Source organism: Oncorhynchus nerka, linkage group LG3 (assembly GCF_034236695.1).
Source record: "Oncorhynchus nerka isolate Pitt River linkage group LG3, Oner_Uvic_2.0, whole genome shotgun sequence".
NCBI classification, from domain to species: domain Eukaryota; kingdom Metazoa; phylum Chordata; class Actinopteri; order Salmoniformes; family Salmonidae; genus Oncorhynchus; species Oncorhynchus nerka.
Genome location: NC_088398.1, coordinates 23,053,293 through 23,114,240, shown reverse-complemented (window position 1 = coordinate 23,114,240; position 60,948 = coordinate 23,053,293). Strand labels below are relative to the sequence as shown.

The window sequence follows — 60,948 nt, the reverse complement described above, 5'->3', positions numbered from 1 at the left end:
GAGAGACGTGAATACAGGGAACGTGGTCGTCGACCTCATCAGAATTGTTTTAATCTATCAGATACATGTAAATAACAAGCTTAAATCAAGCATTTCACTTTGTCATCTCCCAAAATGTTGGTTTTACCATCCATTTCCACCCTTTGTCTCTTTCAGTTCATCTATATTTGATTTTATTGCACACTTGTATATTCATTTTGTAATCATATCACATTCATTCATTTCTTGATGATGATTTGGATGATGATGGTTAATTAGTTAATTGTACTAGATAGTTCTTCGCTTGTGGTCCTATGCAGCTCAGTTGGTACAGCATGGCACCAGGATAGTGGGTTTGGTTCCCGGGACAAACCGCATGTAAAATGTATGCACACATGACAGTAAGGGACCGTAAAAAAATGATTGGGGGAGACGGGATGTCAGTAAGAACCTAAAATATATTTTCACATGACCCTCCCCTTTGCTTTACCCTCCCCGCGTGAATTCTGTTCTAACTCGCCCTGGTCAACTGTAAGTGCTGTTATTTTGTGAAGTGGAAACATCTAGGAGCAACAACGGCTCAGCCACAAGGTGGTAGGCCACACAAGCTCACAGAACGGGACGGCAGAGTGCTGAAGCACGTAGCGTGTAAAACCCGTTTGTCCTTGGTTGCAACACTCACTACCAAGTTCCAAACTACCTCTGGAAGCAACGTGAGCACAAGAACTGTTTGTCGGGTTTCCATGGCTGAGCAGCAGCACACAAGTCTAATATCACCATGCGCAAAGCCAAGTGTTGGCTGAAGTGGTGTAAAGCTCGGCGTGGAAACGCATTCTCTGGAGTGATGAATCAAGCTTCATCATCTGGCAGTCCGACGGACGAATCTGGGTTTAGCATAAGCCAGGAGAATGCTACATGACCCATTGCATAGTGCCACATGTAAAGTTTGGTGGAGGAATAATGGTTTTGGGTTGTTTTTCATGGTTCGGGCTAGGCCCCTTAGTTGCATTGAAGGGAAATCGTAAAGCTACAGCATACAATGCCAATCTAGACGATTCTGTTCAACTTTGTGGCAACAGTTTGGGGAAGGCCCTTTCCTGCTTCAGTATGACAATGCCCCCGTGCACAAATCTGTTAATGCAGTATGCGAATTGGAGTGCGTCCATGGTTCTGGGATAATGGTGTTGATGTGAGCCATGACAAGCCTTTGAAAGCATTTCATGACTACAAATGTGAGTGCTATAGGGCGATAATCATTTAGACAGGTTACCTTGGCGTTCTTGTAGGTATTACAGACTGGTCAGGAAGAGATTGATAATGTCAGTGAAGATACCTGCCAGCTAAATGGCTATTATTCAACGACAAACATGTTCTTGGAAATTGCATTTCCATGTATTTGAATTTGTTTAACACTTTGTTTGGTTACTATATAATTCCATGTGTTATTTCATAATTTTGATGTCTTCACTATTATTCTACATTGTAGAAAATAGTAAAAATAAAGAAAAACTCTTGAATGAGTAGGTGTGTCCAAACTTTTGATAGTTACTATATATACATATATATGTATGTATATGTATATTATATTATATATATATATGATGTATATTATCTCCTCAACAGTGAAGGGTTAATATATTGTGCAGAGTAACATTAACACAAATTCATCATCAAAGAGACTTTTATTAATTTCTTCATGTAATTTCTCTCTTTCTAAGCCCTTTGAATTGTACGTTTAGGATATCCACATCAAAGTTTGCTTTTACTTCTTCTTTGAATGGTGGCCCATTGAGTAGAAACTATGGAAAGTATCAAGTTATGCAACATATCAACCGTGTCATTTCCTTCAGCCACAGATGTCTTGAGCAGCTATTGCCCCATTAAACTGGAACTCGCTGTAAAAATAGACTTGAAACTACATGATTACATTTGTGGATTTAAATCCATGGATGAATTACTGTTGGCTGTATTCCTTTAAAATAAAAACATGTTTAAAAAAGAGAAATATTGCAAGGGGCTGTAGCTTTCTGTGTAATTTACAGGTCACTGAATTATATGTCTGCTTGTATTTCATCTGGAATCAGAGGATGTTGCCTTCCTTGTGAAGCTTGATATATTTCACTAGTAACTGTGATTGAAAAGAAAATCTGATGATCATTTGATACTACAGATGGAGGCTATCACTTGTGGGTTGACGCTTATTCAACGAAGGAAAATTCTGTGTCTTGCAAACAGCAGTGCCACTTCTTCTAAATGTCTGCAGTGACAGGCAGCTAGACAACAGACACCACATCAGGTGGCATTTATATAGCCTGCATTGTGCATTGGATTTGAACAGATGACCATCGCGTGAATACTGGTAAGAGGTCGAAGACACTATTTCTGTTTGTATTATTTCTGTTATGGTCATTCATGTGACTGTCCCAATTTTGTAACGTGGAGAAGCATTTTAAAGTTTATGTACATGTGTCCCTATTGTCGGATGAGTTGGATTTGGGAACACATTTCAGATACTGATAGCATCTAATTAAAATCGAATTGTAGATATTGTCAAGTTCAACAAGACTACATTTTCTTTAGTGGGTCAGGTGTAGGCTACATCTAGATTAACACAAATATCAACCTTATCAGCTCACAGCTCTTTACGCTTCATTCATTTGTATTGGTCAGTGTTTTCAATGGAAATGAATCTACCACCAAAATATGAACCTGTTTGACTTCATTATGCTTCATTTAGGTTTTTATACTTACTCAGAATCAACACAGCTTCATTGGCTTCAAGGTATAATGAAATAACGTATTTTTTAATTCTATATTTATGTGAGAAATATGTTCATATTACTATGATTCAAATCTCATCATGATACAAATGTTTGTAGTGCAGCCAACATGTCCAATTAAAAAGCAAGAAAACTCAGACTGTCTTGTGGAGAATAGGGTCAATGTTGTTTCAGTTCCCTACAATCAGAATCTGTTTGGAATCATTCTATTAATGAAAAATCAAAACATGTCAACATTTTGATGTGTTTGACTTTATTTAAAAGTTATTTTCACTTTTGGTTTCATGTTTAAAAAAATAAGACAATGTAATGAAGTGTGTCTGCTGCCTCTGTACTGAACTTGTATGTCTGTCTGTCCAGACAGTGTTAAAAAGCAGGTCATCTGGCCCTTTCTGATACAGAGAATCATGCACATCACAGGAGCTGAAAGACTCATCCTCATTGGTGGTCTGCTGCAAGGTGGGTTGCTGTGGGAAAGGCTGGGTCTGATACACTGCTTTCTAGCATCTCCCATTGCACTTTACCATTTACATTTGATAGGTTATCTGTAGCTAGGTTCCCATCCAATTGGTGACAGATTTTCATGTGAATATTTAAAAGTCTGCATGAAGAAAATATGAGCTGAAATGCGATGGAAACACTATGAACTTTAGATTTAGATTTGGTACATGGAAATTTAAGCGAAAATGTACATTTTGTGTGCACTATGTCATCATGCACTGAATTTTATCCCCAAGTACTCAATTTGGTGGAAACACCAATGGTGGGAAAATGCATATATTGTCTTTATCGGATTTTATAATATTCGAATGAAAATTTGTCGTCAATTGGATGTAAACCTAGCTACTGCCATCATGATTCTTTGTTGTTATACAGTATGACTTTACTCGCATTAAAACTGGATGGAAACATGATTAGTGTTCTGATCCTTATTAAAAGCCCTGCGCAGTCAACATTCAGTTTGTCCTGTGTTTAGTATCATATTTATACAACAGCTGATGAAACTAACACTGTAATAATGTGATCGGTGTTATTTCCCGATAGTGGCTGGTTGAAATACAGGACCTTCTAATCAGCAGGTTGTGCATGGGTGGAGTTTTGTCTTGCCTAGTGACATCACCAGGGGGGTAAAGTGAATAGAAAAATTCAAAGAGTGTTTCAAACCTCTCTGCCAATAACTTAGTTTTAAGGTTACATATCCCTTCTCTGCTCAGGTGGATTGAGCCACACTGTGGTTAATGCACCATTATGTGCCCTTCCCCACTCCCAGACAGTCCTAACACAATTCTTGCTTGAGAAATAAATAAATAAATAAATAAAATAAAAAATAAAATAAAAACTATTACAGGAAGTTGCTTTATTGTTACCCAGAAATAGTTTGATATTGAGATAAAAACGTTTGCACAGGGCCTTTAAAAGGATTCTTCATACACTTCATGTCTACTAGTATTGCTACATCCCCCCAAAATGCTAGCCAGATTATTCTGCACATCGCTAAATAACTAGCCAGCATATTTTCTGCGGTTTGTAGGAAAAAATAACACCCTAGTGAAGTTGAAAATAACCTAACACCCAGTCTAATATTTTGCTGTGTATTTCAGGTGTTCTGTGCCTCGACTTTGCAGCTCTGATGCCTCAGAATATAAAGGCTCTGAGTGGATCTTGTGTGAACATTCCCTGCTCATTTACACTGCAATCTAGATTTGAGTCGTTCCTCACAACTTCATGTAAAGGAATATGGAGGAAAGGGTGGCCAGGAGTACAGGTGTTTGATTCTAGTCTCACAGGGACAGGCTTAAACACCATTCAAGGGAATCTAACTGGGAACATGCAGCAGAAGGAATGTACCACAATCCTGAATGACTTACCTTCTTTCAATGACTACTTTTCATTTAGAATTGAATGTGACAATTATCTGAAATATAGTTTTCCAGAAGTTGTCACAATTTATGTAAAAGGTAGAGTATCATTAGAATATGCTAGTTTTGTGTTGTGTGTGTTGTGTTCATTTTAAGTTGCAGGTTTGAACCCTGCTGTATTTAATGCACTGCTCATGTAATAAAAGTTTTTCTTTTTTACTCCCTCAGAAAATCCATCCAAACCCACTCTAAGTCCAGCAACAGTAAATGTGATGGAGGGGACCTCAGTGAGTCTGATCTGCTCTGCTGAAGCCCCTTGTCCCTCACTCCCTCCAACTCTGACATGGACCCCCACACTGAGTGACAGTGTGGAGGATTTGCAGGTGACTCCGAATCGAGTCATAACTTCTATCCTGAACTTTACCGCTTCACATGTCCACCATGGAGAGAAGATCTCCTGCACTGCGCTGTACAAACGACAAGCTGGCAAGAGTGATAAATCATCCAAAACTGATCTGACAGTCACTGTTCTTTGTAAGTTGATTCATGCATGGTAAATTTGATTCATGTATGGTAAGTTAATCATTTCTAGAGAATTTGACAACTTTCTGTGCACTCTCCCTCAGACTCTCCCAAGAACACCTCAGTGTCAGTCAGTCCCTCTGGTTCAGTGGTAGAGGGCAGGTATGTGACTCTGACTTGCAGCAGCAATGCTAACCCAGCAGTGTGGCGCTACAACTGGTACAGAGTTATTGGAGAGCAGGTTTCAACAGTATGGGCTAGCAGAACGCTAACTGTCCAGGTACCAGCAGATTACAGTTATTTCTACTGTGAAGCCATCAATGACCATGGAACCAAGAAGTCATCTGTCATTCAACTAAATGGAATGTGTATGTACACAATGAAAACAAATATGAACAATAGTTTCAACTATAGACAGTATCATAATACACACTAAATTGACTCTTGACATAGAACATCTATTGTTTCTTTTCCCCAGACCCTCCCAAGAACACCTCAGTGTCAGTCAGTCCCTCTGGTTCAGTGGTAGAGGGCAGCTCTGTGACCCTGACCTGCAACAGCAATGCCAACCCTGCAGTGAAGAACTACACCTGGTACAGAGTCAATGGGACTGAGGCTGTCCTTTTAGGATCTGGAGAGAGCTTCACCTTAGACAGTAAAGCAAGTGATAGTGGGGAGTACTGCTGTGAAGCACTGCATGCACTCGGTAAAGAAAAAGCCACAGTTGTTCAGCTGGATATTCAATGTAAGTTGTATACATTATACTTTTGCAGTGGTATGGTCAGGGATGGAACTTAAAGATATTGGGCATTGGCCAGCCAGGATAGCAGACTGCAATTTTTACTGGCCTGGGTCCAAAATAAATACGCAATATTTGAAAAGACAAAATGTCACTAGCTGCTGGGCTAGTCGGGCACATTTTCTACTAGCCCGGTCTGAAAAGTACTAGCCACGGGTTAGCGGGCTAGCTTAATTTCTATCCCTGGGTATAATACAGTATATCGCCTAGTGTAGGAACAGAAACGTAGAAACATCAAGATGCTGCTAACACTTTACCATATGGCTACATTAATTGGCATCAACTAATGTATCATTCAATGGTGTCAATGCATTTGTTAATCATTTACTAATGGTAAAGAAACACAACATATTTTAGTCATAATTTTGAAATGCTACATGTAGAGCCTTTCAGTTCATATACAGTTGAAGTCGGAAGTTTACATACACCTTAGCCAAATACATTTAAACTCAGTTATTCACAATTCCTGACATTTGATCCTAGTAAAAATGCCCTGTCTTAGGTCAGTTAGGATCACCACTTTATTTTAAGAATGTGAAATGTCAGAATAATAGAGTAGAGAGAATAATTTATTTCAGCTTTTCTTTCTTTCTTCACATTCCCAGTGGGTCAGAGGTTTACAGACACTCAATTATTATTTTGTAGCATTGTCTTTAAATGGTTTAACTTGGGTAGCCTTTCACAAGCTTCCCACAATAAGTTGGGTGAATTTTGGCCCATTCCTCCTGACAGAGCTGGTGTAACTGAGTCAGGTTTGTAGGCCTCCTCGCTCACATACGCTTTTTCAGTTCTGAGGTCAGGGCTATTGGGACACCTGTTGACAACTTCCGGTGAAATTGTAGGGCGCGCAATTCAAATAAATAATCATAAAAATGATGGATATGAAACATTTAAGTATCATAGAAGTGTCTTATATCGGTTAAAAGCTTCAATTCTTGTTAATCTAACTGCACTGTCCGATTTACAATTGGCTTTACAGCGAAAGCATGCCCTGTCATAAATTCAGAAATAGCGATTAAATATTCACTTACTTTTTGAAAATCTTCCTCTGATTTGCAATCCAAAGGGTCCAAGCTACAACATGTAGTGTCATTTTGTTAGATAAAATCCTTCCTTATATCCCAAGAATTCAATTTAGTTGGCGCCATTGATTGAGTAATCCACTTGTTCAACATACAGAGAAAGGAATCCAAAAAGCTACAGCTAAACTTTGTTAAAACAAGTCAAAATATGTTTCTATGTAATCCTTAGCTACCCTAAAATGTAAGTAAACTACAATATTTCATACGGAAAGAAGTATGTTCAATAGGAAATTGATATTAGCAGGTCCGCATCCTCTTCATCGCAAGCTCACAGACTGATTTCCAACTCTGAGTCCCAGTACTAAAACTCATAATTCTCCCTCGTTTTGGAAGAAACAAGTCTTAAACCTTGAACAAAGACTGTTGACATCTAGTGGAAGCCATAGAAATTGCAATCTGGAAGCTGGATTTGGATTTGCCATTTTTCCTTCCATTGTAAGAGCATGGGCTCTCAAAAAAGAAAGACATTCCAGTTGGTTTTTCTTTGGATTTCCCTCCTATCATATCTATTGTGTTATAGTCTCATACATTTTTTAAAACTTTTCTACAAACCTCAAAGTGCCCAAAGTAAACTGCCTGTTACTCAGGCCCAGAAGCTAGGATATGCATATAATTGGTAGTATTGGAAAGAAAACACTCTGAAGTTTCTAAAACTGTTAAATAATGTCTGTGAGTATAACAGACCTGATATGGCAAGAGAAAACTCAAGGAAAATCCATCCGGAATAAAAAAGAATTGAGGTCACAGGCCTTTTCAATGCTAGCCTATTGGATATACAAAAAATAGCTCCCAGATTGCAGTTCCTATGGCATCCACTAGATGTCAACAGTCTTTAGACAGGGTTTCAGGCTTGTTTCTTGAAAAACGAACAAGTAGTTGTAGTTTGTGTTCTCACCAGGAAAGGTAGGCTTTTGGTGCACGTGAATGAGGGCATGCTCTTCATTATTTTTCTTTTCTATTCAACACCGTTCTTTCCGTCTGAAATATTATTGTTAATTGACATATTAGGGTACCTGAGGATTAATTAGAAACATTGCTTGACTTATTTGGACTAAGTCGAAGGAGTGGATTACTGAAATCAATGGCACCAACTAAACATACTTTAAAATATAAATATTTTAGGTAATATTATTTGACTGTGGCGCTATGCTATTCAGCGGTCGCTGATGACAATTATCCTGCTTAATAAGGGATGGGTAACGTCAAGAAGTTAATGACTCCAACCTAAGTGTATGTAAACTTCCGACTTCAACTGTAGTTGATGCTAATCCATAACCTTATTGTAGAGTGTTACCAAGATGATTTAAAACACTCTATTTATGACTGGTTGAATATCCCTCTGTTGAGGCACATATCCAGCTGCTGTGACTGGCCAATGTCTGGGTCATGGTCAGTGCCCAGACTGTCTGGTCCAATGACAGTGAGCCATTGTCCTGTTGCGTGACGACCATGAAAAATCTTTACTGTGTGTGTGTCAATGCCCTCCATCACTGAAGCCTGTTGTCGAGTTTGTATGGCAGTGTGAATATGTTTATGCGTGGCTGTTTTCTATGTATTGCCATTGGCCATTCCTAGTCAAGATTTCTACATATCAACTCCCCCCCCCCCCCCGCTCCAGGTGCAGATTGTGTTTTATCTCAACTGAAGGGTTTCCAAAGACAAACCTAGAAAGAAAAATTATTATGGCCCAAATCCAGCCCCCATTTGTAATCCGCCGACATGTTTATGTGGCCTAGTAAACACTTGGAATTACGGTCCAGAAGTGTACCAGGTTTAATTGCCGTAACTAAGCCAGATCATTACCATGGAAAAGGTAAACCTAGCTTATCAAGGTGGATGCGGCCTGCTTATGGTGTAATTCAAAGTGGTAACTGGGCCAAATCTACATGCCGGCCCAGGTTTGGCCCTTATTGTGGAAAGGATCTGGCTTAGGTATGGCAACTGAATCTGGCTCACAGCTGGCTTATTTGTATAGAGTTATAGATATGTAGCATGGGAAGTATGGATAGGCAGACTTCTTAACAGTGGTGCTAGTGCATAATGCTCAATAAAATAAAAAATGATAACACAGCACTGTTTTCTTCCAGTTCCCCCCAAGAACACCTCATTGTCAGTCAGTCCCTCTAGCTCAGTAGCAGAGGGCAGCTCTGTGACTCTGACTTGCAGCAGCAATGCCAACCCAGCAGTGAAGAACTATACCTGGTACAGAGTTGAGGGAAGCAAGAAGGACATTGTCGGGTCTGAAGAGGACCTCAACATCTCCAGTGTGAACAGGCTTTCAAATGAACAGTACTACTGTGAGGCTCAGAATGTCCATGGACTGCAGACCTCTGAAGCCATCAGTATCAATGTAACGTGTATGTACTGTATAGTATTTATTCTACTGATTTTGAATCACAATCACTCATTCATCTGAATGAACTATTAAGAATAATCGCGTCCTTCCTTTCTGTTCGCTGTAGTTGCTTCAGAGATCCTGAACACCTCTCACTGCATCAGGATTTCAGCTACATCTCAGATCAGATGTTTCTGTGATAGCTATGGGAACCCTGCTCCCACACTGGTGTGGCAGCTGGCTGGAGAGTCTGTCAATCACTCCACTAACACCATCATCATGGAGGAGCCAATGGGCCAAGCAGGCCTGAGGAGCTCCCTCACCATCCACCAATCACAGGAAGAGAAAATACAGAGTCTGGTCTGCCTCAGCTCCAACTTTGTTGATTTTGACAACTTCTCATTTGACTTAACATCAATGAAAACATTGGAAGGTAGAGTTAGGAGACATTTGTCCTGCTCTACACCATAATTAGTTCCTAACAGTCCCCCGGTCCCACTAACCATTCAAGAGCTTGGAACTATAAGGTTCTATCTGTATTTTTGTCAAAATGTCATTATTGACATAGCCTTGTTCTGTTCAATGTTCTCTACGTATATAGTTTTAAAAAATACCCCTATTCATGTTGTTAAGTTCAAAAGAATACAAGATAAAAATGTCTGACACAATTCAAACCAATGACAGTTTGGAACTTTAAAGCCAATTGTCTCAGAATCATCTTTTTGAAACAAGAACCTTGTAGTCCCAAGCTCTCACATTGCCAAATAAGAAGGACTTTTAGTACAAAGAAGGAATTGTGGCGCTTGTTTTACAACTAATTTGTTTGCTCTACGTTGTGATTGCACAGGTTTCCATCTTCCCTCTCTGTTGATCGGGGCTGGTGTGGGGGCAGGAGTAATGATGCTCCTATGCATCCCACTACTTCACTTCTGCAAGTAAGTGACTGACACAGGGTCTGGACTGGTATTTGACGCCATTATCTAAACCTCTGTTGTTTTGCTCTCAGGCATAGGAGAGCCAGGCAGTCACCAAGCAAAAGACAGAAGGACACAGCAGAGTTCATAGTGACGGATGAGGTAAGTAACTACACTGACATTCCGACATTGTATGTGCTTACAGTCTAACCATGTGGAAAGGTGTTGATATACATATCTCACAGAAGAGGGTGAATGAACAGCCTATCACATATCCTAGATGGCGCACACATTTCAGCACTGGTATTTTTGTTGCAGTGAAAGATTAGAGGTAGCTTGGCTGTGAAAATGCAAAAATCAACAGTGTGCATGAAGAGGAACTCAAGTCAGTTTAGGCTGCGGTGGCACATTACTGTAATCATGTCTTTTGCAACCATATTGTCTGGATCTCATGTTAAACAACTAGCTAACAACTAGCCCTTTCCTATCCAGTGGTTGACTTGCTCATATGATTGTTTTGCATTGTTATGTGTGGACACCAGGAAGTTACAGCTAATAGGATTCTACATTAAAAAAAACTTGGCCAATAAACATATAAACCCCTCTAATGTGATGCTTACCCCTCAGACCCTCTTTCAGGAGGAGGACCATGTCTATGCCAATAAAGCCATGCTGGATGAGGCCCTCTGGCCCAACAGGACAGTGGACAGGGAAATCGACGCCACAGACCTCCTCCACTACGCCAACTTGAACTTCTCGAAACTCCAGGCCAAGGTGGCCAAGCAGGGGGAGGGGGAGGGAGAGATCAGGGGAGTCGCCTCCAAAACGACAGAGTACGCAGTGATCCGCCTGCACTCCACAGGCAGTATCGAGGGAGGGGCTGAGAAGAAGGAGGCCATTCCTGCTCTGGAGCAGGGGGAGCACGCTGAGGACCATGGAGCTAAAGTCTTGGAAGAATCCCAGGCAGGGCACGAGAGTGACGAGGAAGAAGAAGTTGCAAAGGATTCTGCGCTGCCAGAGCTACAGGGTGTGACTAATTATGCCCTCAGTGTCCAGGAGTATACAGAGGCCGCACTGGGACAGTCTGAGCAGCACAACACAGCAGAAACTGCAGTGGACGAGGTGACACTGCTTTCTGAGCCGAAAGATTCCGCTAATGGTGAAGAGGAGGACACATATGGGAACATATGTCGTGGTCAGGTCATATCTGAAGCAAATTGTGGACAACCTGAGTTAGATAGGAGGACGAGTAGGAGAGTGTAAAGGCATAGTAAGCTGATGTGTAGAGGGAGTAAAGCTTAAATGCAGATAAGGTTGTGAAAAATCACCCATAATGCACTGCAGAGAAATCCTCGTCACCTTCCAAACTAGAACCACTATGTCCACCTTTTTTTTTAACACCAGTTATTCTACAGTGTCTGTTCATCAGTTGGATTTGCATCTCTATATATACAATATATACAAAAGTCTGTGGACACCCCTTCAAATTAGTGGATTCGGCTATTTCGGCTTAAAATGAAATCCAATAAGGAAATACATTAGATTAAAACAAAAAAACAAAGATGTCTTGATTGCGTATGTCTTCATACCCCAGAGGTAACACTTGGTGGAAGCACTTTGGGCCGCCATTATAGCTGTGAATCATTTTGAATAAGGTTCTACTAACTTTGCACAACTCTTAGGCTAACACATACCCATTGTTTTTTGTCCAAATAGCTCAAGCTCAGTAAATTTGGTTTGGGAGTCATTGATGGACAGCAATATTCAAACATTGTCTCTAATTGTCAAGCAGATATAAGTCAGCACAAGCCACAGTACTTGAAAATAGAGAGGGTTTCACTCTGTGTTGTGTAGTTCTGGATTTGGCCCGTGGTTTTTAATTTAGGCCAGAAAAATGCATTTCCTGTGTTGTCTTGCAGTATTACTTAACTGCCTTGTTGCCAACAGAATGTTTGATTTGAAGGGGATTTTTTTTAACACAGGCTTCCTCCTTTTCGCTTTTCTATCGAGGCTAATAATGTGGAGTGAATGCAATGTTGTTGATCCTCCTGTTTGTGGTGGAAACAATGTGTTATTGGTGTGCTTGACCTCGGCAGGGATTGGAGAGTTTGTCAGGATCATAATAAATATGAAAGGAGCAAAGCCCAGATTAACAAAGCCCAGATTCAGTCTTCTGAATACCAAACACTGGGATAGAGTTGTATTTTTTCAGCGAGTCAATTGCACACATTTTAATCTCAAAGACACACCAGAATGGCTTTCCAATAGCTGTTGACTGCTTCTGAATGGTCCAGTGTGGTTCAGTCCTGACTTAAATCTGCATGAAAATTTGAGACAAGGGGCTGGACTCAATCCGTATCGCTGTAGTCAAATCCAATGAAAATCAAATCAAGAAGCTGATTTTCAAGGTTTGAATTTTGCTGTCCATCATAAACTCCCAAACAAATGTACTGGGCTTGAGCAATTTTGACAAAAACAATGTGTATATGTTTCCCTATGAGGGGTTCAAAGTTGGTAGAATCTAATTCAAAATGATTGACAGCTCTAATGACTGCCAAAGGTGCTTCCACCATGTATTTACTCTGGGGTGTGAAGACATACATAATTAAGACAGCTCCGTTATTTTTTATTTATTTATTCATTTGGAAAATGTTCTGTATTTTTTTCTTTCACTTTTAAAATGTAGAGTAAGTTATGTACATCAGTAGGAAAACAATCAAATGTCATACATTTTTTATTTACTTTTAAGGCAGCAAAATGTTAAGACTGTGCGGGGGGGGGTGTACACTTTCACTAGGCACTGTGTATGTTTTTTTATTCTGACTTTTTAACTGTGTTTTTATAGATTAGTGTCGCTCCTTACATACATTTTCAATTAATTAAATGTTCATCTTGCAACAGTTAAGAGTGTAATATTTGTTTGTGTTTCAAAGTTTTGTTCCTCTTCTATGAATTTGTAACTTATTGTTGCACAGACAATGTGTATTTATGAACTTACAAAATGTGTGTGATGGTTATGAATCACTTCAACATGTTGTATTATTGTTTTTATTGTATTTTTTATTGAAAATATATTTACAATGTTTAAAGCTGAATACAGGTGAATACAGGTTACAAGCGGTCAGTAAATTCAGCATGATTCAGTAACTATGTAAAGTCAGAAGTCAGTAATAATGCACATTGCAATGTTAAACAAATATGAAGACATGGTGTCAGTTGCATAGCATATACACAATAGCACATCCTGTAATATGGGACATTTCTAAACAGTGAAGCATTTCTGTTTTGACAGCCTAGTAAGCACACATTGCATTGATGTACCACACGATGTTCAAACCCACTTTGAATGACGTCAATAAACTCTGTTTTCTGCCATTGTGGTCTTGACTGACTTGTCATTTCAAAGTACAGTTAAGGCAACTACCGGTTCTTGAATGTGTTTTTATTGCTAACAATCCAGATATAAAGCACTAGTCAAAAGTTTGGACACACTCATTCAAAGTTTTTCTATATTTTTACTATTTTCTAAATTGTTGAACAATAGTGAAGACATCAAAGCGATGAAATAACACATATGGAATCATGTAGTAACCAAAAAAGTGTTGAACAAATGAAAATATATTTTATATTCTTCAAAGTATCCATCCTTTGCCTTGATGACAACTTTGTACACTCTTGGAATTCTCTCAACCAGCTTCATGAGGAATGCTTTTCCAACAGTCTTGAAGGAGTTCCCACATATGCTGAGCACTTGTTGGCTGCTTTTTTTTCCACTCTGCGGTCCAACTCATCCCAAACCATCTCAATTGGGTTGAGGTCAGGTGATTGTGGAGGCCAGGTCATCTGATGCAGCACTCTATCACTCTCCTTCTTGGTCAAATAGTTCTTACACAGCCTGGAGGTGTGTTTCGGGTCATTGTCATGTTGAAAAACAAATGATAGTCCCACTAAGCGCAAACCAGATGGGATGGTGTATCGCTGCAGAATGCTGTGGTAGTCATGCTGGTTAAGCGTGCCTTGAATTCTAAATAAATCAGGGACAGTGTCACCAGCAAAGCACCCCTACACCATAACACCTCCTCCCCCATGCTTCACGGATTGGAACCACACATACGGAGATAATCGGTTCACCTACTCTGCGTCTCACAAAGACAGCAGTTGGAACCAAAAATCACAAATTTGGACTCATCAGATCAAAGGATAGATTTCCACCGGTCTAATGTGCATTGCTTGTGTTTCTTTCCCAAGCAAGTCTCTTCTTCTTATTGGTGTCCTTTAGTAGTGGATTCTTTGCAGCAATTTGACCATGAAGGCCTGATTCATGCAGTCTCCTCTGAACAGTTGATGATGAGATGTGTCTGTTACTTGAACTCTGTGAAGCATTTATTTGGGCTATGAGGTGCAGTTAACTCTAATGAACGTATCCTCTGCAGCAGAGGTAACTCTGGGTCTTCCTTTCCTGTAGCGTGTCCTCATGAGAGCCAGCTTCATCATAGCGCATGATGGTTTTTGCGACTGCACTTGAGGAAACTTTCAAAGTTCTTGAAATGTTCCAGATTAAATTACCTTCATGTCTTAAATTAATGATGGACTGCCATTTCTTTTTGCTTATTTGAGCTGTTCTTGCCATAATATGGACTTGGTATTTTACCAAATAGGGCTATCTTCTGTATACCACCCCTACCTTGTCACAACACAACTGATTGGCTCAAATGCATCAAGAAGGAAAGAAATTCCACAAATTTACTTTTAATAAGGCACACCTGTTAATTTAAATGCATTCCAGGTGACTATCTCATGAAACTGGTTGAGAGAATGCCAAGAGTGTGCAAAGCTGTCATCAAGGCAAAGGGTGGCTACTTTGAATAATCTCAAATATAACATACATTTTTATTTATTTAACACTTTTTTGGTTACTACATGATTCCATATGTGTTATTTCATAATTTTGATGTTTTCACTATTATTCTACAATGTAGAAAATAGTAAAAATAATGAAAAACCCTTAAATGAGTAGGTGTGTCCAAACTTTTGACTGGTACTGTAGGTGTGATACAACTATTTACAAACAAACCTTAATACTTTTTTTGGACTATGAATGACACTTCCTCTTATATTTTAACATCAGAGTACTGGGTTATGTAGTCTTCTTCATCTGAGCTGCTGCTGTGGCCTGCCCTATGGTGGCGAGGGTCAGAACTACAGACTGTCTGGTGTCCTGGCTTTGCTCTGAACATGACCTCAGAGTAGCTGATCTCCACGTCATCCTCACTGCTCGCTGTCTCCTTGTCCATGTTTGGCTCGATGGTGGGCTTCGAAGCACACACTTCCTTAATGTTCTCGTAGTCATTGCACTTATTAGTCTGAATATAGAAAGAGATTCATACAAATGAAGCAGCTCGAATGTTACTATTTTGTAAATCTGGAGAATATTTATTGTCTTGGGCAGTCATATTTTTTTTCAAAATTATTCTTATCAAATATCTTAACGCTGTACGAGTTCATTTGCCTTTTCCAAACTATCAAGTGCTAACATCAAGGTCCTGTAAAACACATTAAGTCATTTTCCCATTTTCTTTGCGGCTGTGATACCCCCTTCTGCTACTGCTGGACTGTCTGTACAAACATCCTTCTAAAATGTCCTCTTGCTTTTTTTTTTACATCAGTATTTCTCCTACTACACATTTTCTATGATGTAAGATGCACCACAAATAGAATTACGTCATTTACAGGATCTCTGTGTACTCTTACCTCAATGTCCTGTTTCAGTAACAGTGGAGTTTTGTAACTTCAAAGTTTCCATTCGCAATGTTTAGTTTAACTTTATATTCAGTTCATGTGGTTACAGAGTTACAGAGTAACTATACAAATAATTCAATTGAAGCAGAATTTGACTAGCTTCCTTTAAATTCACTCATTATTATATGCAGGCCTATCTTAGCTGCAGTTACAGTGTAACGCTGAATAATGACATTCGGGTGATCAATGACGTTACAGTGTAACTTCATGGCATAAGGGCCCATGTGTGATGTTGCCCATTGTTTTGGTTTACACATTTGTTATTACGGTTGACTGACCTTTTCCTTCAGCTTTGGCTTGCCAACCTTAGCATAGACGTCATCCTCTCTCGCTTGGTCTCTAGGACCCAAGCTACCCCTGGAAGACAAGTTGTGTCATTGTAAGCGTTTGACTCATATCTGTTGTCTCATCAGGTTATTTCATTACGTACGTTTTGGTCGACTACTACAGTCATTTTCACATGAGTGGTTTCAATACATTACTACATTATGGTAATATCAATTTATGATGTATTTGAGGTCATTTGTATGTTTTCCCACATCATATGCATTCACCTTTTGGAATGACTGAAGAATGCTCTCTACTGTACTGTAGTACGGTGTTGATTTTAGGACAGCCTCAGCCTCAAAGGGTTAGGCTTGAGCCTGGGGGTGCCCTAAAATGGACACCGCACTGCAAATGTGAAGTGATTTGTTTTTTATTATTATAATTGATATCCAATTGGTAGTTACAGTCTTGTCCAATTGCTGCAACTACCATACGGACTCGGGAGAGGTGAAGATTGAGAGCCATGCATCCTCCAAGCCGCACTGCTTCTTGACACACTGCTCGCTTAACCCGGAAGTTACAAGGAGTCGCTAGAGCACGATGGGACAAGGACATCCCGGCCGGTGCCTTAGACCACTGCCCTACTCAGGAGGCCAATGTGATGGGTTTTAATTTGAACCTATCCTGGTTTCATCTGCCTTCCCCACATTCTCAGAAAAATGTTCAATCTTACATCTCCTGGCCCCTGAATTGCAGCGACGCATAGTTGACTTCAGGTTCCTGCGTGTGTCCAGTGTGTTCATCTTTGTTTCTGATTGGATGGCTTGGTGAAAGACCCTGAATAAATGAGATGGGATGCATTAAAAAGAATGTCAAGAATTGAAATAGTTAGTTCATCCCTTCATTAGTTCATCCCTTCATAGTACAATGTATATGCTACTTATTTGTTTATATTTAACTAGGCAAGTTAGTTAAGAACAAATTCTTATTTACAATGACAGCCTAGGAACAGTGGATTAACTGCTTTGCTCAAAGTCAGAACAACAGATTTTTACCTTGTCAGCTTGGGGTTTTGATCTAGCAACCATTCGCTACTGGCCCAACGCTCTAACCACTAGGCTACTTGCCACTACGCTCAGGCATTTTTGACGTACTGAATGATTGTAATAGTCATTGATTGAGTAAACTGTAGAGTTACAGTATATACAGCATATAAAGGCCTCTCTCCTCCATATTTCATCCCTTCAACAACACTGTTCGATTTCTCTCACCTGCTTTCCACCTGGTACCTTCAGAACACTGTATGCAGTGTATATGTCAGAGGTGGACCTTTAAAGAAGAAAAAAAAAACAATTGAATCACTCTGCCAAGACTGACAAGTAGACACAGGTCTATATCGTCCTTTAGATGTTCAAACTGAGACAGAAAGTAGTGGTGATCCACAGTAACTAGTATAATGGAATCCCATTGTATGTGAGGGAGGCCTGCTAAATGGTCTCATTGAGACTTGCGTATGTCTGCCCATCCAGACGTGTGTGTCTCTGTGTGCACGTGTGCATACAAACGTGGGTGCTTATGTGTGTTTGTCTACAGTGTGATCTTTTCTGTGTGAGAACATGTCTGATGCTCTTACGTGCTGTCTGGACCCGACGTCCTGCTGGGATGGGGATGCTGCGGTTGGGGCAGGGGCTCTGGGTGGTACGGGTGGTACAGCTGATCTCTGCTGCTCCCCGGGGGGTCTGATGCCGCTGCAGCCCCTTCACTCACCAGGTTCTCACTTGTGCCATTACGCCAGCCCTGACGGTGACACACACACACACACACACACACACACACACACACACACACACACGTACAATTAACTAGGGATTTTCACAAAATGAACTACCGAATAAATAGAAGAGAATAATGCAGTATTTGTGGAATGTTACAGTACCAGAAAACCAAAGTGAACACAACAAGGCAGTTTATGTGATGTCCCCTGATGGATCGATTTGATTCTCTTGTGTCTGAAAAACGCAAAACAAAAAGTGGATATTTCACACAAGCGGTGTTGTGGGGAGTTTCCAGTCATTACTAACTGTAGTCAATACGTATGGTTAAGAAACATATGTGTTTTATAAATAAGAGGAGTGAAGTGAGTAAGTGTTGACAGAGGACTCACCTGTAGACCAGAAAGATGAGTAAAAGAACAAGCGGAACACAGCAGAAAGGAAGGACCAGAGAGAGGACATGGAAGACACTTCCTGCGATGAGAGAACAGAGGGAGGAGTAACAATAAAGAGAAATGGATCAATATTGGACCATTCAGACTCTGGCTACAGTCTTTGGCATTTTGTGTGGAACTGTGACTTTAAATGCCAATGCCACCTATGTGCTGTTACATACTGTCTTACTGTATGCATACAATACATTTTGCATCTTGAAGGATGGTTTTTAAGGCCTGTATCATCATTGATTCATACATTTAGGTAGCATATCAGGGGGAGAATGAAATATGCAACACTCTTAGAAAGAAGGGTGCTATCTAGAACCTTGAAGGGTTCTTCGGCTGTCCCCATAGGGGAACCCTTTGAAGAACCCTATTTGGTTCTAGGTCGAAACCTTTTCTACAGAGGGTTCTATCTGGAGCCAAAAAGGGTTCTATTTGGAGCCAAAAAGGGTTATCTTATGGGGATAGCTGAAAACCTCTTTTGGAACCCTTTTTTTCTAAGAGTGTAGGCCTCAGATGAATATCAAAAGTGAGATAGAAATACTGAGGTAAAAATGTTAGTCAGAATAAGTCACACTTCTGTACTCTATTGATTTGGCTGTCAGTCACTATGCACTCACGGTTGAGAAACAGCTTGACTCTTCCAGATTCTTTCCCCCCCATGTCATTGGTGGCAACACAGTAGTACGTCCCGGGCTTGTCCGGGTGGACAGTGATGTTCTGGTGATTGATGATGAAATGCTCCCTTTCCTCGACCAGCCTGTACCACTTGTAGCTATTGACATTGGGGTAACTTTGACTGTGGCAGGTCAGTGCCACAGGGCTCCCCCCATCACTCTGCCACCTATTGGTCATGTTGTGAATGACCTTTGTGAGCTTTGGAGCATCTGTGATGGAAGATAATGGAAGAAAACGATTCTTATACATTTGAATAGATATATGCATTTGCATTTTCCTTGTGTTGAATTGTCTTTAGTTATAGTATTAGAAGAACATAAATTCAAGCTCTACACAAATGACCACTTAAGTCTTTATTCCAGAAAGTTACAGAGGACCTGAACCCATTTGAAAGGATGACGCTGATCCCAAATGTAGATCTGAGAGGATTGCAGTAAGCAGTATGGTTCATCTCCCTCCATCTTGCCCTCTGATAGGCCAGGTGGAATTATCACCTTATTAATATCTATTAATTCCTCTCAGATCTACATAGGGTGTATATCCTATGGGTAGTTGTCATAAAACGGCGACAGAGATGTACTCACACTTGACTTTAATTTCAACCTGTTGCGATTTCCCAGTTCCTAAGGAGTTCTGGGCAGTGCACCTGTACAGTCCACTATGGGATGGGTTTGTGGACATCACCGTCAACTTCTGGACCCACCCCACTACCCTGGTCTCTCCTGCGCTGATCTGGATCCAGGTGTATTTGGTGGCATGGGGATTGGAACGAGCCGTGCAGGTAAGAACCAGCTGGCTGTTTTCAGTCAGGACCGTGCCAGGGTGAGCAGAAGCCATCACATTTTTGGGGCTGTCTGTAGGTGTCATAGCAGAGAAAGCATAATGGAAAATGTTTATCTTGGAAATCAAACATGTTTGACTATTTCATCATAATAATAATAGAAGGATGATGACGGTGATGACGGTGATGACGGTGATGACGGTGACGATGGTGATGATGATGCATTGTACTCACATGTAATCTCCAGCTCCTCCTCTGTGCTGCTCCTCCCCTCAGAGTTCTGGGCTCGACAGGTGTAAACCCCTCCTTGCAGGAATGTAACATTAAAAGAACCCCGGACAACATTGGTAGAATGTTGGAGGAACCCAAGAACTGGTTGAGGCTGCATTTGAAGAAGGGAGCTAGACATTGGTGAGACAGAGGGACGGGGAGTCCATGTCAGAGTGAGCTGAGAGTCTGGGAAACTCTGCACGGTGCAGTTGATACTAACCAGGTGACCCTCCTGGGCCGTGCGCACCATAGAAAGCACTGGTTTGGTTGGGCCATCTGTAGAGAGGAGGAGAGCTTTGAAAAAAACACCTATTCAAATATTTAATTGTACCTATTCAAATGTTTGTCAGAGAGGACTGTAGATACAACATACACATTTCAAATATGAACACAAACATGAACACAGAGGCTGCCATGTGTAAAACGTCATCATGAATAAGCTAACCAAAATATCTTCTATGACATCTATTAATCTATTAGCTGTTCTTTTTTGAGAGGTGAAATGGGCTCAGCAGTGCTCAGATACCGAGTAAGTGGAGGCTATGATATGAGATCTGGATGCATTTATACAATAAGAACAGCTTTTACAGCTGTGATGAATAATACTCACATAGAACACGGAAGCATGACATGCTGCTGTTCTGTCCCGTGCCGATGTCATTGGTGGCCCTACAAATGTAACACCCCTCGTCTGTTACGCCCACCCTAACCAAGAGTAGGGTATGTTTGGGGCCTGTGATGGAGCTTAGTCTATGTGGTAATACTCCACTATGGTGGTACCAGGTGTAGACACTGGGGGCAGGATGGGCCTCAGTCGCACAGGTGAGACATAGCTGAGAACCTGCCTTCACCTGGTTGTCGTGGGAACCTCCGCTTTGGGTGATGTGAGTGTTTCTTGGAACATCTGCAAAAGATAACAGATATATATATATAGTATCAATCAAAAGTTTGGACACACCTACTCATTCAAAGGGTTTTCTTTATTTTTTTACTATTTTCTAATAATGAAGACATCAAAACTATGAATTAGCACATATGGAATCATGTAGTAACCAAAAAAAGTATTAAACAAATCAAAATATATTTTAGATTGTTCAAAGTAGCCACCCTTTGCCTTGATGACAGCTTTCACACTCTTGGCATTCTCTCAACCAGCTTCACCTGGTCTTGTAGGACTTCCCATCTATGGGCTCCCGAGTGGTGCTGCAGTCTAGGGCTCTGCATCTCAGTGCTAAAGGCGTCACTACAGACCCTGGTTTGATTCCAGGCTGTATCATAACTGGCTGTGATTGGGAGTCCTATATGGCGGCGCACAATTGGCCGAGCGTTGTTAAGGTATTCCCGGGGTAGGCCGTCATTGTAAATAAGAACTTGTTCTTACCTTACTTGCCTAGTTAAAATTTTAAAAATCCTGTTCACTTGTTGGCTGCTTTTCCTGCGGTCCAACTCATCCCAAACCATCTCAATTGGGTTGAGGTTGGGTGATTGTGGAGGCCAGGTCATTTGATGCATCACTCCATCACTCTCCTTCTTGGTCAAATAGCCCTTACACAGCCTGGAGGTGTGTTGGGTCATTGTCTTGTTGAAAAACAAACAATAGTCCCACGAAGCGCAAACCAGATGGGATGCCGTATCGCTGCAGAATGCTGTGCTAGCCATGCTGGTTAAGTGTGCCTTGAATTCTAAATAAATCACAGACAGTGTCACCAGCAAAGCACCCCCAAACCATAACACCTTCTACTCCATGCTTCATGGTGGGAACCACAGACCAAAGGACACATTTCCACCAGTCAAATGTCCATTGCTCGTGTTTCTTGTCCTTTAGTAGTGGTTTCTTTGCTGCAATTCAACGATGAAGGCCTGATTCACGCGGTCTCATGCAGTCTCCTCTGAACAGTTGATGCTGAGATGTGTCTGGTACTTGAACTCTGTGAAGCATTTATTTGGGCTGCAAACTGATGTGCAGTTAACTCTAATTAACTTATCCTCTGCAGCAGAGGTAACATCCTTTCCTGTGGCAGTCCTCATGAGAGACAGTTTCATCATAGTGCTTGGCGGTATTTGCGACTGCACTTGAAGAAACTTTCAAATTTATTGAAATGTTCCGGATTGACTGATCTTCATGTCCTGAAGTAATGATGGACAGTTGTTTCTCTTTGCTTATTTGAGCTGTTCTTGCCATAATATGGACTTGGTCTTTTACCAAATAGGGCTATGTTCTTCACAACCCCTACCTTGTCACAACACAACCGATTGGCTCAAACGCATTAAGAAGGAAAGAAATTCCACAAATTAGCGTGTAACAAGGCACACCTGTTAATTAAAATGTATTCCAGGTGACTACCTCATGAAACAGGCTGTGAGAATGCCAAGAGTGAGCAAAGCTATCATCAAGGCAAAGGGTGGCTACTTTAAAGAATCTCAAATATATTTTGATTTGTTTAACACTTTTGTGGTTATTACATGATTCCATATGTGTTATTTCATAGTTTTGATGTCTTCACTATTATTCTACAATGTAGAAAATAGTAAAAACAAAAAGAATCTTTGAATAACTAGGTGTGTCCAAACTTGTGACTGGTACTGTATATTAATTTATTCAGCACTGTGTATATTACTGAGTAGTTCCTGATATTGATATTGGATGGATGTAAGAATTTGACATTCAGCATACCATTTTAATTGATAATTGTTGTTCCCTGTACAGTGTTTGAACATGCTAAAACGGCAAAAGACGTACAGGAAACGGTTATCTGATATCTTGATGATGACCTTCCACTGCCAACATCATTCCTCGCCTCACAGGAGTAACGTCCTCCGTCATCTGGCTGTACACTACTGAAGGTATACTCCTTTAAAGCATTGGTTATTTTTTTGTTGTCTTTGAACCAAGACCATGAATGCGCTTCAGGGTTGCTTTTCTGCGCCACGCAAGTTAATTTGATTTTGTCTCCTTCTTTGATTGTAGATCGATCCTTATTTGTTTCAATGTGCACTCCGACAGGAGCATCTGAAAGAGAAGAGTATTCCAATTGAATAAAAACTGTGTCGGCTGCCTTCATTGTCTATGTATTAAAAAGTCAATTCCACAATGTATATGAGCATGGATGTGAGATAGAGACGGCCTAAAACATTATTTAAAGGAATTCTTCCTCGATTTCATTTCCCTATGATACAAAATGTATATCTGGATGACACAAATAAGGAATATCTCACATTTAACATTGATTGTAACAACGTTTGAGTTTTGGGTCCCATGTTGGTTTACAGCTTCGCAGTAGTATTTCCCGCTGTGTGTAGATGTGGTAGATCGGATCAACAATTCTGTTCCTTTGAATTGGGTCTTTTGACTGTCTTTAAACCAGGAGTAAGTAGCATTTGGGTGCCCTCTGCTGGAACAAGTGAGGGTGACCGGCTGTCCTTCCTTTACAGTTGACAAATGTACAACTGCCTTTGTCTCCTTAGGGGCATCTTTTAAAGAGAAGACAAAAAAGTCAAGTGATCATAGAAATTGCTCAACTCTGAAAACAAGAAGCACAAAACATCAAATCAAATTAATAGGGTGATTTCTTTGTAGTAAAAAAGGTTTGAAACAAAAAGAATGCATTGGTTATGATAAGGCTAATCAAGCACTTTACTCTATCTGTGTCGCTGAAGCGGTACAGATTGTGGGATATACATTTAAAGGTAATTCCCGATTTGAGACGACATATGCAGCGTTTACCGTGAATGCAGTCTCTGCTAACACAGGAACATTGCCTTTAAATGTCAATCACGCTGTAACGCTGAACTTCCGCGATTCGATAAAACACAGTTTGAACTAGAAAGTCCGTAATGAACTCACATTCAACCGTCAGCTTGATGCTCTTGCTCACACACTGGTCGTTGGTCCCCTGTGGTTGACAGGAGAGCACCCTCCCATCATCCTGCCAGCTAGCATTAAAGCTGACCGCACTGCTTGCGCGGTTACCCTCGTAGCTGTGAACAGGCATTACGGTCTGACCAAGCCCTGTGAACTCTGGGTGTGATCCACATGCCCCTGACGTGAAGCATCGAAAGGTCACAGGCGCAGACTCTATAACTGTTGAATGGTTCAACTTCTGAACTCTAACCTGGCACGGGTCATCTACAGTGGCAAGACATCAGACAGAGACAGAACACCATATTGTACATTACCAACACTGTCAATCGAATAGCGGTGATTATTATTGGAAATTGATATCCAGACGTATCTGTAAGGTGAACTTGCCTTCAACTGTAAGATTCAGACCTGCTTCAGTCATCCATTTGTCATTCTTTCCTATATATCTGAATGTGTAGATTCCACTGTCAGTCTTTTCCAGGTTGTTGATGAGTAGGCTGCAGTCGCTTTGTGTGACCTGTCCAAAATTCACAGAACCAATGTACTTTACTCTGTCTGCAAATTCAGGGGTAGGAGTTTGGGCCTTTGTGTTACTGATTACAATTGTGCCAGTGAAGTCCTTCATGATGTCATTCCACTTTGCATTTTTCATCCAAAACCATTGATCTTGTTCATGTTTCATCAAGCTGGTAACAGTGCATTTGATTGTAATGCAGGAACCTTCCTTTGTGGCCAAGTGCTCTCCAGTTATTTTGATGGGTGTGTCAAGATTGCAAACAGGAACTATGATGGACCAAGAGGAAAGCAAGATTAGAATAGTACAGTTTTTTTGTATGCAATTGTCACAAGTATATGGTACATTTTTACAACACTTAGTACAAAACTCAGGACCGATTTATCAAAAAGGCAGTTCAAACCTCTAAGCACATTTTCAGTAGACTAAGTACAACACACAAAATCGTGCAGTCACTTTTTCACCAAATTTAATCAGTGTTTCATCTAGTTGAATGTTTCACATGTTCATAGAGAGTAATTGCTTTTCACAATGCAATGCTCGCATTACTGTTGATATTCTCATTCTTGAGTCTTCTCATTTGTTCAAATACAGTTCACAATTAATTAATCCGACTGCTGTTAATTTATAATCCCTTAACCGTTTGGTAAACCTATAGACTTTAAATTGGTTGGTCTAGGACAGATTTTGAGAATTACAAAATGAAAATGTATGTTTGTAATGTATTAACATATAAAGTATGATACTTTAATGTACTATTATGATGATGACTATTCTGATTATATTCGCAGTAAATGTTTAAAAAATCAGATATTGACAAGATCAGAGATGTACTGTCACACCCTGAACAGTTTCACCTGTCCTCGTTATTGTCTCCACCCCCTCCAGGTGTCGCTTGTTTTATCCAGTGTATTTATCCCTATGTTTCCTGTCTCTCTGCGTCAGTGTATTTATCACTGTGTTTCCGGTCTCTCTGTGCCAGTTTGTCTTGTATGTTCCAAGTCCACCAGTGGTTTTCCTGTACTCCTGCCTTTGCTATTTTTCTAGTCCTCCTTTCTAGTCCTCCCAGTTTTGACCCTTGCCTGTTCTGGATGCTGTTATCTCAGAGGCTGCCTGCCACCTCTGAAAAAACCCAATCACCTAGTAATTTTTCCCTCTCTGTGGTGAGTTGGTACAGCCTATCCCGGCTCCCTGAGAACCCTGCCTCCCTCCTCCAGTGCGATATTCAGGGAATCCTGGTGCCTGCCAGGGTTTTCTTTCTCAGTGCTCACTTATTTTTGAGCTACAGCTATCTTCGTTTCCTTCAGACCAATCGAAGATAGCTGTAGTTCAAAAATAAGTGAGCACTGAGAAAGAAAACCCTGGCAGGCACCAGGATTCCCCGAATATCCCTCTGGAGGAGGGAGGCAGGGTTCTCAGGGAGCCGCGATAGGCAGTTTAGGAGCAACAATCTACAATTTGTGGTCATCTGGAGGAATTTATGGCAGAGGTGAGAAAGGTATTTGAGTCTCCAGTATCTGGGAGAAAGGTGGTCAGTAAACTGCTTGACTTACGTCAAAACTCCTTTAGTGTGGCAGACTACGCGGTTGATTTTTCTCATGTTGGCCGCCGAGAGTGCCTGGTATCCGGAGTCTCTTTCTGATAATTTTCTGCACAAATTATCTGAGGATGTCAAGGATGCGCTCGGGAATTACCTCTGGACCTCGACTCCCTTATCGCTCTAACCATAAAAATCGATGGACGCCTAATGGAACATATGAGTGAGAGGAGGTCTGGTCTCGGGCAGACTAGTGCACCCGCTATGGCTCCTTGAATCTATGAAGTTTCCGAAGGCAGCTTTTCCGAGAGGATTTGAAGCCACCTGAGCCCTCCCGTGAATCTACGATGGGTGAGTTGGATACTCCTGAGCCTGTGCAGTTGGGAAGAGAGAGGTTGTCAGTTGGGGAACACTCACGGAGGATGAACAGTAATTGTTTTCTGCACTGTGGAGGGGCAGGACCCTTTATAGCTACCTGTCCTGTTAGGAAACCCTTGTCTCGAGTGGGTACCAGTGCTATGGTGAATTAGACTGGGAGTTCCCTAATTCCCATCACCTGCACACCCTTTTTTGTGCTTGTGCTTTGGGGAGACCAATCCAAGTCTCTCTGAGTGGTCATTGACTCTGGGGCTGATGAATGTCATATGGATGCCACAATATCTTCTGAGCTTGGTATTCCCACTCAGCCTCTCTCTGTGCCTCTCTCTGTGCCCACGGCCGCTCTATAGGGGAAGTCACCCATATTACTGTGCCCGTTCAATTACAGGTTTCTGGTAACCACAGTGAGACCATACAGTTCCTCCTCATTGCATCTCCCCATGTTCCAGTCATTTTGGTATTTTCCTGGCTACAAAAACACAATCTTGTGATTGACTGGACCACAAGCTCCATCCTGGGTTGGAGCCCATTTTGCCATTCCCACTGCCTTCAAGCAGCACAGCCTTCCCCAAGTCGTCTTTCTCAGAACGTTAGCAAGACTGTGGATGTCTCTGCTGTTCCCACTGAGTACTATGACCTCCTGGAGGTCTTCAGTTAGGCACGTGCTACTTCCCTTCCCCCGCACCATCCTTATGACTGTGCTATTGACCTTCTCCCAGGCATTACACCACCTCAGAGTCTGTTGTATTCTCTGTCCGGACCAGAGACCAAAGCTATGGAGGAGTACATAGAGGATTCTCTGGTCACTGGGGCCGTCCATCCGTCTGCATCTCCTACCGGTGCAGGGTTTTTCTTTGTGGAGAAGAAGGACAAGAACCTGCGTCCGTGCATTGACTCCCGGGGACTTAGCGACATTACTGTCAAGAATATTTACCCCCTACCTTTCCTCTGCATTTGAACCTCCCCAGGGGGCCACCATATTTTCTAAATTGGACCTTCTAAATGCCTAGCACCTGGTTCAGATACGCGAGGGGGAAGAGTGGAAGACAGCCTTCAACACAGCCAGTGGACATTTTGAGTACCAGGTCATGCCATTTGGACTCACCAAGGCCCCCGCTGTTTTCCAGGCTTTGGATAATGATGTGCTTCGGGACATGCTAAACGGGTTTGTGTTCATGTACCTTGATGACATCCTGCTTTTTTCCCCGATCTGCACAAGAACATGTTCTTCATGTCAGACAGGTCCTTCAGCGCCTCCTGGAGAACGAAATGTTTGTGAAAGCCGAGAAGTGTGCGTTCTCAGTTTTGGGTCATCGGCCAGCCTGTCATCCGGATTCCATCCACAAACTAATGGTGAATCGGAGCAAGCCAATCAAGACCTGGAGACCACCTTAAGGTGCCTGGTCTAGACCAACTCCACTACCTGGAGCCGCCAACTGGTCTGGGTGGAGTATGCCCGGAACACTCTTCCCAGTTCTTCCACGGGACTCTCCACAGGACTCTCTTTCGAGTGCTCCATGAGGTATCAGCCTCTACTCTTCCCTGAACAAGAGCAGGAGGTCAGCTTACCCTCGGCCCAGATGTTTGTCCGCCGCTGTCAACGTACCTGGAGAAGAGCCAGGGCGGCTATAAGCGGACCGTTGCCGAACCCCAACTCCTCGCTACCGCATTGAGCAGAGGGTATGGTTGTCCACACGGGACCTGCCCCTTCGGGTAGAGTCCGTCAAACTGTCCCCTCGTTTCATTGGTTCTTTCCCATCTCCAGAGTCCTGAGTTCCACTGCTGTCCATCTTGTGTTACCCCGTACCCTCCGTATTCACCCTACCTTCCGTGTGTCTAAGATTTAAGCCTGTGTCTCACTGTTCTTTGTCTTCTGTGTTGTGACAAGGTAGGGTGGTATACAGAAGATAGCCCTATTTGGTAAAAGACCAAGTCCATATTATGGCAAGAACAGCTCAAATAAGAAAAGAGAAATGACAGTCCATCATTACTTTAAGACATGAATGTCAGTCAATCTGGAACATTTGAAAGTTTCTTCAAGTGCAGTCAAAAAAACCATCAAGAGCTATGATGAAACTGGCTTTCACGAGGACAGCCACAGGAAAGGAAGAGTTACCTCTGCTGCAGAGGATAAGTATATTAGAGTTACCAGCCTCAGAAATTGCAGCCCAAATAAATGATTCACAGAGTTCAAGTAACAGATACAAGCGTTACCAGTTTGGAGTTTTGTACTAAGAGTTTTGAAAATCCACCTCATACTTCAAAAATAGCACCAAAGCAATTGAAACATTTATAAAATGATATGGAATATATGGTTTTCAGTGCACCTGACAGTAACAGTTACAGTGCATTCGGAAAGTGTAAGAACCGACGCTGGAGATGAGAAGCAGGTACGGAGAGTGAACATTTAATTTTGCACAGACATGGAACAGGACAGAAACAGCGTCAGAACCGAGTAATACAAAGACATACGACAATTAATGCTGAAGTGGGAAACAGAGCTGGGAAACAGACAGATATAGGGGAGGTAATAACACAGGTGATTGAGCCCATGTGAGTCCAATGAATCTCTGATGCGCTTGACGAGGGAAGCAGGTGTGTGTGATGATGGTGGCAGGAGTGTGTAGTGCTGGGAAGCCTGTTGCCCTCGAGCGCCAGGGAGGAAGAGCGGGAGCAGGAGTGACAGGAAAGTATTCAGACCCCTTGACCTTTTCCACATTTTGTAACTTTACTTCCTTATTTGAAAAATGATTAAATTCATTGTTTTTCTCAAAAATCTACACACAATACCACATAACGAAAAAGCGAAAAATGGTTTTTAGAAATGTTTGCAAATGTATTGAAAATAATAAACAGAAATACCTTATTTACATAAGTATTCAGATCCTTTGCTATATGACTCAAAATGGAGCTCAGGTGCATCCTGTTTCCATTGATCATCCTTTAGATGTTTCTACAACTTGATTGGAGTCCATCTGTGGAAAATTCTATTGTTGGACATGATTTGGAAAGACACACACCTGTCTATATAAGATCCCACAGTTGACAGTGCATGTCAGAGCAAAAACAAGATTCTCTGGTCTGATGAAACCTAGATTGAACTCTTTGGCCTGAATGCCAAGCATAATGTCTGGAGGACACCTGGCACCATGCCTACGGTGAAGCATGGTGGTGGCAACGTCATGGTGTGGGGATGTTTTTAGCGGCAGGGACTGGGCGACTAGTCAGAATCCAGGGAAAGATGAACGGAGCAGAGAGTACAGAGAGATCCTTGATGAAAACCTGCTCTAGAGCGCTCAGGACCTTAGACTGGCGTAAAGGTTCACCTTCCAACAGGACAATGACCCTAAGCACACAGCCAAGAAAATGCAGGAGTGGCTTCGGGACAAGTCTCTGAATGTCCTTGATTGACCCAGCCAGAGCCCGGACTTGAAACCAATCAAAAATCTCTGGAGAGATCGGAAAATAGCTGTGCAGCGGAGCTTATCATCCAACCTGACAGACCTCGAGAGGATCTGCAAAGAAGAATGGGAAAAATGTTCCAAATACATGTGTGCCAAGCTTGTAGCGTCACACCCAAGAAGACTCAAAGCTGTAATCGATGCCAAAGGTGCTTCAACAAAGTACTGACTAAAGGGTCTGAATACCTATGTAAATATAATATTTGCTCAAATTTATACAAACCTGAAATAAACAATTTAATCAATTTTAGAATGTTGTAAAGTAACAAAATGTTGGAAAAGTCAAGGGGTCTGAATACTTTCTGAATGCACGGTATATTTCATATGTAACTAAAGAAGATAAAATGTTCACCTACCATTTAACAGCATCAGAAGAACTGTCAAGAAATGGAACATTGCAACTGTTCTCTTGAGTATCATGACTATTACTGGATATCTGTAGTAGAAACATACTATTAGTGTGTGTGTGTGTGTGTGTGTGTGTGTGTGTGCGTAAGTACATATGTGGGTGTGTGTGTGTGTGTGTGTGTGTGTGTGTGTGTGCGTGCGTAAGTACATATGTGGGTGTGTGTGTACCTGTGTACGCGCGTGTGTGTGTGTGCGTAAGTACATATGTGGGTGTGTGTGTACCTGTGTACGCGTGTGTGTGTGTGTGTGTGTGTGTGTGTGTGTGTGTGTGTGTGTGTGTGTGTGTGTGTGTGTGTGTGTGTGTGTGTGTGTGTGTGCAAAGCATATCTCAGCTGCATATGCCTCTGGTTCACTGGTTAAGTAGACAGTGTCATGACATTGGCCTGGGGGGTAAGTTTATGACAGTCATAAATACCTCTTCCCCCCTTTTTCCTCTCTACCCTACTGATGTTACATTTGCAAAAACCTTGGTTAATATAGAGATTCTGGGAACATCAGAAGGTGGGGGGAAAATATAAAATGGTTCGCTACAGTAGGCCGCAATGGCATAGAAATTAATAGCCAACTTGATGACCAACAGATGCAAATGTTGCTTATTATTCTCCACATATAATGTAATTTTCATTGTGGACTTTTTTCCATAACACAAGCACGTGAGGGAGTTCCATAACTTCTACTTCAAATTTCCACATCTGGAACACTCCAGACCCTAGAACTGAGCATGAGTAAAACCTTTCACTTGATACTGTTCGACATTAGAATGCAGTAGGGGACCTTGTGCATTTCAGGTAAACTAACAACTAAATGTTTATAACCCAGGACAAATTAGCTAGCAACAGCAAGCTAGCTAGCTAAATAGGACACGTTAGCTAGCAACTGCACGCTAGCCAGCTAAATTCCCATAAATGTTTAATGCTAAATTGTCCTGGGATATAAACATTGAGTTGTTATTTTACCTGAAATGCACAAGGTCCCCTACTGCATTCTACTCCGACAATTAATCCACACATAAAACGGTCAAAAGCCAATGAGGAGATGGGAGAGGCTGGACTTGCATTGCGTTTGGTGTCACAAATAGAAGCAACTTCTATTTTAGCACTTGGCAAAGCAGGCACTTCTTGGCGCACACCTGCAGTGTGGGTGCAATGATTGAATAACATGTATGTGTACATTTATTTTGCAACGCTTGCTCACATGACACATCTGGTAAGTTTCTAAACCAGCTTTGGTATAGTGTCGCCATAATATTTGAATTCATAAAAGTCATAATCATTGGGATATGTTTGCGATCCACAGTAGAAGACGTCCTCAATGCCCAGCCCCCAGCTTCAGATGTCCTAAATTACCCCCCACACAGCCTTGAACAGCACACTTGCGCTTGATATGCATTTATAAACTGTGAATGAGAAGGTGAACTTGAAACATTTAGCTCAGTTGTATGCTGCTTTGCGATCTAACAGCAAAGGCTGCATGAAATATGTACAATATTTGTTTTATGCTGCCTTGGCGATGTTCAATTCATTCACATAAAACGTAATGGCAGGGAGCAGGTCGATAGCTCTCGTGGTATCCAATTGTTTTTAGGAGTTACTATCATGTCTCATCGTTACAACTCCCGTACGGGCTCGGGAGAGACGAAGGTTGAAAGTTATGCATCCTCCGATACACAACTCAAACAAGCTGCACTGCTTCTTAACACAGCGCGCATCCAACCTGGAAGCCAGCCGCACCAATGTGTCGGAGGAAACAACGTGCACCTGGAAACCTTGGATAGCGCACACTGCGCCCGGCCCGCCACAGGAGTTGCTGGTGCGCGATGAGACAAGGACATCCCTACCGGCCAAGCCCTCCCTAACCCGGATGATGCTAGGCCAAATGTGCGTCGCCCCACAGACCTCCCAGTCGTGGTCGGTTACGACAGAGCCTGGGCGCGAACCCAGAGTCTCTGATGGCACAGTACAGCGCCCTTAACCACTGTGCCACCCGGGAGGACTTTTAGCCCTCCTATCGACTGTACCCCAAAAATGTGCTCAAGGAATGCCGTCCGACGAACCATCAATCAGGCAAAGTGTCAATACAGGACTAAGATCGAATCGTAGTACACCGACTCTGATGCTCGTCGGATGTGGCAGGGCTTGCAAACCATTACAGACCATAAAAAGAAGCACAGCCGAAAGCTGCCCAGTGACACGAGCATACAAGACGAGCTAAAATAGTTCTATGCTCACTTCGAGGCAATTAACACTGAAGCATGCATGAGAGCACCAGCTGTTCCGGAAGACGATGTGAATAACTTTTAAACAGGTAACCTTTAAACAGGTGTATTGTGAGCATGCACTAACTAACTGGCAAGTGTCTTCACTGACATTTTCAACCTCTCTCTGTCCGAGTCTGTAATACCAACATGTTGTAAGCCGACCACCATAGTGCCTGTGCCCAAGAACCCTAAGGTAACCTTCCTAAATGACTACCAACCAGTAGCACTCACGTCTGTAGCCATGAAGTGCTTTGAAAGGCTGGTCATGGCTCACATCAACACCATTATCCCAGAAACACTACACCCACTCCAATTTGCATACCGTCCCAACAGATCCTCAGATGATGCAATCTCTATTGCACTTGCCCTTTCCCACCTGGACAAAAGGAACACATATGTGAGAATGCTATTCATTGACTACAGCTCAGCGATCAACACCATAGTGCCCTCAAAGCTCATCAATAAGCTAATGGACCCTGGGACTGAACACCTCCCTCTGCAACTCAATCCTGGACTTCCTGACGGGCCGCCCCCAGGTGGTAAGGGTAGGTCACAACACATCCGCCACGCTGATCCTCAACACAGGGGCCCCTCAGGGGTACGTGCTCAGTCCCCTCCTGTACTCCCTGTTCAATCATGACTGCATGGCAAGGCACAACTCCAACACCATCATTAAGTTTGCCGATGACACAACAGTGTTAGGCCTGATCACCGACAACGACGAGACAGCCTATAGGGAGGAGGTCAGAGACCTGGCCGTGTGGTGCCAGGACAACCACCTCTCCCTCAATGTGATCAAGACAAAGGAGATGATTGTGGACTACAGGAAAAAGAGGGCCGAGCACATCCCCATCCACATCGACCGGGCTACAGTGGAGCACGTTGAGATCTTCAAGTTCCTTGGTGTCCACATCACCAACAAACGAACATGGTCCAAGCACACCAGACAGTCGCGAAGAGGGCACGACAAAACCTATTCCCATTGAGGAGACTGAAAATACTTGGCATGGGTCCTCAGATCCTCAAAAGGTTCTATAGCTGCACCTTCGAGAGCATCCTGACTGGTTGCATCACTGCCTGTTATGGCAACTGCTCGGCCTCCGACCACAAGGCACTACAGAGGGTAGTGCAAACGACCCAGTTCATCACTAGGGCCAAGCTTCCTGCCATCCAGAACCTCTATACCAGGCGGTGACAGAGGAAGGCCCTACAAAATGTCAAAGACTCCAGCCACCCTAGTCATAGACTGTTCTCTCTGCTACCACCAGAGCGCCAAGTCTAGGTCCAAGAGGCTTCTAAAGAGCTTCTACCCCCAAGCCATTTAGACTCCTGAACACCTAATCAAATGGCTACCCAGACTATTTGCATTGCCCCCCCCTCCTCATTTTTTCACACCGCTTCTACACTTTGTTGTCATCTATGCATAGTCACTTTAATAACTACCTTCATGTACATATTCCCTCAAATAACCGGTGCCCCCTTACATTGACTCTGTACTGGTACCCCCCTGTATATAGTCTCCCTATTGTTATTTTACTGCTGTTCTTTAAATACTTGTTACTTTTACTTCTTATTCTTAGACTTTTTTTAAACTCCATTGTTGGTTAGGGGGTCGTAAGTAAGCATTGCACTTTAAGGTTGTATTCGGCGCATGTGATTAATAAAATTTGATTTGAGTTGATCAATTTGTTCCCATGTTCTTACCCAAAACTGGGTGCAGCACCTGTTAAACTCTGTAATTTCCCCAAAACACAGGGATTACGATCCGCACGGGATAAGTATTATCAAAGCACCTGGGAGTTTGCTGAAAAACTATCGATTTTTAGGGCTGGGATAATAACCTTCCTGCCAAATAAAAATTACTGACATGGCAGATTCGGACCAGACTAAAATTACGGATGTGGTGATTTGTACTTTTGTACATAATTACATTACCTTGAGCACCCCCTGTAAAATGTATCCCGTCCGTATTGGGCTTTCTACTGCCGATCGCTAAATTATCCTCATGATTGTGATCACACTTCCTCAATTCAAATATTCTGTCGACACTGTACCAAAGATGGCTTTGTATGGTTTAGAAACTTGAGAACCAAGCTCGAGTTATCAGTGTCACCTGTCGCCAGGACTTGTTGAAATATATTCACTCCTATAAAAAAAAAATCCAGGCTTCCGTCCTAACTGCCAATGTATAAAACAAAAAGATATATAATTACAGGTGGCAGTTTGGAAAAAACGAATTCAGTCCGAATCGTCCTCTGGAATAACGGGCATTCGGGGGTAGTACATGCATGACCAATGTTCTCTGCTAATATTAGTCCCATGCGAATAGGGCTACAATATTATTCCTGGGACTAGGGGTGTATATGGATTGGGCGATGTCTGGAATGACACATCGTCCCATCAACCTGTCCAAACATCGTTGATATACGATTGTATTGTCTTTTTTTTTTTTTTACCAGGGGAAGGGGGGAGTGCTTTGTTGCGTTGCCTACCAACGCGGTAAACGGTCTACAATGCAGCCTGTGTCCTGCACAAACCACCGATTAAAGTCTAATCATGTGGAAATCATTTTACCAATATTGTATTTTCATGTGTGCAAATAAGTAAACACATATTAACCAATCATATGGTGATATGTGTTACCGATAACTTTGAATGGTGATTTGGAATCAAACGTTGTAGACCTGCAGGGTGATACGAGACCCTTTCAATGGTGATTTGGAATTAGAATAGAGATCGAGTTTGCATGTTCAACATAGAATACATCACTGGGCAGTGTTCTTGGGAGAGCTAAGCAAAAAGTCATAATCCGTTCACAACAGCGGACCAGCGCGGAGCTTCAAATCCACCCAACAAAATGTAAATGTATGACCTAGTGGCATTGGGGAGAGGGAATGAGGATCGATTTCCGCTCTTTGTCAACGTCGCCCTCAAATACCTCTGCATCTGTGCAAAAAAAGTTCCCGTCTGAACGTTTTTTTCAATATTGTTACCCCACTATGCAGTCTATTAAACCAGAAAAGGTGAACATGATTTTGTTCCATGCCAGAAACCTTTAGGTAGGTTCATATATAATGAAAAGAAAAATAGGCCGAATGGTTCTTGTTGCACTTTTTTTTGTTTAATTTTCAAAGCCTGTATTCACAGTGCGTCTTATTCGAAATAAATGTAGCCTTTGCAAAAATATTATGTTGTGTGCCTTACACGTATTTGCACTGTATTTATTTGGTTAATTTCGTACTTATTTTGATTACTTTATTTATTTTGTAATTAGTAGCCTATCCAAATGTGGATTATTATTTGTATAGGTGGCATTTATTTTATGTTCTCGCTTTTCGAAAGTGCTGCTGTGAATTCTTATTTAAACCCCTTTGCTCACTGCAAGGATAGTAATAAACACTTCCACAATAATATAAATATCTGTTTAGAAGTTTCACTTGTACAAGTAACGTTTACTGCAAATTTTATTGGCAGTAACCTAGTGTAGGCCTATATTATTGCCTGTTTGGTGGCAGCACACAATTCGTTTTTCCTAAAGTTTTTGTCAGGTGGAGGCCAGGAACTTAAATTTACACTTCCCATTCGATTATTCTGTCTTGCAATGGTTGGTTCTCTCTCTCTCTCTCTCATTATTACCATATCATTGAGACAGAAATATCTAAATGACTGTACATTCTCATATAAGAAATGTATTGGTGACACTTTATTATGACTTTAGAGTGGAATTGACAGCATTTGAGCAACGTTCCTATCTCAATGTGCACATGAGGTATTTCACATTATCAGCTCGTTATGACCGCAAATAAAGATGTATCCAGGATACATTTCTCACTTTATAATGAGTAGACATGCGTAAAAGAAATAGCAAACATTCACAAAGTTGTTTCTTCTTACCTCAGAAGGGATTCGCTGTGATGACTGTCTCGTGAAAGATACTGTATCTGCAGCATATCCGTCTTCTCAAGATGAGGATGAGAAACTAAAAGACGAACCCCAAAATCTGCCAGGCTTTGCATTTGTTTTTGCATGATCATCCAAGCATGACAGACAGAAGTGTCTATTTGTATGATTCGGGGTTGATGATGGAGGGAGGTACTGTATCTGTTTTCCATTCTGCGCTGTTCAGAACTGTATTTGTGAAGTGAGCTTAGACTCACTTCATCTGTCAGGTGTTTTGTTCAAATTTACAGTATGTGTAGTGTGTGTGGTTGTTGTACATGAAGAACATGAGGCACTGTACTGTGCAAAACCCTGCTGATTTAAGCAGAAATACAGTGCTGACTCGTATTTGTCTGTGAAAATATTGTATTGCATATAAAGACAACATGCTATACTGCCCAAGTTACTGTATTCAAGTTGAATAACTCCTATACACATTGGCACTGCTATTGATTGTGGATAACAAAACATGTAAAAGCCCATAAATGCACCCAAAGTAAATGTAATAACTGAGCATAAATACAAACTGAGCAAAAGTGATATGAAAAGAACAGGGTCGCATTCAAAAGGCACCAAATGGAAGAAAAGTTACTGAAACAAGGACTTGGATTTTGCTGCAGTGGTCGAAATCAGGATCACTCTGTTAATCATATATGCATAGTCCCTTTAACCATATCTACATGTACATACTACCTCAATCACCCCGACTAACCAGTGCCTCTATATAACCTCGCTACTGTTATCTTTCACCGTCTATTTACTGTTGTTTTTATTTCTTTACTTACCTATTGTTCACCTAATACCTTTTTTGCACTGTTGGTTAGAGCCTGTAAGTAAGCATTTCACCTGTTGTATTCGGCGCAGGTGACAAATAAACTTTGAATTGATTTGAGTAAAGGGGGTGTAGATTGTATTTTTGCCTCTGGTTGCATGTTTAACATGCTGATAGAAATTTGGTAAAACAGATTTTAGTTTCCCTGCATTAAAGTCCCAGGCCACTAGGAGTGCCTCCTCTGGATGAGCGTTTTCCTGTTTGCTTATGGCGGAATACTGCTCATTGAGTGCGCTCTTAGTGCCAGTATTGGTCTGTGGTGGTATGTAGACAGCTCCGAAAAATACAGATGAAAACTCTCTAGGTAGATAGTGTAGATAGACACCAATAAAAATAAAATAATTGATTGGGCCAAGAAACACAAGCAGTGAACATTAGACTGGTTGAAATCTGTCCTTTGGTTTGATGAGTCCAAATTTGGGATTTTTGGTTCCAACCGCCATGTCTTTGTGAGACACAGAGAAGGTGAGGGGATGATCTCTGCATGTGTGGTTCCCACCGTGAAGCATGGAGGAGGTGGTGTGGGGGTGCTTTGCTCGTGACACTGTCAGTGATTTATTTAGAATTGATGGTGCACTTAACCAGCATGACTACCACAGCATTCTGCAGCAATACGCCATCTAATCTGGTTTGGGCTTAGTGTGACTGTCATTTGTTTTTCAACAGGACAATTTCCCAACATACCTCCAGTCTGTGTAAGGGCTATTTGACCAGGGCAGTGAGTGATGGAGTGCTTCATCAGATGACCTGGCTTCCACAATCACCTGACCTCAAACCAATTGAGATGGTTTGGGATGAGTTGGATCGCAGAGTGAAGGAAAAGCAGCCAACAAGTGCTCAGCATATGTGGGAACTCCTTCAAGACATTTGGAAAAGCATTCCAGGTGAAGCTGGTTGAGAGAATGCCAAGAGTGTGCAAAGCTGTCATCAAAGCAAAGGGTGTCTACTTTGAAGAATCTCAAATATATTTGGATTTGTTTAACACTTTTTTTGGTCACTACATGATTCCATATGTCTTATTTCATAGTTTTGAAGTCTTCAATATTATTCTACAATTTAGAAAATAGTAAAAATAAAGAAAAACCCTTGGATGGGACGTTAAACGGGTGTGCTGACTGTCTGTGGTCACTAAAGACCCCATGGCACTTGTCGTAAGAGTAGGGGTGTTAAAATAATTTTAAAAAAGGAAAACCCTTGAACGAATAGGTGTGTCCATACTTTTGACTGGTACTGTACATTACAGGAGACTGAAATGTAACAAAATCCTTTGACATTTTCTGCAGGGTTTTTGAAATAATGTTTATTAATTATGAAATTATGAAAAATATTAATAACATTTGAACCATGAAGCCACTAGATAATTTGTCTGCAGGAAAGTCCTACGCAATGCATATTTGCATTTCCATTGCAAATGTTTTAAAACATTTTTCATTGCACTATTTCTAGCCCTCCTCTTGACCTCCTTCATTTCCCCTCTCCAATACCAGCAGCAGCCAGTATCTTCTCTGCGTCAACCACCATCTCATCGATGGCCCCATTGAGAGCCTGCAACATGACAGTGAAGGAACGACCAGCTGAGCGGGCGTGCCTGGGCATGGCCATCTCCACCAGCCGGGTCGTGTTGGTGGTCAACTCCTTCTCTGCCGCTGCCAGCCGAAGCTTTACCTCCCCCTTGGTGACTTCAGCCGACAGGTTACACGTCCGCAGGGCTTTGAGCCGTGCCGGCTCCATGCCGCGTTGCCGTGCCAACCGCTCAACAGACTCGTCGTCCAGACAGAGCGAAGCCCTGGCCTTGGTGAGGATCCTCACACCCACTCTGGCGTCCACCATGGAGGCCACCAGGGGCACGGGGATGGCCGACACCCCACCAGAGAGTGACGCGGCAGCCCAGACCAAGGCCTTGAAGGCGTCTCTCTTCTGGGTGATCAGGACTGGGGAGAGAGTGGGCAGGGCCAGGAGGAGAGCGTGGGCCCGGATCTCTGGTAGGTCCCTCTCCATCTCCTCCAGGAGTCCTGGGAAGTCAAGTTTCTCCAGACAGGAGGGCCTCACTAGGAACACCTTAGGCAGGGCCACCCCCTGGGCCTTCAACAACTCTAGGCTGGCCTTCCGCCTCTCCTCCAGACCCTTTTCTGTGTCCTTCTCCGAGGCCAGCAGGGCGAAGTACACAGTGTCCCTCTGCACAGAGCGGGCTTCCAGGAACACCGCCACGCTGTTGGCCTGGAGACTCAGTGTGAACGCCATGACCACCACGTTGTACCGCAGGAACTTCACCCGCTCCATGTACCCTTCTGGGTCAAAGGGCGAGGCTGCGGGGGTGGGTGGCAAGTCCCAGAGCCTGAAGTCAGGGTGCTTAGGGTTGGGATAGATGGCCATCTCCTCTGGAGAAGTGGGGCACGGGGATAGGGCGGCTCCTTCATCTTCAGGCCCCAGGCCACGGAGGGCGTTGATGAATGCAGACTTCTCGGGCCCCCGCTCTCCTGCCACAGCCAGGTTGATCCGGCTGATCAGGAGGTCCTCCACAGCATCCTTGACATCTGACAGCTTGTTGTTCTCAATAGACTCTTTAAGAGTCTCCAGGAGGTTCAGGCTGTGAGATACAACATCTGCCGCCATGGCTGTGAGAGAGGTGCGGATGGTCATTAGCATAGATCAACACGTAGGAACACTCACACATCTTAATAGTGGAGGATTACATTTCTTGGGCACGTAATTGATCAATTCAATTGATAATTGATTGGCTGTTATGTCCACACAGTTTAATACTGAGGTATTTATTAGTCTCTGAGTAGAAGGCAAGAACAAACACTGACATACAGTGCAGCCCTCGAGGACCTGGAACACAGTCCCTTACTGCTGTATCAACTCGGGATAAGTGGGAACACAATCCCTTACTGCTGTATCAACTCGGGATAAGTGGGAACACAGTCCCTTACTGCTGTATCAACTCGGGATAAGTGGGAACACAATCCCTTACTGCTGTATCAACTCGGGATAAGTGGGAACACAGTCCCTTACTGCTGTATCAACTCGGGATAAGTGGGAACACAATCCCTTACTGCTGTATCAACTCGGGATAAGTGGGAACACAATAAAACAATTTATTTACACAATTAATCAGATTTAACGTATTTAACTTTTTTTATGACAGTATTGGGTAGTGGTAAGTGTTGTGTAAACAAATACACTATCTTAGCTCCAAGTATCTGTCTGGTCTACAGTACTAATGTATGCTACTGCCTGTGCCTTACCTTTGACCTGGATGAAAAAACCTAAGGGCAGACCTTAAAAAGGGAAATACATCCTTATCCAATGATCAATGGCAGATACATCCTCAATACAAGCGAAGTGTGCTGACTGTGTCTGCTAGATCTATTTACAGGCTCTTTAATGTGAGTGGAACATTCTAATCCTGTAATCCCATCCTTAATCCAGTATGAGTGTGAGCACATACTGTGCACACGACAGAGTCCATGATGCTCACACTGACAATTGGCAGGTGACGTACTCTCTAAATGAATAGTTAACAGTAAAGGGACATCTTCATATTCTTTTCATCCAAACCTGAGGAATAACACAGGTGTTTGTACGTGGGTTTGTTCGGTAGCTCAGTGACAGGTACAGTGCAAAAGAAACCACCACCACAACACAGCCAGATTTACAATGTGAAAGGGAGTGCCCATTTCCTGCTATTGTGACTCACACACACACACCTCTTGGTGTTTTTTTTGTTCAGAGGAAACCATGTGAGAAACCTCTGCCGACATCTGAGAGTTTCAGGGTTAATTTTAAACATCTGCCTTCCAATCAGAGCCTGTTGTTCTGTTTTCACTTACACCAGCAGATGGTTGAGATCACCTTAAATCAGTTTCCTTTTCTGATAAATGAGTACTATGATAAAAACTCAAACTGAGAATGGGGTTTAGAAGTGGGCTTGTAAACGATGTGGCTTTGCGGTTGTCATGTGAAATGGAGTGCCTCTATCTAGGGGTTGTTTGTAGCATAATAATATTGTTTACATTTTTATTTCATTTAAATGTAACATTTATTTAACTAGGCAAGTCAATTAAGAACAAATTCTTATTTACAATGATCGTGAACATATACATTTTGATTATGTCAACATAGAATTCACGGTGAAGGAACTGGATGAGTTCTATAGAAAACCTCTACTTTTCTCTGCAGTCACACCATCTGTGTGATCACTGTCGAATACAATTTGTGGAGATAATAAATAGACATCCAACTTCTTGTCACCATGTATTACAGAGGAGGCTGGTGTGATGAGCTGTAGGAGGACAGGCTTGTTTTAATGGCTGGAATGGAATTAATGGAACAGAGTCATACATGTGGTTTTCATATGTTTGATACAGTTTCAAGTATTTATTTAACTAGGCAAGTCAGTTAAGAACAAATTCTTATTTTCAATGACAGCCTAGGAACAGTGGGTTAACTGCATTGTTCAGGGGCAGAACGACAGATTGTCAGCTCGGGGATTTGATCTGTGCAACCTTTCGGTTACCAGTCCAACGCTCTCTAACCACTAGGCTACCCTGCCGTCCCATTCCTGCCATTACAATGAACCTGTCCTCCTATAGCTCCTACCACCAACCTCCTCTAATGTATTAATAAGTAGACGGGACACCATAGTGTTAGCTTTAGGAACGTCTTTACCAAGATGAAACCGTATATTGATACAGAGCATTATGGGTACTGTAGTACATCATGCTACAAGACAGTTAAAACATCATTTAGAAATTCTTAGAAAATAGCAAACAACTAAAATACACACAAACCTCAAAAGTAAGGTAGTGCCTCAATATATAGGTTTAGGGTTAAATCAAAATACAAAAACATGAAGGATCAGAGGAGACACCATGTCCTTCCATGGTGACACAAAAACAGAATCATTACAAAACTAACATTACATTAGACAAGGCTGAAAAAGAAAGAATTACCAAAACTATTTCCTACAGTAGTTTCAGTTAAACAAAGCCTCTATCATCATAAAACATTCCATCTGGAATATGAGAAAACACTGCAGTGCTGTATATTAGAAGCCATTTAGTACTGTGCGCTATTTCCCACGTTGCAGTGTCACTCTCCACCCATTATAGCCTTGACGTTGGAGTAAAGTGCTGTATCCTCATCTGTCTCTCGTAATGGCTTACCGTTCTCTTTCTCCTCTTCCTTCCCTACCATCTCCTCCCCTTCCTCCCATTCCACCTCTTCCATCACACCACTCCCCTCTCCACCATCTTCTTCCGCCTCATTCTTCTTCTGTCGTTTGATTTCGGCGTAGTCTGTCTCTGTGGTGGTGGTCTTCTTCTCTGCCTCCTCAGGAGTCTTCTTCTTCAGCAGGGAGTAGTTGATGCTGGCGTAGTCCACTTCATTTGGTTCTCCCCCTGTGGTAGATTTCCCTACGGCTCCACTGGTCTGGGGCCCTCCGTTTTCTTCTCCCTCCCTCAGCTCCACCTGCAGAGGGGTCTGTTTGCCCCCCACAGCCTGTCCTGCATCCATCTATGCAGTAGACGACAGAAAGCACTGTGTTAGGAGTATTTTGTTAGCTTGGTGGTACCAGACATGTTTGTGTTGCCTTGTAAACTCCTATTGGCATGTCAATACTAACTAAATGTTGGTAAAGCTGAATAAAGAAAGGAACTGGTACTGCACCTGTTGGTCTTCACATGCCACCATCTCCAGGTTCATGAAATGGCTTTTGGAATCTGAGTCCTTTGGGATCCTCTCTTTGCGTCTAAGGAAAAGAGTTCAAATGAAATGTCCCAATCACTGTATTTTTGGAGGGGTTAGCAAGCACTTCTATTACAATATGGTGCAAGGCACTGGTACTTTTGACAAGAAATCTGATGTTCTTGATAATAAATATAAATAAATCAGTGAGACAATTTACAATTGATTTTTAAAATAACATATTCAGTCAATAGCGACCGTACGTCAGTAATAGAATGCATGTACCTTTTACGTTTCCCTTTCAAACACAGGAAGATACAAAAGATGGTGGCTGAGAGGGATGCACCAACCACAAATGCAGTAATCAGTTGTAGGTCCGACAGCAAAGCCATGATGTCTTTAGACACATCCTCTATGAAGAGAACAACGCATTGGATTTTAGAAGTGACTCACACCTTTTCTCAATCCAAGCGTGCAAATCCTCTATGTTGCATTGATATTGGGAAGCTGTGGCTCTCTAACAAAGTGTGATAACTTGTATCTTTACCTTCTTGTTTTCCTATTTGGGTGACTTGCACCTCTCTCACTCTGCCCGCTTCATTTCTGCTGACACACTCCATAGTGGTATTGGTGTGGTTTCTGACAGGCAGGCTGATGGTGCTGTTCACTGAGAACATCAACACTGATGTAGTAAAACTGTACTCTTTTAGTGTTAACCATCTTATAAAGGGTAAGGGAACTCCCTGAGTTACACACACACACACACACAGGTCATGAGAGGGGAGATAAACCATAGGCAATTTAAAGGTAACAGCATGTCACAAGCCATTTTCAATCTGTCTGAACAGTGCTGCTTGTACTCACACATCACAGTGACAACAGTGGAAGCCGTCAGAGATCCACTGTGGTGTTGAGCTGTACACACGTACTCCCCAGCATGTTCTCTTGTCATGTTAGAGATGATGAGAGTGGCCCGTCCAGAGTTATTCCGTTCCAAAGCTGTTGTCCCCTTCTTACTCCAGGTGATGTTAGATGATGATGGTGGGTAGCTGTCATCACTGCAGGTCAGATTCAGGGTATCACCCTCTCTCACTGTGTTACAGCCAGAGATCTTGGGTTCCTTCACATCTAGAAAACAAAGAACAGTACATACAAATCGTGTTCATGAAATGGAAGTGTTGCAGCACAACGGGAGGTCAGATAATGTACACTACCTACGTGCCACATTCATTGTCAGCGTCTTCTTAGTGGTGATGCGGCCATTGAATGTCACCAGACATGTGACGTTGGTGCCGTGATGCTTAGCTGAGGGGGTGAAGGTCAACGTTGAGAAGTGGGTTGTCGTCACAGTGGTCAGGTCCTCTCTCATCTGTATGGTGATGTTGTCTCCTGTTCCTCTCCATGTCCATGTGATGTTAGGAGGAGTTCCAGAGCACATCCCCGGGGCGGTGCAGGTCAGAGTAGCTGGTTCTCCCTCTGTCAGAGGAGGAGTCAACACTGAGGGCTTCTGGGTCAGAGCTGGAGACAGGAAATACAAATACAGAAGTGAGTTTTACATCTGTGTACAAAACAGCAACCCTAACCCTAACCCTAACCCTGACCTGAGGGGGAACTTGGCAAGTGTGTACTGTATACAATTAACTACAATAATAGGTTGTCACTGTAACTGGTAATAATAGTCATAGTACCGCTCACTGTGATGTTCACTTTCTTCGGGTATGTATATGAACTTGGAAGTCTGAATTGATACTCTCCAGCATCATTCTTTCTGATGTTGTTGATGATCACACTACAGTTCTTCTTTGTCAGATCAGTCTCCAGCAGAGACACTCTCTGTTTATAACCCTCTTGAGCATTAGAGGATTCTTTGTAGTGGGAAATTATGTTTTTATCCTTATCACATTTGCCCTTTGTTGGGCACTTGAACCATATTGCAGCGGTAGGCTTGATGTTATCAGGGTGAGTGAAAGTACATGAAATAACAGCACATAGTCCCTTCTCTGCTGTTATTTCTGCTGGACTGAAGGTGATGGTCCAGGGTGATGCTGTTGGTGGTGCTGCCAGTTCTGATGGAGGGAAATGAATACAGTCATGAGTAATACAGAAAGCACTTCACTTGTTCATTACATTTTTGATGATACAGAATCAGTTGAGGTTAAAATGTTTTGGGTTTTTAATTACCATACTGTACCACTACGATTACCACATCTATACATCTACTAATGATTTCAATATTAACAATACTTTAATGATGAAAGGAACCCTACTTCGACATGTTGCTCTCTCTGTCAGAGAGAAGAGTAGAGCTGCCAAAATGAGGACCCACATCCTCTCTCCACTGCCTCAATGAATCAACCACAACACCAGGGTCTGTCCTCTTTCACCTCTTTCTCTGGTCCCCTTGTCTGTGTCCACAGGTCTGGAGCACAGAAAGAGAATAACACAGAATAACATGATAAATAGTGTTATACAAGCACTGAACATTTGAAAATCACTCTTGATGCACGAAACAAGTTTTCTTGACATTTTGACAAAGAGGGAGGGGGAGGGCTTCAGCACCGACCTAAACAGGAAGGCGACGGACAGGAATTCCTAGTTACCCGGAGACAGCTTCCAACCTTAGACCCCTACAAAAGAGCCTCCCCATCAGCCAATACAGTCGCATACGCAGGATTTGTAGTACACAGAGTGACTATGACAAGCAAGCCGACTGTCTGGATGAGCGTTTCAGACAGCGAGGTTACCCAGAGGAATGGCTGCATGATGCAGGGGAACGTTAAAAAAATATGACCAAGGATGACAGCCTCACGCCCAAAACCTCCCCACGCTCCTGGCCAACGTGTTAAATGCTTCCTTCAATACTCCCCACTTGGTAAACAGTTTGACCACACCATTAAAAAGCCCTGGCACATCTTAAGCACTGATCCACAACTGGAAAAAAGGTTAAAGAACCTCCGCGGGTCGTCTTCAGAGGGGCCCACAACATCAGTCAAATGGTGGTGAGGTCTGATCTTCCACTGGTGCCACGTAGCATCTTCCGAGACAATCTGCCGGATGGTAATTACAGATGTGGTCGATGTACCCAGTGTAACTTTACGAACAAATGCACAATGTTCAATCCCCCGATCACGGGCAAGGCCATCAAGATTAAGGACATCATTACACGTTCCACAAAAAAATGTGATAAACCTGATCAAGTGTACTTGTGGTCTATGCTATGCAGGAAAAACGAGACGCGCTCTGAAACAGGACTAGCAGAACACAGGAGTAATATCAGGACCCTCGACCAGAGAAACACTGTGGCTGCACATTTCATGGAGGCCCGTCACAACATTAGCTCTCTGAGATACATTGGTATCGAACATGTTAAGACTCATGGGGGGGGGGGGGGGGGGGACTTGTAATCTATTATTGAGAAGAGAATTGTATTGGAATCACCGTTTGTGCACCAGGTCTCCTAAAGGTCTGAACCAAGAGTTTGATATCAGACCCTTTCTTACATACTGTATGTCACTTTGATTTGTCTTGCCTTCCAGGTCTCCTAGTTACTTTGTACATACTGTATATATTAGATTCTGTAACTACTATATCTGCCCATCTCATTGATATCAAATTATTAGAGATGCACTAATTGTTTTTGAAATAGGTCACTGGAATTAATACCTACGGCCACCTCACCTCCTGCTCGTAATAGTCATATGGGCGGGTATTCCAAACGTTTTCAACAATCTTTTTACTACTGTTGCCAAGATTTTGAACTTGAATCCATTTGTATGTATATAATCCTTTATGACCATATGTACCTCTCAGATTAATTATGATTGCTTGTGCCATATGTTTTATTGTTACCACGCCTACACGTGTCATGTGCATAATGGTCATGGAAGATGGAATGTGCATATTTTGGGAAGTGAGTACTGACCTGACGGAAGATCCGTTTCGAGATCGAAATGTTGTCAGTAAAGCAGTGAATTGAGAGCATCAACCGTGTGCGGGCCTTCTTGTTCTTTAGTATGATAATATCTACACATCCCGTTGCCAGCTGTGTAGGGAGAACACATAGGCCTTCCTAACAACTGACATGAACGTTTCACGACACGTTTATGATTGTCACAATCTTCTCATCTCGTTTTTTTCAACCGTAATTTAATGTATGGAGAGATGTCAAACTCCTAGTTATGCTTTATTTTACCATAATTGTCTGGAACTTATTTTGAAACTACATGGTAACAGAGTAATTACATTTTAAGTCACGTGGGGAGTCATTGTAACAAACAAAGTGCCAATTGTTTCTACCAAAGAGTTACTAGTTTAGTTACATAAGTAATGTCCAGAGTTCCCAATTTTTTCCAAGCACTTAAAAAACAAACATATTTGCCATGCAAAGAATAAGACGGAATCAACACATTACCTCTCTCTGTGTGCTCTCTCTTCTTGTTGACTGTGAGCCATGTGTCTCTGATGAGTGTGAACTGTCACTTCATGTCCCCAGTCTGTTACTCCTCCCTCTAACCTGATGCTGCATCCAGGAAGTCCCTCTGTACAGCATACCGCCCAGCCATTCTGGACTGTATATAGACCATAATTAACCCAAACCCATCAACCAACCCATCAATCCATACCGATCAACCAACACTACAATCCCGTAGCTTATATATTCAGATAAATTCTGAAGTATTATAATTTGTAACTTATACAAAACCAGTAATAGTGTCATTTTGCGTAGTTGTACAGCAAATGTGCATGTAGTCATAAATCAACATAATTGACCGGTACTGTACATAAAGAGATCTAACTGCAATTCCTGTGAAAACAGCATTAATGTAAAATCCATTATACCACATGTTTTGGGGCGACAGGTAGCCTAGTGGTTAGAGTGTTGGGGCAGTAACCAAAAGGTTGCTGGATCAAATCCCCGAGCTGACAAGGTTCTGCCCCTGAACAAGGCACTGTTCCCCGGTAGGCCGTCATTGTAAATAAGAATTTGTTCTTAGCTGACTTGCCTAGCTAAAAGAAGGTAAGAAAATGATGCCTTGGTCTTCAGCTGATGATGTGTTTTACATTAAGATCTGATAGTTAACCTTACTGAGTTTGACCAAGGCTTTTACAACACTCTGTCGGCCTCAGTTAAGTTTCTTTTCAAATTTTAAGACTTTGTTTAAGTGCCACCAACCTTACTATATTTATATAGGTGGGGTTTTACTTCTCCCAAGTAATTACATTTGAACTATAATCCCTAAAATACAGTATGTGTTGCTGCTATTAGAAAAAAAGTATGTTCAGATTAAAACATGACTAAGGCCTCAACATGGACATTTATTGTGGTATATTTTCTTTGCAACATGTCTAAGTTAGCTGGATATTCCTTGTCTTTGGATGTTCTAAATGTCTGATGGCCTGATGACTAAATCCTTAAACATCTTCCATCCAGTGGTGGCCACTGATAGTCTAAATACCCAAGTTCATCCCATCTACATAAAAGCCATCTTTCTTCGATTCCAAGCTAAAATAAAGGAAGAAAACAACGGAAAATCTTTTGGTCGAAAATCTGTTTTCTCAACACATCTCCTAAACAGTAAGGTAGAAATAACCCCTCCAATTACAGTTCTCCATTACTTTATTAACAGTTATCCTCACGCCACCTCTCCATTGTTTACAGTACTACTGTACATCACACAAATATGTTTTTAACCATTTAACTTGCCAATAGTTGCAGTATCCGAATCAGGCCGAGATTCAATCCGCGCCACAACGCCTCTTAATAGTTTTGGTAAATGCTTTATTTTACAGCCCTGTGTCAGCTGGTACTGTATGTGCCTGGTGGTTGTACATTTTCAATACAATTATGTACTTGTTGTACAATGAGGCAAGTTTGGAAGGTGTTTTTGTAATGTTTTTTAAGGAAGTGTAATTTTACTTTTGCAACGTTTCTGTTTTTTTCACCATGGGGAAGGACTGACAAAGATGTGGTTTGGAAAAGTCAAATCAATTCTCGTTTTTTTTTTTTGTATTTCAATTGCAAAACTTTCAAGTGGGCAAAACCATCCATCTTGAGACCACTGGGGTGTACATTACTAATCACTGAAAATATCAAAATAGCCAATGAATCATGATACTTTCTAGTTTAAAGTGGTACAAAAACATACACTACTGGTCAAAAGTTTTAGAACACCTACTCATTACAGAGTTTTTCTTAATGTTTTACTATTTTCTATCATGTAGAATAATAGTGAAGACATCAAAACCATGAAATAACACATATGGAATCATGTAGTAACGAAAAAAAGTGTTAAATAAATCAAAATATATTTTATATTTGAGATTCTTCAAATAGCTACCCTTTGCCTTTATGATAGAATGCCAAGAGTGTGCAAAGCTATCAACCAGCTTCACCTGGAATGCTTTCCCAACAGTTTTGAAGGAGTTCCCACATATAACTGAGCTGCTTTTGGCTTAGCTCTGTGGTCCGACTCATTCCAAACCATCTCAATTTGAATGAAGTCGAGGGATTGTGGAGGCCAGGTGCACCGTTTTCTACATTGCTCAGGCGCAGCTACTGTTTTGGTTCAGTGCCTTAAAAGGCTTTGCATGGTCAATCTGGCATCTACTGCGATATGGCCTCTGCAGAAGTCAGGGCATTTAAAGTGCATTCGGAAATTATTCAGACCCCTTGACTCTTTCCACATTTAGTTATGTTAAAGCCGTACTCAAAAATGGATTAAATAAAAAAAATCCTCATCAATCTACACAAAATACCCAATAATAACAAAGCCAAAACTGTTTTTTAGAAATGTTTGCAAATGTTTAAAAAAATAATATAATAATACCTTGTTTACTTAGGTATTCAGACCCTTTGCTATGAGACTCGAAATTGAGCTCAGGTGCATCCTGTTTCCATTGATCATTCTTGAGATGTTTCTACAACTTCATCGGAGTCCACCTGTGATAAATTAAATTGATCAGACATGATTCGGAAAGGCACACACCTGTCTATATAACTTCCCACAGTAGACAGTGCTTGTCAGAGCAAAAACCAAGCCATGAGGTTGAAGGAATTGTCCGTAGAGCTCTGATACAAGATTATGTTGAGGTACAGATCTGGGGAAGGGTACCAAAACATTTCTGCAAGAACACAATGGCATCTGTCATTCTTAAATGGAAGAAGTTTGGAACAACCAAAACCTCTTCCTTAGAGCTGGTAGCCCAGCCAAAACAGGGGAGGAGGGCCTTGGTCGGGGAGGTGACCAAGATCTCGATGGTCACTCTGACAGAGCTCCAGAGTTCCTCTGTGGAGATAGGAGAACTTTCCAGAAGGACAACCATCTCTGCAGCACTCCACCAATCAGGCCTTTATGGTAAAATGTCCAGATGGAAGCCACTCCTCAGTAAAAGGCACAAGACCTGCCAGCTTGGAGTTTGCTAAAAGGAACCTAAAGGACTCTCACACCATCAGAAACAACATTCTCTGGTCTGATGAAACCAAGAATGAACTCTTTGGCCTAAATGTTAAGGGCCACTTCTGGAGGAAACCTGACACTAATCCCAACGGTAAAGCATGGTGGTGGCAGCATCATGTTGTGGGGATGTTTTTCAGTGGCAGGGACTGGGAAACTAGTCATAATCGAGGGAAAGATGAACGGAGAGAGTACAGAGATCCTTGATGAAAACCTGCTCCATGAGAGCTCAGGACCTCAGACTGTGGCGAAGGTTCACCTTCCAACAGGACAACAACCCAAAGCACACAGCCAAGACAACGCAGGAGTGGCTTCGGGACAAGTCTCTAAATGTCCTTGAAAATCTCTGGTGAGACCTGATAATAGCTGTGCAGTGATGCGCCCCATCCAACCTGACAGAGCTTGAGAGGATCTGCAGAGAAGAATGGAAGAAACTCCCTAAATATAGGGGTGCCAGCTTGTAGAGTCATACCCAAGAAGACTTGAGGCTGTAATCACTGTCAAAGGTGCTTCAACAAAGTAGTGAGTATAGGGTCAGAATACTTACAGTTGAAGTCGGAAGTTTACATTCACCTTAGCCAAATACATTTAAACTCAGTTTTTCACAATTCCTGACACTTACTCCTAGTAAAAATGCCCTGTCTTAGGTCAGTTAGGATCACCACTTCATTTGAAGAATGTGAAATGTCAGAATAATAGCAAAGAGAATGATTTATTTCAGCTTCATCACATTCCCAGTGGGTCAGAAGTTTACATACACTAAATTAGTACTTTGTAGCATTGCCTTTAAATTGTTTAACTTGGGTCAAACCTTTCGGTTAGCCTTCCACAAGCTTCCCACAATAAGTTGGGTGAATTTTGGCCCATTCATCCTGACAGAGCTGGTGTAACTGAGTCTCTGGGTTTGTAGGCCTCCTTGCTTGCACACGCTTTTTCAGTTCTGCCCACACATTTTCTATAGGATTGAAGTCAGGGCTTTGTGATGGCCAATCCAATACCTTGCTTTTGTTGTCCTTAAGCCATTTTGCCACAACTTTGGAAGTATGCTTGGGGTCATTGTCCACTTGGAAGGACCCATTTGCGACCAAGCTTTAACTTCCTGACTGATGGCTTGAGATGTTGCTTCAATATAACCACATCATTTTCCTGCCTCATGGCGCCATCTATTTTGTGAAGTGCACCAGTCCCTCCTGCAGCAAAGCACCCCCACAACATAATGCTGCCACCCCCGTGCTTCATGGTTGGGATGGTGTTCTTCGGCTTGCAAGCCTCCCCCTTTTCCCTCCAAACACAACAATGGTCATTCAAAAATCTAGACCAGAGGACATTTCTCCAAAAAGTACGATCTTTGTCCCCATGTGCAGTTGCAAACCGTATTATGTTTTTTTTATGGAGGTTTTTGAGCAGTGGCTTCTTCCTTGCTGAGCGGCCTTTCAGGTTATGTCGATATAGGACTCGTTTTACTGTGGATATTAGATACTTTTGTACCTGTTTCCTCCAGCATCTTCACAAGGTCCTTTGCTCCAAAGTACGTTCATCTCTAGGAGACAGAACTTCCTGAGTGGTATGACGGCTGCTTGGGTCCATGGTGTTTATACTTGCATACTATTGTTTGTACAGATGGACGTGGTACCTGCAGGCATTTGGACATTGCTACCAAGGATGAACTAGACTTGTGGAGGTCTACAATTTTTCTCTGAGGTCTTGGCTGACATTTTTTATTTTCCCATGATGTCAAGCAAAGAGGCACTGAGTTTGAAGGAAGGCCTTGAAATACATCCACAGGTACACCTCCAATTGACTCAAATGATGTCAATCAGCCTATCAGAAGCTTCTAAAGCCATGACATCATTTTCTGGAATGTCCCAAGCTGTTTAAAGGAACAGTCAATTTAGTGATGTAAACTTCTGACCCACTGGAATTGTGATACAGTGAAATAATCTGTCTATAAACTATTTTTGAAAAAATTACTTGTTTCATGCACAAAGTAGATTTCCTAACCGACTATAGTTTGTTAACAAGAAATTTGTGGAGTGGTTGAAAAACGAGTTTTAATGACTCCAACATAAGTGTATGTAAACTTCCAACTATAACTGTACGTAAATGTGATATTTCAGATTCTTATGTTTAATACATTAATACACACAAACGTTTCTAAAAACCTCTTTTTGCTTTGTCATTATGGCGTAATGTCTGTAGATGGATCGGGGGAAAAAAGAACAATTGAATCCATATTAGAATAAGGCTGCAATGTAACAAAAAAAGTCAAGGGGTCTGAATACTTTCCGAATGCACTGTATACTTCTTGCATAGCTGTGAAGGAAGTTGTCAAGGAAGTGAGTTTGTGTTTTTTCTGGACATCCTGCCCCTCCCGCCCCCTCCTAGTGTCCACCAATCATGTCAATGCGGAGCTATATGGAGCCCTCCAAACTGTGGAGGTGCCTAGGCTATACAGTATAGAGCTACATTTGGCCTCTGCATGCTTCCAGGGGCTCCACATTTGCGTCATACCATCCATATAGCGCCTCCGACCATATTTCCAGATCAAGCATAAATGGACTTTTAAAGGCAATTCGTGGTCAGTGTCTGCCTTGTCCGTGCAGTATTTACAGTGATACGGCCGCTGCAGAAGTCAGGGCATTCATACTTCTTGCTCTTTGTGCAGCAGCACAGATCTGTTGAGCAGAGCTGTTGTGAAGGAAGTTGTCAAGGAAGTGAGTTTGTGTTTATACAGGACCTCCCACCACCACCTACTGTCAGCCAATCATGTCAATTTCGGAGCTATATGGCGCCCTCTGCATTGTTACAAAATGTGGGAGGCACACAGCAATGCGGTATGGAGCTCTGCATGCCTCAGGGGTTCCGCAATGGTGTCACACCCTCCACATGAAGCCTCCCACCACATTTTCAGATCAAGCACAAATTGGCTTTTAGAAAGCACTGGTTTCAGCACTGGTGTTTAAAATGAAAAGGCACCTGCAAAAGATAGTTGCTTATCTATTTTGTTGTGCTGTTACATTCGTTTAGTTGTTTCATGTTCGATGCACTCAGGGTGTTGTTACATGTCATGTGAGAGGCGTTCACCACAAGAAAATGTTGTCTTGTCACTTTGCCTGATTTAAATACTGATGTGAAATATTTGTTCCCCCCGAGCTGTTTACAGGCATTTGACACTATTCTGCATTTTATCATCTATTTACCCAACATCAATCAGTTCAATCACATTACATGTTAAGATGTGTTCATTCAGTTGGAAAAGTCACAGTCCTGGCTGAGCGCACTGTGGCCGCTTCGGTTACAGTGTAGCCAAGCTGTCTGTATGCGCCTATCAATTAAAATACAAGGTTATTGGTCACAGAGACATACCAAGCAGACGTTACTGCGGGTGTAGCGAAATGCTTGTGTTCCTAACTACAACAGTTCAATAGTATATAGCAACTCACAAGAATACACACATCTAGAAGTAAAAGAAGGGAATAAAGAAATATATAAATACTAGGACTAACAATGTCGGAGTGGTATTGCAGGGTTGAGGTGCAGGCTGGAGGTGCAGGGTTGAGGTGCAGGGTGGAGGTGCAGGGTGGAGATGCAGGGTGGAGGTGCAGGGTGGAGGTGCAGGGTTGAGGTGCAGGGTTGAGGTGCAGGGTTGAGGTGCAGAGTTGAGGTGCAGGGTTGAGGTGCAGGGTGGAGGTGCAGGGTGGAGGTGCAGGGTGGAGGTGCAGGGTTGAGGTGCAGGGTGGAGGTGCAGGGTTGAGGTGCAGGGTGGAGGTGCAGGGTGGAGGTGCAGGGTGGAGGTGCAGGGTTGAGGTGCAGGGTGGAGGTGCAGGGTGGAGGTGCAGGGTTGAGGTGCAGGGTTGAGGTGCAAGGTGGTGGTACAGGGTTGAGTAGCCGGTTATTACCCGGCCTGTGATGGCTATTTAACAGACTGATGTCCTTGAGATAGAAGCTATTTTTCAGACTCTCGGTCCCAGCTTTGATGCACCTGTACTGACCTCACCTTCTGGATGATAGCAGGGGAACAGGCCATGGCTCGGGTGGTTGTTGTCCTTGATTTATCTTTTTTTTCCTGTGACACCGGGTGCTGTAGGTCTCCATGTCTCAGTTCTCTCAAGGCTTAAAAATCATTCTTTAACCAGTCTCCTCCTCTTCATCTACACTGATTGAAGTGGATTTAATAACAAGTGACATCAATAAGGGATCATAGCTTTAATCTGGTCAGTCTGTCATGGAAAGAGTAGATGTTCTTAATGTTTTGTGCACTCAGTGTATATGTAGCAATTTAGCATTGTTTCTCAATGTGGGCATATAGATAAATGCACACTTTTTTTGCCCTTGTGTTACATACATTTTTTTTTAAATCTTCATTAATGTACTCTAGTTCAATATAATTTATTGTGGAAGAACCTAGGAGATATTGTTCTGCTCTGTTCATAAATGGTGTCAATGCAAATCAATCAATCAATCAATCAAATTTATTTATGAAGCCCTTTTTACATCAGCCGATTTCACAAGGTGCTATACAGAAACCCAGCCTAAAACCACAAACCGCCAAGCAATGCAGACGTAGAAGCGTGGTGGCTACGAAAATATTCTGGGTGGCCATTTGATTAATTGTTCAGCAGTGTTATGGCTTGGGGGTAGAAGCTGTTAAAGAGCCGTTTGGACCTAGACTTGGCACTACGGTACCGCTTACCATGTGATAGCAGAGAGAACGCCTAATATGACACGCCTAATATAGAGGTCCTGGATGGCAGGAAGCTTGGACCAAGTGATGTACTTGTACTATTTCCCTCTGTAGCGCCTTGCGGTTGGATTATATATTTCGGAACATAGAATACTCATAGCGCAGCATAATGCTGCAAGAAATAGATCTAATTTGGACTAGCCAGAAAAAAAGTACATTATGCTTTTAAGTTGTATACTATCCGAATGTTTTGCTATTTATGTATGAATCATGGTAAAATTAGTAAAATAGCATGAAATTAGTCATAAAATTGCAAAATCTTCTCTGAACCCCTTGACAGAATGTGTATGTATTGCATCATTTCTCTAAGTCCCATGGCAAAATGTGTAGAATAATATTTTTTTGAGGTCAAGAGTGGGGCCCTAAAATGTTGTGCTCACAAGGTAGGGGAAACAACATTTTTCTTAGGGCCCCTAAAAGGTTACCGCCAGCTCTGACTACATGTGTGGGTATGGATGTTGTTAAGCAGACCCGCCAGCCACTGCTGCCCCCCTGACGAGTTCAGATTTTTTTGTGGCCCCCACCCCCCATCAAAGTTGGCCATTCCTGATTTATACCATTGGTAGCCTGTAATTATTGTTGAATGAAATTTGTGGAGATGGTTGGTTGGAAATAGCAAAAAAAGAAATACACCATTTATACATGTTTTGAACAGATTTCAGAGAACAAACCAATGGAAAAAGTGTATATAAAATCATGTTGAAATAATGAACACCTATAATAGAAAAATATTCTCAGATAGTGGTGAGCTGACAATGTCACAAACGATACACACGCTTCAATGGGGCTGAAGGCCGTGTGTTGTCGTGATTCTGGATGGCCAGACAGCTACAGTAGCAACAATGACACAAAGATGCCATCTGGGGAATCGTAGGTGGCTCGTTTCAGCTAGTTTTAACTTGGTCTTGATAGCATGTCTTATTTTGACTGATGTCACGTCCATGTTAATATGTAATATGTAATATGTTTATTTTCAATAAACATTGGAGAAGAAATATACTTTACATGTTGTCAACAATCAGTCAACAATCAAGTCAACTTGTCTTTACCTTTTCCAAACCACATCTTTGTCAGTCCTTCCTCGTGGTGACAAAACAGAATTATTACAGAAGTCAAATGACACTTCCTTGAAAAACATTATCAAAACTTGCTTCTATGTACAACTAGAAAATATTCTTATTGAAATTGTACAACCACCAGGAACATACAGTACCAGCTGACACAGCGCTGTAAAACAAAGCATTTACCAAAACTACTAACTACACTAGCTTCGGTTAAACAAAAGTCTCAGTATCATCATAAAACTCAATCCGGATTCAGAAAATGATATAAGAACCCATGGCTAATACTGTATGCTTTCCCCCATGTTTCTAGCGAAAATTGCTTTGTCACTCACCACCACCCATAATAGCCTTGACGTTGGAGTAAAGCGCTGTATCCTCACCTGAATCTGCTGCTGGCTTACTGTTCTCTTTCTCCTCATCCTTCCCCATATTCACACCACTCCCCTCTCTTCCATCTTCATCCCCTTCTTTCTTCTTCTCTCTTTTGATTTTGGCGTAGTCTGACTCTATGGTAGTGGTCTTCTTCTCTGCCTCCTCAGGAGTCTTCTTCTTCAGCAGGGAGTAGTTGATTCTGGCGTAGTCCACTTCATTTAGTTCTTCCCCTGTGGCAAATTTTCCCGTGGCTCCACTGGTCTGGGGCCCTCCATTTTCAGCTCCCTCGCTCAGCTCCAACTGCAGAGGGGTCTGTTCGCCCCCCACAGCCTGTCCTGCATCCATCTATGGAGTAGAAGACAGAAAGTACTGTGTTAGGAGTCTTTTGTAAGCTTGGTGTCTGTCTTAGCATTCACATGCCAATATGAGTTGATAACTGAATGTTTGCAGAGCTGAATAAAGAAAGGAACTGGTACTGCACCTGTTGGTCTTCACATGTCACCATCTCCAGGTTCATGAAAGGGCTTTTGGAGTCTGAGTACATTGGGATCCTCTCTTTTTGTCTAAGGAAAATATTGCAAATGACATTTCTCTAACTGTATCTTGGAGGGGTTAGCAAGCATGCCCATTACATTATGGTGCAAGGCGTTGGTGCATTTGACAACGTATCTGATTCTCTTGATAGTAAATCTGAATTTCTAAAGACAATCTGAAATGTATTTTTAAAAACAACACTCAGTTAACACTACAGTTAACACTGTACATCAGTAATAGGATGCATTTACCTTTTACATTTCCCTTTCAAACACAGGAAGATACAACAGATGGTGGCTGAGAGGGATGCACCAACCACAAATGCAGTAATAATTTTGAGGTCCGACAGCATAGCTATAATTCCTTCCCATACCGTCTCTAAAAAGAGAACAACAACTCTGAATGAGAAGGGGCTCACATTCCTTCATATCCTCTGGAAGAAAATATTAATTTCCCTAAGCCTAAATGTACAGAACATCCTCAATATTGCAAACATTGGGTGGGAATGGGAAGCTGTGACTCTCTATCCAAGTAACTTGACATACATATTTACCTCTTTGCTTTTCTTGGCTCTTATTTTGTGTGACCTGCAGCTTCTCTCTCACTACACCCACCACATTTCTGCTGACACACTCCACAGTGGTGTTGTTGTGGTGTCCAACAGGCAGACTGATGGTGCTGTTCACTGAGGAACTCAACACTGACTTAGTGAGGCTGCACCTCTCTGTGTTGAACTCCAGCAGGTGCCACACTATGAGGGGTGAGGGAACCCCCTGACTGACACACACACAGGTCATGACCTCTGCCTGGTCCACACACCCAGAGCCAGGAAGAATCACAGGAAGGTCTGGAAAAAGACAGTGAAGAGAGAGATATGAGTGATAGATTGATGCTAAAAACATGACAGAGTAATTCCAAATCATATAATATGACATGAGTTTGTATATTACGGCGGCAGGGTAGCCTAGTGGTTAGAGCGTTGGACTAGTAACCGGAAGGTTGCGAGTTCAAACCCCCGAGATGACAAGGTACAAATCTGTCGTTCTGCCCCTGAACAGGCAGTTAACCCACTGTTCCCAGGCCGTCATTGAAAATAAGAATATGTTCTTAACTGACTTGCCTGGTTAAATAAAGGTAAAATTAAAAATAAAATAAATTACAGTCAAGTTAGTACTTACACATCACAGTGACAACAGTGGAAGCTGTCATAGTCCTGTTGAGGTGTTGAACTGTACACACATACTCCCCAGCATGTTCTCTTGTCACATTGGAGATGGTGAGAGTGTAATTCTGAAGTGGGGCACTTGTCCCGTTCTTACTCCAAGTGATATCAGATGGAGGGTAACTGTCAACACTGCAGATCAGATCCAGGGTACCATCCTCCTTCACCATTTCATTTCCAGTTATATGGGGGTCTTTCACATCTTTAAGTGCAAAGAGTTTCTAATTGTACAGATGTATTTTTAAACATACACTAAATTCAGACTATGTTGGTTGAGGGACTAATAACAATGGATCATGATTAAAAAGGGAGAAAGTCAAAGCCATGACATAACTGCAGGTGGAGTCTTCATACTGTATCATTTGCTTATTATCAAGGTTATTCTTAGGTTTCAAAGATTCTCTGGAACAAGGTGTTTAATGTTAAATGTAGGATAAGCGGTACTCACATGTCACATTCAAAGTTACTGTCTCTTCAATATGATTTTTTTTCTGGAAGGTTACTTGACACGTAACCATCATGTTGTGGTGTTCAGCTGAGGGGGTAAAGGTCAACGTTGAGAAGTGGGTTGTTGTCACATTGGTCAGGTCCTCTCTCATCTGTATGGTGGTGTTGTCTCTGAGCTCAGTGATGTTGTCTCCTGTTCCTCTCCATGTCCATGTGATGTTAGGAGGAGTTCCAGAGCACATCCCCGGGGCGGTGCAGGTCGGAGTAGCTGGTTCTCCCTCTGTCAGAGGAGGAGTCAACACTGAGGGCTTCTGGGTCAGAGCTGGAGGCAGGAAATACAAACACAGAAGTGAATTTTACAAAACAGCAGTGACACATAATCAGCCGTAGGAGAGCAGCATGCATGTGATGACTCTGAATGGGAGTTTCCCCAGTAATGTCTTCGTATGATAGGACTTTATGATAAGGGAGACCTGAGGGGGAACTTGGCAAGTGTGTACTGTATACAATTAACTAAAATAATAGGTTGTCACTGTAACTGGTAATAATAGTCATAGTACCGCTCACTGTGATTTTCACTTTCTTCGAGTATGCAGATGAACTTGGAAGTCTGAATTGATACTCTCCAGCATCATTCTTTCTGATGTCGTTGATGATCACACTACAGTTATTCTTTGTCAGATCAGTCTCCAGTAGAGACACTCTCTGTTTATAACCCTCCTGAGCTTTAGAGGGAGTTTCAGAGTGGAAAATTATGTTTTTATCCTTATCACATTTGTTCTTTGTTGGGCACTTGAACCATACTGCAGCGGTAGGCTTGATGTTATCAGGGTGAGTGAAAGTACATGAAATAACAGCACATAGTCCCTTCTCTGCTGTTATTTCTGCTGGACTGACGGTGATGGTCCAGTGTGATGCTGTTGGCGGTGCTGCCAGTTCTGATGGAGGGAAATGAATACAGTCATGAGTAATACAGAAAGCACTTGGATACTACTTCACTTGTTCGTAAACATGTTTTATGAGATAGTGTCTACTGAGATATTTGCCATACCACTACTCCTACCACATCTATTAATGATTATCACATTAACATTAGTTGTGATAAAAGGAACCTTACTATCGCATGTGGCTCTCTCTGTCAGAGAGAGAAGTAGAGCTGCCGAGATGAGGACCCACATCCTGTTTCCACTGCCTTGATGAATCAATCACAGTACCGGGGTCTCTTTCCTCTTTCTCTTCTTGTCACTGTCTCTGTCTGTGTCTTCTGGTCTGGAGCACAAGTGTGAAATAGAATATGAAATGGTGTTGTGATAATAACAACATATAGCAATACACATCCAATATTAACGTTTCATTACATCTTTATGAGTGCTACAGTGTCATTCATAACAACCGTCTTAGCATGTTTATTCAACTAAGAGGTATTTTGCTGTAATGCCTAGAGAGTATGTCAAAGAAAAATGTACAGTCACAGTTCCTATGAGCGCCTTCTTCATAATGCATTCCAAGCACCTTTATAACTCCTTATGAGTGACTCCCTATAAAACATTAAAATGCCCAACATAAGCTTATATGACTGCTCCAAAATATATTTAACTGCATTTATAAATCTTTATGAATAAGCTACAGTTGAAGTCGGAAGTTTACACACACTTAGGTTGGAGTCATTAAAACTCGTTTTTCAACCACTCCACAAATGTATTGTTAACCAACTATAGTTTTGGCAAGTCGGTTAGGACATCTACTTTGTGCATGACACAAGTAGTCTTTCCAACAACTGTTTACAGACAGATTATTTCACCGTATCACAATTCCACCGGGGCAGCGTTTACATACACTAAGTTGACTGGGCCTTTAAACAGCTTGGAAAATTCCAGAAAATGATGTCATGACTTTAGAAGCTTCTGATAGGCTGATTGATATCATTTGAGTCAATTGGAGGTGTACCTGTGGATGTA

The 60,948-nt window shown here is 42.1% G+C and overlaps 4 protein-coding genes across 7 annotated transcripts in view; 1 reads left to right on the top strand and 3 right to left on the bottom strand.

Moving 5' to 3' along the window:
- Positions 1 to 1,898: 1,898 nt before the first annotated feature.
- On the top strand, positions 1,899 to 13,645 carry LOC115105136 (sialoadhesin-like). 3 transcript variants are annotated; one of them, XM_029626784.2, is made up of 12 exons: positions 1,899 to 2,338; positions 2,717 to 2,761; positions 3,120 to 3,218; positions 4,361 to 4,717; positions 4,847 to 5,152; positions 5,245 to 5,508; positions 5,619 to 5,885; positions 9,109 to 9,378; positions 9,484 to 9,789; positions 10,204 to 10,291; positions 10,363 to 10,432; positions 10,898 to 13,645. In XM_029626784.2, the coding sequence occupies exons 3-12, from the start codon at positions 3,167 to 3,169 to the stop codon at positions 11,531 to 11,533; spliced, it is 2,616 nt and encodes an 871-aa protein (XP_029482644.2). In that variant the 5' UTR covers positions 1,899 to 2,338; positions 2,717 to 2,761; positions 3,120 to 3,166; the 3' UTR covers positions 11,534 to 13,645. The 3 variants fall into 3 exon arrangements, with proteins under 3 accessions (XP_029482644.2, XP_029482653.2, XP_029482662.2); XM_029626793.2 differs by lacking the exon at positions 2,717 to 2,761; XM_029626802.2 differs by lacking the exon at positions 4,361 to 4,717 and having other exon boundaries at positions 1,904 to 2,338.
- Positions 13,305 to 36,694, bottom strand: si:dkey-24p1.1 (uncharacterized protein LOC556718 homolog). 2 transcript variants are annotated; one of them, XM_065009966.1, is made up of 17 exons: positions 36,589 to 36,694; positions 30,386 to 30,465; positions 24,527 to 24,922; positions 24,122 to 24,403; positions 23,494 to 23,748; positions 23,018 to 23,287; positions 20,888 to 21,181; positions 20,242 to 20,553; positions 19,811 to 20,080; positions 19,169 to 19,435; positions 18,501 to 18,582; positions 18,273 to 18,345; positions 17,970 to 18,133; positions 17,608 to 17,665; positions 17,070 to 17,173; positions 16,348 to 16,426; positions 13,305 to 15,633 (listed from the first exon to the last, which is right to left on the bottom strand). In XM_065009966.1, the coding sequence occupies exons 1-17, from the start codon at positions 36,642 to 36,644 to the stop codon at positions 15,382 to 15,384; spliced, it is 3,294 nt and encodes a 1,097-aa protein (XP_064866038.1). In that variant the 5' UTR covers positions 36,645 to 36,694; the 3' UTR covers positions 13,305 to 15,381. The 2 variants fall into 2 exon arrangements, with proteins under 2 accessions (XP_064866038.1, XP_029482632.2); XM_029626772.2 differs by lacking the exon at positions 30,386 to 30,465 and having other exon boundaries at positions 36,589 to 36,673.
- A 2,057-nt stretch (positions 36,695 to 38,751) lies between these two features.
- Positions 38,752 to 41,065, bottom strand: irgq2 (immunity-related GTPase family, q2). The gene is made up of 2 exons (XM_029643256.2): positions 40,714 to 41,065; positions 38,752 to 40,080 (listed from the first exon to the last, which is right to left on the bottom strand). The coding sequence occupies exon 2, from the start codon at positions 40,076 to 40,078 to the stop codon at positions 38,930 to 38,932; it is 1,149 nt and encodes a 382-aa protein (XP_029499116.1). The 5' UTR covers positions 40,079 to 40,080; positions 40,714 to 41,065; the 3' UTR covers positions 38,752 to 38,929.
- A 1,049-nt stretch (positions 41,066 to 42,114) lies between these two features.
- The window catches only part of LOC115105106 (uncharacterized), a 20,390-nt gene continuing 1,556 nt past the window's right edge, over positions 42,115 to 60,948 (bottom strand). The window contains exons 2-18 of the mRNA XM_065005569.1: positions 60,108 to 60,259; positions 59,551 to 59,928; positions 58,992 to 59,312; positions 58,500 to 58,745; positions 57,875 to 58,168; positions 57,573 to 57,699; positions 57,269 to 57,350; positions 56,796 to 57,132; positions 47,565 to 47,721; positions 45,538 to 45,572; positions 44,842 to 45,219; positions 44,372 to 44,671; positions 44,018 to 44,281; positions 43,701 to 43,820; positions 43,439 to 43,565; positions 43,136 to 43,217; positions 42,115 to 42,982 (exon numbers count right to left, since the gene is read on the bottom strand). Coding sequence (XP_064861641.1) covers positions 42,560 to 42,982; positions 43,136 to 43,217; positions 43,439 to 43,565; positions 43,701 to 43,820; positions 44,018 to 44,281; positions 44,372 to 44,671; positions 44,842 to 45,219; positions 45,538 to 45,572; positions 47,565 to 47,721; positions 56,796 to 57,132; positions 57,269 to 57,350; positions 57,573 to 57,699; positions 57,875 to 58,168; positions 58,500 to 58,745; positions 58,992 to 59,312; positions 59,551 to 59,928; positions 60,108 to 60,168 — 3,732 coding nt within the window. The 5' untranslated portion in view covers positions 60,169 to 60,259 and the 3' untranslated portion in view covers positions 42,115 to 42,559. The remainder of the gene's footprint in view (positions 42,983 to 43,135; positions 43,218 to 43,438; positions 43,566 to 43,700; positions 43,821 to 44,017; positions 44,282 to 44,371; positions 44,672 to 44,841; positions 45,220 to 45,537; positions 45,573 to 47,564; positions 47,722 to 56,795; positions 57,133 to 57,268; positions 57,351 to 57,572; positions 57,700 to 57,874; positions 58,169 to 58,499; positions 58,746 to 58,991; positions 59,313 to 59,550; positions 59,929 to 60,107; positions 60,260 to 60,948) is intronic.

Bases quoted from the DNA above. Each gene is read 5' to 3' on its own strand.
- irgq2 (XM_029643256.2), bottom strand. From the start codon at position 40,078: ATGGCGGCAGATGTTGTATCTCACAGCCTGAACCTCCTGGAGACTCTT.
- si:dkey-24p1.1 (XM_065009966.1), bottom strand. From the start codon at position 36,644: ATGCTGCAGATACAGTATCTTTCACGAGACAGTCATCACAGCGAATCC. The intron at 23,288-23,493 runs GTGAGATATTCC...CTTCTCTTTCAG, and splicing joins TGTTACAATCAATGTTAAAT to ATGCTCCTGTCGGAGTGCAC. The intron at 19,436-19,810 runs GTGAGTACATCT...CTTCCATCACAG, and splicing joins GGTTGAAATTAAAGTCAAGT to ATGCTCCAAAGCTCACAAAG.
- LOC115105136 (XM_029626793.2), top strand. From the start codon at position 3,167: ATGCACATCACAGGAGCTGAAAGACTCATCCTCATTGGTGGTCTGCTG. The intron at 5,886-9,108 runs GTAAGTTGTATA...GTTTTCTTCCAG, and splicing joins TGTTCAGCTGGATATTCAAT to TTCCCCCCAAGAACACCTCA. The intron at 9,379-9,483 runs GTATGTACTGTA...TGTTCGCTGTAG, and splicing joins CATCAGTATCAATGTAACGT to TTGCTTCAGAGATCCTGAAC.